Genomic DNA, 71640 nt, shown 5'->3' on the forward strand with positions numbered 1-71640 from the left:
TTCCGTCCATTTTTTATAATTTATACCGATAATATTCTTGAAAATGACAAAAATAAATTAAAAAATATTTTTCGATCATTTCATCTTCTTCATTAATGTCGTAATCCTTTAAAAATATTTCTAAAATTTTTAGGAAAAAATGTAAGTTTTTGCAAGTCATAGAAAAAAAATAAAAAAAAAAGATATTTACAGAAAAATTACCTATATTTTAGCCTAATATCTAATATGTCCTTCATAACTTTAAACATATCTTATTTATTCTTAAAGGACCAAAATATCTTTATTGATTTTAAAAATTCTTCAAATATTTCTATTTTTCCTAGGGTTTGCAAATGGGAATGGATTTTAGATTGATATTTTAGAAATTTTAGGATAATTTTGAAAGATGAGAATAGTAGTATGGGGTAAATAAGTAAAAGCCCAAAGAAAAAAAAAAATCCTTGCAATTTAATGCTTGTCTCAATTATCTTTCTAAATAAAAAAAAATGCATTAAGTATCTCCCCATAATTTATTATTATTTCAAATAAGCTTAACATTTGGAATAATTATTGAATTCAGTTATAAAGCTTTGTGAAAATACATTTTTAGATAAAATTATCTAAAAGTAATGTAATAAAATCATATAAATGAAATAAATTGCTAAATAAACTATTAATTTTGATAACAGTAGCAAAATAAGAATCTCTTTTATCTAAATTTTTTAATTTTTTTTAGTTACAATTGGATATATATTGAGATTTGGTAACTTCTTTTAGTGAAGTTGTACAGCCTAATTTGATAATTTTTTAAATTTTTTGGATCTATTTGAAATCATGATAAAGTGTAAGGTAGTAATTGATATAATTTTTAATGTAGGGGGTAATTGAAACGAATGCTAAAGTGCAAGGAAGCTTTTTATAGTTTAGTCTAAAAATAAGATAAAATTATATAATACCTATTAGAATTATGGATCATTTTGAGTTGGCTATCTAATCTTTTTAAATTTTAATTTTACTACTTAATTTTTTTAATATGTTTAATTTCGATCAGTTAACACCATTTTAAGTTTAAATTTCGAATGCAAATATTTACGGCGAAAATAACTTCAGCTCCCTCCATTTTTTATGACAAAAATAGGCGTGAAGGTTTATAGAACTAACTTCGTACGCCTAGAGCATCGTGCATCTCACTCCGAAAACATCTTTTCTGCTCTGATATCATATTAGAGAATATGAAGCAATTGTCAATTTCAAATAATTTTAAATGATATAATTTTTATTTTAAAGAGTGCAATTTTTGTTTTAAATAAAGCAAAATTTAGCTCAAAAAATGCATCTTTTACGTCAAATAGCACAACTTTCGTATAAAATGATATAGTTTCATCTTTTTCTTTTTTCATCTTTATTTCTTTGTCTTTTCTATAGCAGCCATGACACATAATGATCTTTCTGGAAAAAAAATTTTCTTTATTTTTTATTTTTATTCTTTATTCTTTTTTTTTTATTTCACCATCTGCATCTTTTTTTGCTATTGCACTCTCTCCCTCCCCTTCTGCCACAACCACCACCCCCGCCCGACGCACTCTCCATCCCCATCGTTCTAAAATCCCACGACATCCTTGTCGGCGTCGTCATCCGGACTATACGCTCTGCTGCAACCTCACTTGCAAGTTATGCCATACATGAGCTGTTGTCGGTGGAGGTGCGGTAAAGATAAGATAGCAGAACGCGGTATCGATGTAGGGGCTATGGAGGAAGAGGAGAGAGAGGAAGCCGTAGGAGAATGAGAGGAAGAAACGAGGGAGACGAACGGGAGTGAAAGAAGAAAAATAAACGGGCGAAAAGAGAGAGAGAGAAAAGAATAAGAATATTTTGATCTCTTTATTAAAAAATCGACTCGAATCTGTAAAAAGCAAAATAGTGGTTCGTTTTTGCAAAAATACAAAACCGGTAAATTTTTATGCAAATTAGACATTTTTTCCTAAATTAATTACACTGTCCAAAACCTAGGATTTAAGAATCCTTCAAATTTTTGGTATTAAAAAAAATCAAAAATAAAACAAGGGCCTAACATAGGCTCTTGAATTAAGAGGTGCAAGATTGATACCTCTATTTAAGGTGTATTAGTAGCGGTGTTTTTCAATAAAACTTTGGAATATTTATAAAACTTAAATTAAATTTTAGTTAAAAAGGTTGATAAAACATATAAAGAGTGAGAGCTTGCCCTTAGAAGTAAAATGTGGTTGTGAGATGTATACCATTTTAGAAATGTATATGTATCATTTAGTGATTTTTATACTTTATTACTGGTCGATAAAATTAAAAAATAAATATTTTGGTCGAATGCATAATACATTTTCATCTCCAAACTTATATAAAACTCCACCAGAAAAACAAGCTCTTTACTCTTACAAACAGTATATGCTTTTGATTTAGACGCCCTCAACTTCTAAAATTTAAAATTATATAATCTTAAGCAAAATAAATTACTGATTTTATAAAATTTATTAGCAATTCTGCTAAATTTACTCCATTTAATCACTTTTTAGCATATAAAACTAAGCCAATGAACAGTTATAACTAATAAAGCTATTAAATTTGATCAAAATTTTGATTTAAAAGTTTAAAGTTTTTGTAACAAATAAATTATTAGTTGAGGGGCATTTTTAAAAACGTCTATAGTTGAGGGGTCTCCACACATTTCCACCTATAATAGTGAGCATTTCGAGGGGCTCCACACGTTTTCACCTGTAATAGTAATAAAGAATAGCGTCGATCCGGATCCGAATCCGTATTCCAACCCCAATCCTAATCCGAGTCCGATAATCTCGACCCGATCCACCAAAAACCGCACAAGTGGTTCGAATCCTCTTCTTCGTGCCCAAAAACGGGAAAAAAAAAAAAGAGACAAGTGAAACAAAGAGGAGGGTTTTAGGGTTTGTTAGGGGAGGGGGAGAGAGAGAGAGAGAGAGAGAGAGAGAGAGAGGTGGAAACAATGGCGACGGAGGAGGAGATCGCGGTGAAGGAGCCCCTCGACCTCATCCGCCTCAGCCTCGACGAGCGCATCTACGTCAAGCTCCGCCACGATCGCGAGCTCCGCGGGAAGCTCCACGTAATCCCCCCATTTCCCTTTTTGGATTCGAGTTTTATTTTTTTCCCCTGTTGTTTTGGAGCTAAATTTGTGGTTTTTATCGTAATAATCGCTTAATTCGTCTCTATGATCCGTGAATCGTGTTTGTTTTAGGTTATTTATTTTGCAGATGAGATTTTTTATAGATTGGAGTTTTAGTTAGGGTTTCACTAGTATGTTGGGAAATTTTCGTTTATAAGGCAAAAACGAAACCAAAATATTGATAAAAAGACATATTAGGATGATATTAAGCTTCGTGTAGTTCCCAGTTACGTTTTCAAATTTGAGTTCTTGTTCTGTTTTTTGGGTTAAATTTGTGAATTTTATTGTGATGATCTCTTAATTCGTCTCCTGTGAACTGTGAAGTGTGTTTCTTTTAGTTGGACCTAGTTTGTGGAAGAGATTTGTGTAGTCCGAAGCATGTAGAAAGGAGGGAGTTTTAGTTAGGGCTTTGCGACAGCAAAGATATTGGGCAAATTTTCTTGAAAAGATGAAGAAAAGTAAAAAAAAAAAACACTAGTGAAAAACAAATATCTAAGAGTGTCTTTGAAGGAAAACATGGATTCTTGGACGAAAAGTGGTGATTTTTGGATTTCCTGTTCATATCCAAGAAGGATGAAGTAAATTATGCCATTAATGTCCAACGTTTGCCTGATGTAGCTTGAAGCCATCAAAATTTGAGATGCTTCGTATGCGCTCTGCTCGGATTGCATAGTGGAAGGTATCTGTGTTCCGTAGATGTAATAGATTGAAGCAAACATACTAGCAAATGTTTAATTTTCCATATTGTGGGAACTGAGAAGTCACTATAGTGGCACTAGTTTGAAGAAACCTCTCTGAGATAAGGGACCTTGTTATTTCTGTTGTGTTGATATATTTTTGTGGATGATGATGTAACTTAACAAATTTCAGAAATTAATCTGTAAGAAGTGGAAAGCGTTCTAATTATTTCCATTGCAAGCGACTAATATCTTAGGTTTCTGAATGCAAGAATTTTTTAGATGAAACTATGTACTCTTCTCTTGTTATGTTTTGGACAAATAGAAACTTGATGGTCTTAAGTTTACTTAATATACGTTGTAGTGGGTTTATTATTGAGCTATAGATTTCGTTGGGTGGGTTAGGACGGGGTTGAAGACTAACCCTAACCTACCCCACTCGATGTATAACCCTAAGCTAGACCAACCCTACCTGGATTAGATTGCATCAGTTCACTCGGGTTCTACATAGAGTGAAAGTTAGTAGTTGAAGATTTGAGATGTTAAGTTTAAGTTCTATCCATTAGGAAGGTCCAAAATTAGATATCTTAATGTCCTGCAGTTTCCATCTTATTTAAAAAAGAAAGTCAGATATATGTTGTACTTTGTATAATATGTAGGGTAGATTGCAAATTTGGTCCTCAAACTATGACGCCGGTGACACTTAGGTCCTCCAACTTAAATTTGTTGTAATTTTTAGCTTGAACTTTTAGAATTGTTGCAACCAAGTCCTATCATCCAATTTAGTTGGCTAAATATCAATATATCACTAATGTAGAGGTGATGTAGTAGTGTTGTGATTAATGATGCGCCAATAATTAAGATATCACATTACTTTTACATCAACAATACGTTAAAATTTAGTATTGGATTGTGGGATTGATTGTAATAACTCTGAATGTTTGAGCCAGAAATTATAATAAATTAAAGTTTGAGGACTAAAGTGCCACGCGTCCCATAGTTTGAGGACCAAACGTGCAATTTACCCTAATATATGTTCTTCTATTTTATAGTTGATTTATTTGGTGTATTAGGTCGAGTTGGCAAATTGGGTTATGGTTGATTTAAACCCCAATTAATATTGAGTTGGCATATCTTCACCTAACCCAACCTGACCCATTGATTGCCTTGGGCATGCTGGTCTTCGTCAGCTTCTTTTTTGCCATTTTCAGCGTATTATGCTGATAATGTGTTTTTCCCCCCCTTCAGGCATATGATCAGCATCTAAATATGATACTTGGGGATGTTGAAGAGATAGTCACTACTGTAGAAATCGATGATGAAACTTACGAGGAGATTGTTCGGGTAAGTGATCTCTCCGTAATTATTTTCCCTCCCTTTGTCTTTCCTCTGTTGTTAATTTTAAGCATCAAGAAACTGACTAGTTTCACGACACAATAAGAATTTCTGGTATTAGATGCAGTACAACAATAGTTAGTTTCAGTCTTAATTGTTTTAATCAAGTAAGATAAAGTTTAGTGGGTTCTGCAAAGATGAATTAATTAAGGTAAGAGCATTTCAAATGTTAATTCGGTTGATCAACCTTCATGACCCTAAGGAACCTCTCGAATTACGTGTTTATTTATCCATATAGAGGTTGGATGAATATTCATGAATTTTATTATGGGAAAACTTCAAAAACCCTCCCTGTGGTTTCACACTTTTTCATTTTAGTACCCTGTGGTTTAAAGTGTATCAAGTTAGTACCCTGTGGTTTCACACTTTATCACTTTAGTACCCTGTGATTTAAAAAACCACAGGGTACTAACTTGATACAAATTAAAACCACAGAGTACTAAAGTGATAAAGTACAAAACCACAGGGTACTAACTTGATACACTTTAAACCACAGGGTACTAAAGTGATAAAGTGAGAAACCACAAGGTACTAACTTGATACATTTTAAACCACAGGGTACTAAAGTGAAAAAAATTGAAACCACAAGGGGGGTTTTTGAAGTTTTCCCTTTTATTATTTATTTAGGCATTTGGTAGGTCTGGAAAAGCACCCGAGGGAGCTTGCTCATGTCTACTTTAAACTTGTTTAGGGATTTTGCTTGTCGAACGAAATTTTTACGTCGTTTCTCCTTTTCAGACAACTCGACGGACCATTCCCTTTCTTTTTGTGAGAGGAGACGGAGTGATACTGGTTTCGCCGCCTCTGAGAACGGCGTGAAGATGTAATGCTCCATTACGCGTGTAATAGACGTCGCATTGAACTGCATTTAATGTGGGACTAACTAATGCACTAAAAATGGTTATCCCATCTTCGAAATCGCAAGATGAGCCTTCCTTACCCTGTTTGTGTTTGTGGTAGGTGGCTAGATCTATATTTATCGCGCTTCTTGTTTTTTTCTAGGAGCTATTTTGCTTGTCTAAGTGTGGGATTTATTCACCATAGTTTAACTGCTAATCTCATCCAGTCATCTTAAGTTGCATCATTTGGCCTGTTTTTCTCCGCTTCACAAGCTTCTTGTTTCTATGGACAACAAATAGGTAGGCCTTTTCCTTTTATGCTTTTTTCTCTTGATGCAATGAATTGAAATGCACAGTAACATTTGTTAGAAATGGATTTGGATTTAGATATAAATTAGATTTATATTATGATATTATTTAGATAATAATATATACTAATATTTAGAGTTGAAGTGGAATACTATCGGTAGCAAATGGGTTCCGTTGCAATCCATTTGTTTTCGATGATGGAGCCCTCAAATCGACGATCAACATCGTTGAACATGATCTATACCACTTAAAGCATCTACAAACTAAATTTCATACTTTTTCGATATTGTTCTCTTTGATATTGTTATCTTGTTCATCAAGTGGACACAAAAATGAACGGCTGAACTCTCTAAAATGTGATGATAGAATTTTATAATTAAGATCGGGAGTATAGATCTTACTTTAAATAGTTTAAAAAATTTTCTAACCAAAATTTAATTGATTTGGATAGCTTTATACTGTTAAACGAAAAAACGCCTCATATTTATTATTAAAATTATAAATTTTAAAATCTTTTGATCATATTAGGTTAATGATGTCGAAAAGATTTGAAATTTGGTTTCTAGATACTTCCAGTTGTATAGATTATGTTCAACGGTGTCGATCGTCAATCTCCATCATTGAAAACAAATGGGTGACAATAGAATCTGTTTGCTACCGATAGTTAGGGATGGCAAGCCAGCTTGCTGTTTGCGAGCCAGCTCGTGTTCGGCTCGAATTGAGTTCGAGATTGATAATTGGTTTAGTAAACGAGCTCGAGACACGAGCTTAATATTTTCTGCTCGTTTAATAAACAGCCGAACACGAACTGGGGTAGCTCGCTCATGTTCGGCTTGATAACAGCTCGATAATATATTTATATTTTATAAATTTATTTAATTTATATTTATATATAAATAAATAATTTTATATATAATATATATTTTTTATTAATTTTTAGCAAATAAAATATAAAGGTGAGCTCAATTATAAAAAGACTTATTTATGTAAAGTTATCATTAAATCAAAGTCTAATGGATAAAATTTTATAAATTTATTTTTTATAATATTTAAATGATTTTTTAACTATTGTTCGATGCCAGCTCGTGAGCTAGCTCGTATTCGGTTACGAGCTAAATTTTCGGCTCGATACTTTAACGAATCAGCTCGTGTTCGTTCGTTGATTAAACAGTCGAACACGCGCCGGCCCAGCTCGCTCGTGTTCGGCTCGTTTACACCCCTACCGGTAGTATTCCAGCTCAAGTCCTAATATTTATATATAAATATGAATTAAAATTAGTGCGAATAAGATACATATAACCAAAAGTTTACAGTCGTGTTCAAACCTTGTATGCATATATTATACTCAACAAAGTTCGATATTGTGACAAACATAAATATAAATTTAATATAATTTATTGTAAAATAAATAATAAACATAATAGAAAATCACATTATCTTCCTACTATATATATTAACATTCCTCTTCTAAGCTCTCTTGGGAGTGAAAATGATCGATTACGTTTTTTATATTTTTAAGAAAACATATCTGCATTCATATTTTTTATTTAAAATTTCTTCGGATACAAATTTGGGTACGAATATACGTTAAATGCTAAATTCTGACATCTATATCTGCATCCTATCAAATACCATCAAATTTTGTCCTAACTGCTTTAACCCCTAATTTGGACATTATGCTTAAATGCAAGGGACTTGTTTGGTATTATTTTCTCTTTTTTTCAAAAAGAATAATAATAATCCAAAGAGTGTAGGAGCTGGTGGTAAATTGCTTGTCATTTTTACATAAAGTGTTTGTTTAAATAAAAAATAAAAAACAAGAAATAGTTTTATTTATTTTTGGCTTTAGTTTTTAGAAGTAGTAGTCGTTCTTTTTATTTTTATTTTGTTATTCTGTAGTTTAAAATTTTATATTTAATTATTTTATAATTAAGCATATTTTTTATGTTGCTATCTTGTGATTTTTTAAATATTTTTTACTTTCTCATTTTATTTGACATAGAATGTTTTAGTAAAATAAAATCTTTAACTAAAGAAAGGTCAAAATGTAATTTTTTAATCATGAGTTGGTAACGTGAAAAACATATGCTTTTCGACAAGAAGGGGCAATTTGAAGTTTAGAAAAAATAATTTGAGTGGAAAGTATGTTTCGTCAATTTGAATTTTAGGAAAAAAAAAAAATCGGACAACTTCTTTTTTTAATTTTATACAAAAGCCTTTTTCTCTGTTTCTAAAACAAAAATAAAGCGGAAAAATTTCTTTCCTAATGAAAATTATTTTTTCCGAAAAATAGTTTTCCTCCATTTACCGATCAACCAACAGGTACTTGGTTTTCGAGAAATTTTTTTTCAAAAAATAATTTTCTAACTGAAAAATTAATTTTCAATTATTTATTTTTTAAAAAATAGGTTTTTCTAGAAAAAAAATATTTTTACGTTTCGTGGAAATATAGTATTTTTGCTTTTTTAAAATTTTTTATTCAAAAAATAAAAATTATGAAAATTTTTTTTAATGAAAAGTTTATTTTTCATAAAATAAATTTTTTCACGCTTTTTCTAGAACCCAAACACCTTCCACTGGAAATATGACGTCCCGACTTCTCAGGGGGTCACCCAGTCTAGGACTACTTCCGTCCAAGCACACTTAACTCTCTTAACCTCTTGGGTCTTGTCACCACCCAAAATACTTAAATCGGGTTAAGAGTTCTAGCCCTAGCCCTATTATATTTTATATATAGAACTATTTGGGGTCTCACAATCTCTCCCCCTTTTAAGTCCTGACGTCTTCGTCAGGCTCAGGCTCAGACTCACAAATATCAGGCGATGTGAGACTCGTCTCGCTAGCCTTGTCATTTCGACCTCGGCTCAGGCGAAACTCATCTCACACTTCCAGCTGATAATTGGCTCTGATACCAACTATGATGTCCCGACTTTCCAAGGGGTCACCCATCTTAGGACTACTCTCATCCAAGCACGCTTAACTCTCTTAATCTCTTGGGCCTTGCCACCGCTCAAAATACTTAAGCCTGATTAAGAGTTATAACCCTATTATATCTTTTATATAGAACTATTTGGGGGTCTCACAGGAAAACTCTCTACTCTTCAATTTTTGTTTATTAAGATAAAGGTGTGACATTAGTTAATTAATTAATTCATGTTTTCTTTTCACAAAATTAATTAATTAATGTTAATGGCTTGCATGGGATTTCCTAATAACAAATTATGGCCAAAGTTGCATTATAATTTATTAATTAATTATTAATTATTTATAAAAATAAATTAAATGATAAATGGAGTGCCAGGCTGCCAGCAAGATACCAGATCCTGCCAGAGGCTTACCCAAATATTTTTCCAACTCTCCTATTTATAATACCCATGAGGTAGGTAGGGAAAAATATTCTTTGAAATAAAAATATTTTGACAAAATAAGTGGGATAAAACTGTAGATCCACTAGCGCGTGTTAAATTTGCCTCCATTCAATAATTCGTTACATATTTTCTAATATTTTAAGTCCCAAAAATATAAATTTAAATCTTAAGGAGAACGGTTCGAACTTTTAGATAGAGATAAAAATGAAATGTAGTGGCGGATTAGGGTTTCTAAACGAGGCGTCAGTGGGGAGCTCCCCGCTCAAGTTTTTTATTATTTTTCAATAAAAGTGAGGGAAGGTGGAGAGATGCGTCAGTGGGGAGCTCCCCGCTCAAGTTTTTTATTATTTTTCAATAAAAGTGAGGGAAGGTGGAGAGATTCTTGGTGCGTGAAGCGCACACAAAAGTTCATGTTTTAAAATCGAAAATTAATTAATGCTTATAGAAATATTGTTAGGTTACGAGTAAATGTAGGTAACAGGTTGTTAAAAAAATTAATGTACAATTTTAATTAATTAGTGAAATATAAAATATAGAGAATTTTGGCCGATTCTTATAAGACTGAATAGTTCACCGATTTACTGGTTGAATTATCGTCTGTATAGATAAAGTAAGTTTTAGACCAGTTCAATTTTATTGATTAAATTAAATTAGATCATGATTGGACCAACTGGTTCAATATTAAGGTTTTAAAACCTTGAATTGAAGTACTCATTAAGTTGTGATAATTATATAGCTAGGTCATAAGGTCCCCTAATAATTATAAAGATCTAGGCCGGTGGAATACTATCAATAACACCAAGTTATTGGTGCTATGCGATTTTTGATCCTTGGATGAAAAAATGTACCAGTAGGATGATATTGGCCCTCTAGGGTTGAGTGAGCTATTGGTTTAATAATATAATCTAACGGGTGAAAATAGTTAAAAAGTTAAATCTACCGGCGAAAAATTTGATAGCACCAAACGCTTAGCGCTATCGATAGTATCCTAGCCGGACTCTAATTATAAAGAGATAATTGCCTATATACCCCTCATGCGTCTGGAAATATCCGATCTACCCCTACTTTTTTTTTCTTTCTAAAATGCCCCTCATATGTTCCACCGTTATTCTAAAATACCCCCGCAGTTATCCCCTGTTAGCTTAACTCGGGTTAAACACGGGTTAAATATATACTAGAGTTAAAACCTATATAAAATACCTATTTTACCCCTAACTTATTATGCTAATTCCTTAAGTTATCCTCTTTCTCTCCCAAGTCCCAACTTGATCGCCGGCTCCTCCGCCTCCATCTCGCCGGCTCCTTCGCCTCCACCTCATCTCATCTCCTCCCAGACCACGGGCGAGGATGACGCACGCCGCCTCCCAGACCACGGGCACGGAGCTGCGGCGGCGCGGCGGAGGAGGAGGGGGGGTGCCGCGACGACGCGGCGGCGCTGCGGCTGAAGCTGGTGGCTATGGCGGCGATCCTGGTGGCGGGGATGGTGGGCGTGGCGATCTCGCTACCGGCGGGGCAGAAGCGGCGGCGCCTCCTGAGCACGGAGAGCGGGTTCTTCGCCCTCGCCAAGGCCTTCGCCGCAGGCGTCATCCTCGCCACGGGCTTCGTCCACATGCTCCACGACGTCGAGGCCGCGCTCACTGACCCCTGCCTCCTCCGCTTCCCCTGGCGCCGCTTCCCCTTCTCCGGCTTCGTCGCCATGGCCGCCGCCCTCGCCACCCTTGTCCTCGACTTCCTCGCCACCCAGTTCTACGAGCGCAAGCACCGCGCCGCCGCCGCCGCCGAGACCGACGCCACGGCAGAGGTTTAGGACGAGGGGAGCTCCATCACCACGGCGGCGCCGGAGCCACCCGTGGACGAGGACGAGGACGAGGGCTCCGCCAAGGGCGGCGACGCGGTGCACATCGTCAGGATGCGCGCGCACGCGGCGGCGCACGGCCACAGCCACCACCACCACGGCCACGCCCACGGCCACGCGCACGGGCACGTGCACGAGGATGGGGACGAGGGCCAGGTCTCCTCGCACGTGGGCCACGTCGTCGTCCCCCAGGTGCTCGATCTAAAGTCTAAACCACCCCTATTAGCGGTACATATCATCCTGTCACTAATGACAATTATTAAGTAATTAGCGCTTAATTATTTAATAACTATGTTCCTGTAAATCAACTTTAGACTTTTCTGATGATAATAATAATAATAATAACTAATAGATTTATTCATATAGTATTTTATTTTTATATAGAAATATTATTATATAATATTTTATTTATAAATTTGTAATTATTTATTAATATTTTTAAATATATAACTCTTATATATTATTAATATAAGTTTATTATAATTTTAAATATATTTAATCTATTATTAAATATTATAATAATAATATATATAGTATAATACCGAATTTTTAAAAATTATATATAAAAATTATATTTGATCCCGAATTTTTAATTGGTGAACGTATAATACCCTATAATCACGTATCCGAATAAGCTGCCGAATCCGTTTTTTAGCCGTATTTTTAGAACCGAAAAATTTTTTTAAAATTAAAAGCATATTTATCTCGAATTATATCCGTACCGAATTTATGACCGCATCCGAATTAACTAACATGCCTCCAGCTACAAAGTAGTTTTAAACTGCGATCGATCTCGACGTGCTTAATTAATTAATTTATATTTGAAGGCAAATAAAAAAAATATTTGCTGATATTAAGGTATATAAGAACAAGTTAGTTACGGTAGATAGGGTATTTGAATGGGCAAAATGTAATTTACAGAGATACGGCAGCTCATCAACGGAGCTTAACTTCAGGTATATTAGAAAGACTTGGAAATAAGAAGGTATTTTCAATATTAGCTTCTAAGAGAGTATATAAGAATAATCGAAATTTTTCAGGGTATATAGAATGTCCCAATTATAATATATTTTAATTACTTTCCTGAGTACCCTGCTCTGGCATTTGACTTTAAAAAACTGTATAGTTGTGTAAGTCTCACCTTGCTTCAACAAATTTCCATGTTCATGGCAGATCTTAATGAAAATTCAAAAGGACAAAATATCTAATCATCAAAGTAATTATATAGGAGATGGTATATATATATATATATATATTATATATTATAATATATATATATATTATATATATATATATATATATATATGCAAGATACAAAGAATTAAGTGTAAACTTTAAATACCATTCTCGTGATTTCGTATTTTCTCACTTTAATATCTCATGGTTTAAAGTGTATCAATTTAGTATCCAATAATTTTATTTTTTTCTTTTCGTCAGCTTCTCCGTTAACATTTCGTTAAATTATATACAAATAACTTCAGATACTTCATCTAGATTTATTGAATATGCACTTTAGTACTTTTTAGTTTTAACGTTGTCATTGATTTAATGAAAAAAAAATAGTTGAGAAAATAATAAAAAGAGAAAAATAAAACTACGGATACTAAAATAAAAAATTAAGATATTTTAAACCCAAGGATACTAAAATAAAAAATTACGAAATTACAGAGATGATTTAAAATTTTTTCTTTTTTTCTTTTTTTTTTATTTTTTACTGTTTATGAGAATGTGGGGAAAATAATATTTATATTTCTTTCTAGTGGAGAGCGTGAGCACGAATATTTCTTAGCTTTATTGCTAATTAATTATATTCATAGCTGGGTCAACTACTGGAGAGGGTTGTATGAATCCAGCTACTATTCTTGGCGGGGCTTTGTCCTCCTAAATCGTTTTAGATGATAAAAATTTTGAATCGATGATTAGAATTATTAAAGTTGATTTAGAATATTTAAAGTGTTTAAAACTAAATTTTATGGATTTTAAGAATTATTTATGTAGTGTTTAAAGAATCACAAAATTAACAGTTTTTGATGACCTATATGAGCCGTTTGCTTGTTTAACGACATAAAACAATTCAAACATCTTAAATTTTTGATAGAAATTCTTTATATTATTTAGATGACATTTCATAATTTCGATCATAAATTGAAAAAGTTTAACTTCTATTTTTAGAATTTTATTCATCTTTTACTGTTTATTTTTTGACTCTCCAATAAACTAGATAATGAATTTTAAAATATATTAAATTTAGTTTTTAGATATCATAAATACTTTAAATCAACTTTAACAATTTCCATCATCAATTTGAGGCTTTTTTTGCAAATAGCCCCCTGACAAATTTTATTTACAAAAATAGCCCCGTTCAAAAATTATTTGCAAAAATGGCCCTGCTCCTGCCACGCCAGCTCCACGCCAGCGCCACGCGGGCAGGGCGGGCCCAGGTATTTAAGTTGAACACGGTGAATCATTCACCGTGTTCAATACAAGATTTTTGTATTGGACACGGTGAATGGTTCACCGTGTCCAATACAAATATCCCAACAATAGCTAAGTTGGAGATATTTGTATTAGACACGGTGAACCATTCACCATGTCCAATTATTTGTATTGGACAAACGGTGAATGATTCACCGTGTTCAATACAAATATTTCGATCTTAGTTATTTTGTATTGGACACGGTGAATCATTCACCGTGTTCAATACAAAAACTTTGTATTGAACACGGTGAATGGTTCACCGTGTTCAACTTAACCATCTGGCCCAGCCCCGCCCGCGTGGTGCTGACGTGGCGCTTGCATGGTAGGACCAGGGCCATTTTTGCAAATAAATTTTTGACAGGGCCAATTTAAAAAAAAAAATTGTAAGGGAGCTATTTGCAAAAAAAGCCCTCAATTTGAGATTCCTATCATTTAAACCGACTCAGAAGGACGTAGGGCCCTCCTAAAATTAAGGATAATAGCTGGACTCAGGGTTGTCTTTACGAATTATATTACTATTGGAGGGATGTATATATTATAGGGAAAACTTCAAATCCCTGTGGTTTCGTACTTTCTTACTTTAGTATCTTGTGATTTAAAGTATATCAATTTAGTATCATATGGTTTCGCACTTTCTCACTTTAGTATTCTATAGTTTAAAGTGCATCAATTTAGTACCCTACAGTTTTATTTTTTTCTTTTCGTCAGTTCCTCTCTGTTAATATTTCGTTAAATTATATATAAAACACTATAGATACCCTACGTAGGTTTATCGAATATTTACTTTAGTACCCTTTAGTTTTAACTTTGTCACTGATTTTTTTTTCTCCGTTAATATTTCGTTAAATTATATACAAAAAACTTCAGATAACTTACCTAGCTAGGTTTATCGAATATTCAGTTTAGTACTCTTTAATTTTAATTTTGTCATTTATTTAATGAAAAAAAATTAGTGAAATAAATAATAAAAACAAAAAAATGAAACCACAAGATACTAACTTGATACACTTTAAACTATAGGGTACTAAAGTGAGAAAGTGGGAAACCACGAGGGCAAACTTGATACAGTTTAAACCACAGTGAACTAAAGTGAAAAAGTATGAAATCACAAGGAGGGTATTTGAAGTTTACCCTATATCATAACTAAAGCCTTGTGGGGCCAAATATATGATTTTATCACTTAATAGCAGGATATATGCAGTAATCCAAAAATAAAATATGAAAAATGCAAACATGCAAACCATATATGTATGTGTAGAGTAGGGCTACTAACTTTTCTGACTATAGAGTCTCTTATACTCAGTAATTTATTTTCGATGATGTATCTTTCAAATTGACGATTCATACCATTAAATATAATTTAGAGTATTTAAAATTTTTAGAAAATAAATATTATAATTTTTTAAAATTATAATAAAGTCAATATAAAGTGAATAGGTAAAATCAAATGACTTTCTAAAAAATATATAAATAAATAAGACGAGTGGGGAAATAACAGTTCTTGGATGGGGTGTGGTGTAAATGTTTCGCCTGGTCCGGGATAGAATTGCTCATCGAACATGGGAAGCCGGTGCACGATTTGTACGGATGCACCCGGTGCAGGGAATATCTTGGAGAACAGCGCAGAGACGGAGATTTTAGATTTTGAACGCGTCCCCGTCGCTCGCGCCGGTTCTCCGGGGGACGCGCTCTTTGGGCTCCACGTGTCCCCCTCAAACCCTTTTGCTTCCACACATATATATATATATTATTATATTATTATATATATATATATATATATACGTATATACATGCGCAAACAAAGAGAGGAGACCCTCAACGTCGACGACGACTCCGTCGCCACCACCACCTCTCCCCTCTCCTCCTCCTCCATTGTTAGGGCTTCGTCGCTCCCATCTCAAGGTGATCCTCTTCTCCCCTTCTTCGTTAGATCCGATCAATCTTAGCGTTTTCTCGGTATTTTTCTGATCTGATCCGTTGTTGGAGTGCTCATGTTTTTGGTCTAATTTGTGGAGGTTTGATTCGGTATGACGCATAGGAGCAATTGTTGGGAGTGTATCTGATGGATTTGGTTCGGTAACTCGCACATTTTCTTTGTAATTTCGTGTATTTGATGGTCTAATTTGATTTTGCTCTATAATTTGTGGAGATTTGATTCGGTATTGATGCTTACGAGCAATTGTAGGAGGTGTATTTGATAGATTTGGTTCGGAATCTCACAATGTGCGATCGTCTCAGTACGTGGGAGCGTTGATCTACTTATTTTAGTGTCATTTTGATGATTATTTAGTTTGTAACTGAAGTGATTTAGGTGCTATTGCTCATTTTTCGTGTGTTTAGGCTCTAGATCGCTTCTCCCATCTCCAGGTGATAGAACCTTGACATCTTCTTCGTATATTCATGATGATTTTGTCTATTTTGCGGTAAGCTGGAGGAGTTCTCTTGTTTTTGTTCACATGTCGTGAGATTTGATTTGGTTTGATGCTTATGAGCAATTGTAGGGGTGTATTTGAAAGATTTGTTTCAGTAGCTCACAACGTGCAACTGGCTCAGTAGGAACGGGCGTTGATTTATCCATCGTAGTTATTTAGCTTATGATTGAAGTGTTTTAGGTGGTATTATTCATTTTTCATGTGTTTAGGGTCTAGATTGCCTCTCCCATCTGAAGGTGATAGAATCTTAACATTTTCTTCGTATTTTTTTGATGATTTTGTCTATTTTGAGATATGTTGGTGGAGTGCTCTTGTTTCTGGTCTCATTTCAGGAGATTTGATTTGTTATGATGCTTACGGGAAATTGTAGGGGTGTATTTGAGAGATTTGGTGTGACACCCCAACTTCCCAGGGGATCACCCATTTTAGGACTACTTCCGTTTTAGTATGTTTAACTCTCTTAACCTCTTAGGCTTAGCCACCACCCAAAATACTTAAGCCGGATTAAGAGCTTAGCCCTATTATATCTCATATATAGGACTAGCTGGGGTCTCACAATCTCTCCTCCCTTAAGCCCTAATGTCCTCATCACTCGTCAGGTTCAGACTCATAAGAACCAGGCGATGTGAGACTCGTTTCGCTAGCCTTGCCATTCCGACCCTGATTCAGCCGATACTCATCTCACACTTCCGGCTGGTAATTGGCTCTAATATCAACTGTGACATCCCAACTTCCCAGGGGGTCACCCATCCTAGGACTACTTCCGTCCTAGCACGCTTAACTCTCTTAATCTTTTGGACCTAGCCACCACCCAAAATGCTTAAGTCGGATTAAGAGTTTAGCTCTATTATATCTCATATATAGGACTACGTGGGGTCTCACCTTTGGTTCAGCGGCTCACAATGTGTAATCGGCTAAGTAAGAGCGAGCATTGTCCATTTTAGTGGCGTTGTGATGATTATTTAGCTTATGATTGAAGTGTTTTAGGTGCTTTTGCTTTTATGCTTTTTGGACTCCATATGGAATAAATGGTGAGCATGATGTACACTGCAAACAGGTTGAGCTATCAAAATAAGGTGCAACCCTCTCTATAGAAATGATTGTTGATCTATCAATTGTAGTGTTTTCTCGATGATTATTTCGCTCGTGTAGGTGCCATTTCTCGTTTCTGATGTGTTTAGGCCCTTAGATCAAGTACATGGTGAGCATGAGGGACCCTTTGAATGGGTTGAGCAATCATTGTTCAGGAAACAAATGCAGTTGCTGTTTTTTATGAAATATACACAAAGATTGAGAAGATTCAAGGAATGGATAGGAAATTTTGAAAATTTCTGATTTAATTTACACCCTGAGACAACATTGATCATTGGACAAATTTTGTTATAAGATAATATGGAGAAAAATGGGAGTTCATTCATATGTCATAACCTTCTCGTGAAATTAGAGGTTAAAACCTTTTCTTAAAAAGAATTAGAGAAGAGGAAACAAGGAGAAAAATGGGTAAAAAAAAAAAAAGAAGAAAAAGGTGGGAAAAGATCTGGCATTATATGAAAAAACCGAACTTTGAGCTCTCACATATGTTGAGATCCATTTGAGGACTAGCTACTAAATCTATTACTCACTGGAGTTTAATAGTTAGTTGTCTACTTGGCTTGACATTTAAAGACAATAGCTTCTTCAAATCAATTGTATTTGTTAACTTAAGAATTTCTTTTTTTCTCAGCAAAAATGGGTGACAATAATGGGCATGCTAATCCTGAGAAAAAGCAAACTCCCCGTCTGAATGAGAGGATCCTATCATCCCTTTCAAGGCGTTCAGTTGCTGCACATCCTTGGCATGACCTTGAAATTGGTACTAACTGAAGTTACTTTAAGTTTTTGAAATAAAGTAATTGGCATCCAAAGCAAATATTTGTTCTGCTAATTATGCAATTCTTTATTCAGGTCCCGGTGCCCCTGCTGTATTCAATGTTGTAAGTACCTTTTCTTGAGCATATAAGAGTTATATTCATAACTTCCGGACGAATATAAATAGAAAATAGAAATTATGGATATCCATGATGATGCCATTTAGTGCACGGAATATTTTCTAGCATTATGTCTTATGGGATAATAATTGAGAGCCCTGTATACTGTGCATATATTACTTGGGTAGTAGATATTTTTAAAAGAATCTGTCCAACTTGCAATACTTTTAAAAGAAAATTAATCATCTTTTCATAGTGGAAAGCAGCGTAACTTACAAGAATCACTTACAGTTTCTTGTCTCTGGTATTTACCATATGGATGTTAGATTTTCATACTACGCTTCTGTGTCCTTTTCAGTTTAGCTGCCTAAAACAGGTTGTTTCTCAAATCATGTTCAACATAGCATATTCTGATATCTTGGCACAAAGAGTCCTACTTATGGAAATGAAAGAAAGTGTCAGTTCCAACATTGAACTATTTAATGTCAGAGTAGTGCAAATAATGGCACTATCTTAAGAAATACATACTTCTGAGACAGACGAACTAATCGCAGAGCCTTGCTTCCATTTGATAGGAAGTGATGTAAATGAGTTTTATAATTCTATGACCCTCTTGCTCTACAGAAAATGTGATGAACTGGTCATAGAATTATGGAATTGAATTCAATTAATAAATATATAAATATATATTAATTGTGTTCAGAATAGTGCTTGTACTGCATCGCTGAAATCTATCTGTGATCTCTGAATTACATTTGACTTCATGCTGTTGCTGTGAGACAGTATTACTTAAGAAGTCGTGTAATTATCCACTTCTGAGCATGGTGCATCTTAAATGAATTATGTGATGGATTTTTGCATACAGATTTGCTTTGTAATTACTCTTCTAAGTTTTTACCCTTGCTCTTCTCCAACAGGTTGTAGAGATAACAAAAGGAAGTAAAGTCAAATATGAACTCGACAAGAAAACAGGATTGATTAAGGTAATTTTTATATGATGAATTACTGAATATTTTCTTTTGCCCTGCTTGATCATCTTGAAGACATTTAAGTACCATTTTCATTGTATAAAATTCACTAAAAGGACTTTTGTTGGAGCAGTAATTTTGGCATATTTAAGTTGTGAGTTTACAGAAATCCTGCTTTATTGATCCTTCAACACAGTTCTGTGACACATTTTATCATTGGCATTGTTTTCCAGGTCGATCGTATATTGTACTCATCAGTGGTTTATCCTCATAACTATGGCTTCATTCCACGGACTCTTTGTGAAGACAATGACCCAATTGATGTCTTGGTCCTCATGCAAGTAAGAAAAATTCCTATTATTCTCGTGCATGAAGTATTAAAATTATTCTGTACATTTTTTTTTTGGCCTTTGCTGCTAAAATATGTACCCTCTGGTATAAATTTTACATTATTTTAATCTCATTTTTCTTTTATATTGCTTATTGCATTTCTAAATTAAGTGCATAAGATTGTTGGTATCAGATTTTGATTGAAAACATTTTATGGGCGTCTTGTATAGGAACCAGTTCTTCCTGGTTGCTTCCTCCGGGCCAGAGCCATTGGACTCATGCCTATGATCGACCAGGTAAATTTTCTTATGAGATATTTACAAATATACTCTTGCAAAATGATCTGTTACCTATATGCTTCTGTAGAATCTGAATTTCATGATATATGTGAAAGATGCTTTCACAGGGTTATATGGAAAAGCACCCTTCAGTTTTTGCTAAGCAAAGCAGTGCTTTTCTAGCTGCAGTTTTGAATGATTGTGTACTGGTCTTAATCAGGGAGAGAAAGATGACAAGATTATAGCAGTGTGTGCCGATGATCCCGAGTACCACCACTACAATGATCTTACCGAGCTCTCCCCTCATCGCCTTCAAGAGATCCGCCGCTTCTTCGAAGACTGTATTGTCGCTATCTATGTTTATAATACCTTTGTGTTTAGCCATGGTAGTCTGTTTTTTTAAGAATCTTTGCCCTGATTGTTGGTTTCGGGAACCAACCATTTCAGATAAGAAGAATGAGAACAAAGAGGTTGCAGTCAATGAGTTCTTGCCTGCGGATACTGCTCGAGAGGCAATACAGCACTCCATGTAAGTGGACTAGTTAGCAAAAGTAAGCGCAGTACTATTGTTTGCTTGTTAGAATATTGTCGAACCTACCCATAGGAACTACAAATAGTCATCATATTTTGAAGATGCTATTTGAGTACATCTTCTTAAAGAAACACCGACAATTTTCAAACCATCACATGTTAGATCAAAAAGCTGCTTGTTGATATGATACTTCGTATGAAAATATTGACATTTTGATGGTTGAAATTGCAGGGACCTCTATGCTCAATACATCTTGCACACCTTGAGGCGGTAGAACTGCGGCCGCATACAACCTTGCATTCACAATCATCTTTCCTACTATATATACAATATGATTAAGCCGATGCAAAGAGACAATCCTGTCGAATCCATCGATTGCCGATTAAATTTATACAAAGGAAGAAATTTAAGGATTAAATAGCATATTTATATGTTGTATCGTATTTTCCAATGTCATTTACGGAATAACTACTACATTATAAGCTTCATTTTGCTGCTTTTTTTTTTTTCCCCCTTTTTTTCCTTTTTTCTTGTTTTGCCGTGCTTTTCTGAGTTTTGTATGGGAAAGATGAGTTATAAACAGCTTCTATTCGGAGTTTTCTGGTGATGCTCGTATGAAATCAGTTTTTTGTTGGGTGCAATATGTTTTATAATTTTACCCTTAAAAAGCTCAAGTAAGGGATATTTTACAAACTTTCTTTCGAGGTTTGAACTATCAGATGAGATAGAGTGCAGATAAATAAGTAGAGATGTCCGTGGACCGGATAGGATCCAGGTAGTTAGTTGTAAGTAATTAGTGTATCTATCGAATCCATTTGATCGTGTTTGGGTAGTTATTATCTTTTTAAGATGGGGTACAGATATTACATCGCTCTAAACACATGCAATAACATAATAGTTAGAATTACATTAATAAGTTCAAACACATAATATAATTGCACAAAACACAATACAACTATTACAAATGATTGAGTCCGAGTTCTTGTCCGGGTTTGGATATGAAAATGATTATACACCCTACCCATCAAATGATCGGATCCAAGTCAGATCTGAATCGGATATGAACATAAAATATTCGGACCCATATATGAAACTTAATGCATCTCTAAAAATAAGTGATCACGAAAATCGAAAGATTGATTCATTTAGAGAGAGAGAGAGAGAGAGAGAGAGAGAGAGAGAGAGATTGGTTACAAATAGGACCACTATAAGAATAGCAGTCATTTATCAATTGTTAAGCAAGAACATCCTACAGATCAAGCCTGGCCGTCTTCGGCAGCGTAAAACGCTTTGATCTCCTCGACATCGTCGTAGCTTCCGAGAAATATGGGAGACCTCTGGTGAATCTTGGTAGGAACCAAGTCAAGGGCCTGCAAATAAACACCACTATTTTACTACTAACTTAATCTACACAAACATGAATAAGTAACAAGTGATTTTTCTCCATTAAGAAAGATCATTAATGCTTCAGATGTGTTCTACCTGTTTAACCATTTTATGTTTAATATACAGACATAACAGAATCATAAAATTGTCTGTCTTTGACTGAAAATTCGAGAAAATACTCGTCTTTGCTTTCGAGTTGTCGACAATTGAAAAGAAATCTTTGCTTTTGAGTTGTCGACAATTGAAAAGAAATGTAAAAGATTAATACTAATTGTGTTTTCGTTCTCCTGTAACTTTCGAACATTACGAATTATTACCTACTGTTGATGTATGTCAGAGAGGAGGCGAAGTTGCAACAGCACAATTTGAGATGAATACAAGACGAAAGTTATTTAAACGAGTATTAAGAATAACTCGAATGAGCTAAAAACTTGACCCTGAATTTGCAACTGAAACAGGGAAGGGGGAAATCCTCGTACCCGTTGTTTCCCCGTAAAAGCCTGACCTCCTGCTTGTTCAATCAAGAACGACATCGGAAAAACTTCGTACAGAACGCTGTTTACATAAAAATTCAACTAACTTCAACAAAAGTGATTTTATAGAAAATTGCACACATTCCTGATGACTGCTGACCGAAATGTGGAAAATGGTAGAATCCTGCATACCGTAGTTTTCCGTTTGGACTCTTCTTATCTGCAGGATACATAAAGATGCCTCCGTAGAGCAACGTACGATGGACGTCAGCGACCATACTGCGGACAATTAACCGAGCACAATCATGTGAAGTTATAAATACAAAAAATACAGATCAAGTAATGAGGATCAGCAGAAAACCGCACCTTCCGATATATCTCAGAGATTTTGGTGGCGAGCCGTCCTGAGGGTACTTGCACTTCTCCACAAATCTGGAAAAAATACGAGAAGTTAAGCTCACGTGTTCTTTAGCCAAACAACCTTAATAAGCTGCGCAGAGCATACTTCGCAGTAGGTCCATCCCAATTTTTGGCATTTCCTTCGTTCACTGAGTATACTTTTCCTCTCTTTGGTATCTGCAGAGATAAGAAGTATATCACATCGCATTTACGTAACAGAGAGTAGTTGAATGATCGACAAATTCCTAAGGAATATTTATAGAAGATGAAAAATTTTACAGATGACACTGGCTGAGTAGAGCAGAGGCATAATAAGAAGATGAAGCAGATTCAGAAAAATACTGTATCAGTACTGATTGTTAAATTCAAGAGTATTTATCACGAGTACCTTTATATCTGGATGAGTCAGGATAAACTCGCCAAGAGACGGATCGAGAGTGAAGCCATTTACACCACTCCCGGTGCTGAGTACAAGCTGTGATTGCAAATTCCCATTAGCCCGTCAGCGGATGGATTTATTAGCACTTTTGTTAAGAAAACTATTCACAGAATGACCGGATTGAAACAAAGAATTGAAGTGCAGTGTCGCAATTCAAGCAAATTGAAGTTTCAATATAAGAAGTTCAGTACCCAATAGCGTGTTTGCGACAGACAATTTCTGTTACGCAACTACGTAACAGACCTAACTAGCAGGTTAAAAACATTCGCATTGATGGTCGTGCATTAGCGCGTCATGAAGTGAAATTTACAGGGTGAAATCTACACGAAGAAAGTGAACAGTCTAACTTACATTGCAAGAACTTCCATACATGCAGTAGCCAGCAGCCAGCATGTCCTTCCCAGGTTGCAGCACATCTTCAAGACTTATGTTATCCTTATCTTTAACCACATAAATTCCAAAAATCTACAAAAAGGTAAATTAACATAAACATTCTCCGACAATTAGAAGAAACACCCAAAAAAAAACAACTAAATTGATGATAAGAAGGCTAGAAAGATCTACAGACTGAAAAACCAACTAAATTGATGATAAAATAAGTGTATTTTCTCCCTGAGGAAATTAAAAATGCGCGTATATTGTGTACTCGAATCAGTATTCGAAATCACGGTCAAGTGTGAATAAGAATAAAAGAAGAGGAATTGGACTCAGAACTATTGAATATGATCTACACAACTCTATAAATGACCTATATAAAGAAAAATCAAATACTATGATTCTTAACATATTAGATCGTATATCACGTAAACCGGTTTAAATTTCCGTTTTAAGACCTTCGAAATTGAATTTTAGGATGCTGGTCCAAGATAGATACGGACTACGCGGTCCAGGCAACAAATTTCTCCTCCAAGTTTGCAGTGATCAGATCAGATGGCATCTATTCTCCACCATGCTTTTTTGGCTTTTGCTTTTGCTTTTGCAAGTTGTGTGTAATCAGGCACAAATATTTGGCGGAAAACACGCGTTTCTCCGCCCATGATATACCGCATTTAAAAGTTCCTTTGTGACTTAAAATTCGCAAACTTTATGACTTTTCGAAGGAGAAATTCATACCGTTCCGATCGAAACGCCACAATCGATGTTGGAAGAACCATCAAGTGGATCAAAGACAACACAGTATCTGCACCAAACCACCCCCAGCACGAAAAAAAAAAGAAGAAGGAAAAACACAATCTGAAATAAGTTTATCATAAACTAAAATTAAACTTCAAATCAGCTAGCTGCAAAAGTATTTCAGAAGAATCAGAGCACACTTTCCGCGCAGAGAGGGATCGACAAACGTCGCCTCCTCGTCCTCCTCCGATACAAGAATGCACTGCAATAAAAAAAGAAAGAGAGAAAAAATTCAGAATTATATGCATTTCAATCATCTTAATATGTGAAAAAAAAAGAAAAAGAAAAGAAAAACTTACGGTGCGACCGCTGCTGACCAGAGCCTTGATGAAGACTTCGTTGGAGAGCACGTCCAGCTTCTTCTGCTCTTCGCCCTGCTTCGAAATAGATGAGAGATGAAAGATGAGAGATGAGAGATGAGAGTTGAGAGATAGAGAGATTGATAATAATAAGGAAGGAACAATTAACAGGCCTGAACGTTGGTGTCGCCGGCGAGGCCGATGAGATGGGCGAGGCCGGCCTTGTTGACGGAGGAGCAGACGAACTTGCAGCCGAGGACGATGTGGCTGAGGAGGATGCTGAAGTCGCCGCGCGACTCCGCGTGCTTCGTCTGCTCGTTCAGCACGTGCCGCGTTAGCGTCATCAGGTCCGTCCGGTGCGCCTCCGCCTCGTGATTCATCCTCTTCCTCCCTCCCTCCCTCCCTCCTAAATTATTAATTCTTCCTCTTCTTCTTTATAAATAAATAAATTCCTATTCTAATTCTAATTGCTTTTCTCTCTCTGCCTATCTCTCTTTCTCTTCTTCTTCTTCTTCTTCTTAAAAAAGAAAAGTGATCGATTATATATATATATAGAGAGAGAGAGAAAGAAAGATATTTTTCTATTAATTATATGTGAATTTTATTTTATATAATATAATAATTTTATATTAATATAATATATATATATATATATACTGCGTTGTATGTATAAATTATATTATTTAAGTAGCCGGAGAAGGAGGAAGAGGAGGAAAGGGTTTAGGCCTATCTGCGGGCAATGGAAGATTCGGGGACACGTGGCGGCACCTCACTCCGACCCCGCCGCTGGGATAGGAGGAATTCTACACTGTCGCACTTGCACCAGGTCACCAATAACAAGTCAATTATATATTTTTTTTTCAAATAGAAGTACAATAAAAATATTTTTTTGCAATCATGATGGAACATATACTCCTAAAAGAATATATTTGATTGGTTTGTTATATCACGTCACCAATATACCCGTTGTATTCTAGAATTTTTCAGGAGAGAGAGAGTTTTTTCTCTTTTAAGAAAAAAAAATATTATCCTTCTTATTTATTTTTTTAAAAAAATAAATTTAATTAAAAATAAAAATTATTTAAAATTTAGATTTAAAATTGTATTTTTTTTTTAAATAATATATTTTGTTCTTTAATTTTTAGTGAATAATTGCGATACTTAATAAATGAATGCAACTTTTAGTAGGCGGAAAGATATGACTTTTAGTGAAAGAATACGACCACATTTTTATAGTGTGCCTTTTTAAGTATACGTCCTTTGGAATTAATTTTTACATTCATTGAATTTAACTCATATAACTAAATGATAGTTATGATCAAATAAAAAATCACAATTGAAATGTCACTTCACAAAACACCAGTTCATAAATAGTTATTTTATGAAGCACCCGTTCATAATTTATATAAGTATATATAGCATTGGTTGCAGAAGTATGAAACAACTAAAGTGTTTAAATCTCTATTCATAATAATTCTACTCTTATTTTATTATTTTATTTCTTTTGACAACTTAATCGAGTGAGTGCTTAATGACTCGACTTCGTATGTGCAAACGCAGTTAAAATTTATATTTTATTATATTCTGAGAGGCTGTTCATTGACCTTATATATACCAAATTAATTGAATGATAAGAACGAATTAAGTCTTATAAAAAATGGCATTACTATACGTCTTGAAGTTTTTTTTCATCTTTCTAATTAATACAATTTTCTCTACTTGAACCAATAAAATTTTTAATATTAATTATTAAATTTTTTATGACTTGCCCTAAAAATAATTGACGAATCCATCGTAGAAAGAGACGGATGGCGTCAGTGGGGAGGATGAGGACAGACGAGGTGGTGACGTGGGTATTACGGGGCAGACTGGAATTACCGTTTCGGGTTGGCAAATAACGGATTGGAATAAACAGATTGGATTAGCGCTTTTTTTTTTTTTTTTTTTGTTGCTAAAATACTAAAATCTCTTAAAAATATCCCTTTTTTTACTTTAAAAAATTTATATTTTATGGTCTGATACACTTATTAATCCGCCCTCCTAGTCCTCGGTCACTGCTTCTGTTTTTTTACACATAATTTATATATAATATAATATCAAAAATACTTCTTAAAATAGTAAGAATATATTAAAAAATAATTTATTCTTTATAATAAAGTAAAAAAATAACTTAGTCATTTTGCTATCTCTATTAACATCATAATCATTTCAAAATATTTTTAAAATTTTTAGATAATAAAATATATATTTTAAAAAATAATAATAATAAAAACAACGAATATTTATAAAAAAAAAATTATTTAATTCCTCTGGCGATAAAGTGATCTGGCACTGTCGGAATGAACGGATTGGATTAGCTCAAAATACGAAAAAACTAGTGCGCACCCGTTACACTATTTTAAATGTAAATTGTACTATTTAAAATAAAAGTTATACTTTTTAAATAAAAATTGCACTATTTGAAAATAATTACACCGTTTCTCCTCCTTAAAAAATGAGGGGAAGGAGGAGGAAGAGAAACAGTACAATTATTTTTAAAGAATGTAACTTTTATTTTAAAAGATATAATTTATATCTAAAATAAGGCAATTTACATCTATAATAATGCAGCATTCTTCTAAAATAATATAATTTCATTTTCTTCTTTCTTTTTCTCTAATTCTTCTTTTTTTTTTTTCTCTCTTTGTTCTTTTTCTTTTTTATTCTCTCTAAAGAGGCTGGCATGAGCCTCTTCGTTTTTTTCTTTTTTATTCTCTCTGAAGAGGTTGGTGAGGGCGGAGGAAGCCCATCTCGCCTTTGCCCCACACACCCTCGCCCTCGGCCGAGCGCCCCCAACCCTCCTCACCTCCGACCCCAGGCCCGCTCACCTCTTGTTCTCCTTGCCTCCGACCCTATTGAAGCCGTTGCGCAACCCTTTTCTTTTTTTTTTTCTATCCGACCCTCCTCCACCACTTTCGCAACCCTCCGCGTTGATAACTCTCTTTAGATTGATGCCCGAGATCATTCCTTTTAGAGGTAACAGCAGGGGGTATCGCCATTAACGCAGTGCTTATTCCTGAAAACCTGGTTGGAATGGAGGAATCAGAGGAATTATCGTATAGTTAACAATCATTCCCCAGTTCATGGGTCAGAAAGGTGACCTATACCTGAATTGAGGCGAGCCTACCCGGTTGGAAAGAAGAATGGAGAAGCTGACCTGGAATAATGCTACGCATGGCAGTGTCCCAGAGGGCGACGGTGAGCGCGACCTCGACAGGGTTGGAAGTTAGGAAGGCGAGGGTGCGGGCGCGGGCAACAGTGAGGGAAAGGGCAAGGGAGAGGGCACGCGGGGCGAAGGCAATGCGGGGCTGCCTTCGCCACCGCCATCCCTATTCGAAAATAATAAAAAAAAAAAGAACAAGAGAAAAAAAAAAAAAAGAAAAAAAAAGAGAGAGGGAGAGAGAAAAAAGCTAGAGAAAATGAAAGAAAAAGATACAATTACACTATTTTAAAAAAAACGTTACACTATTATAAACATAAGTTACACTCTTTGATATATAAATTGTACTATTTAAAATAAAAATTATACTCTTTAAACGAAAATTGCACTTTTTGAGAGATAGTTTCACTGTTTCTCCTCCTTAAAAAAGTAAAGAAAAAGAAAAAGGAGAAAAAACAGTATAACTATCTTTTAAGTAGTGTAATTTTTATTTAAAGAGTATAATTTTTATTTTAAAAGTTGTAATTACATGTATAACAATATAACATTTTTTTAAAATAGTACAACTTTATCTTCCTTTTCCTTCTTTTGTAGTTCTTCTTTCTTGTTTTCTAGTTTTGGCTTTCAATTATTATTTTTTTTTATTTTAAGCAAACAAAAGTACTTGACTAAAGATACTCTTATCATTCGTCTTTTTCGCCTCCGACCCTACCGAGGCCGCACTCGTTGCCTCCTGTCGTCACACTCTCCTCTGTCTCCATCTCGCACGCACGCCTTGAGTAGACACGATGGGCCACGTGCCCCCTCCCTCACCAGAGCGCTTCTCGGCCCCGAAAAGCACTTTACTTTTCATCATCGGCGACGGTGGTAAGGAAGTGAGTTACCAAAAGTGGGTTTGGTGGCTGAAAAAATTGCAGCAATGGAGATGGAAGGTGAAGGCGGAGGAAGAGGACAATAGTGCTATCGTTGTTATCGTCGTGAAGGACTGTAGAGATAGTGGAGGTGGGTTAGAGAGAGAAAAAAAAAATGGTCACGACGTAGTCTCATCAGGGTTGGAGGCAAGAAAAGCGAGGAGAGCAAGCGCAGGCAAGGGCGCGTGGAGTAGAGGCTAGACGGGGCATCTCAGAGGGCGGCGACAAGCGCAACCTCTGCAGGGTCGGAGACAAAGAAAGTGACGAGTGTGCGGGCGAGGACGAAGGTGCGCGGGTGCATGAGAGGACGAGAACAAGGGCGCGCAGGGTAGAGACGAGACAAGCCGCCTCTGCCTCCGCCACTCTCTTCAAAGAGAATGAAATAAAGAACGAAAGAAAAGTGATAAAGAAATAAAAATATTTTGATCAGTTTTCAAAAAAATCTAAAATGAATATGCAAAATCAAAATTCGTGACTTATTTTTGCAAAATCTTAAAACTAATGAATTTTTATGCAAATTGGCCTAAATATTTTGAAGTTGAAAATGGTATATTATATACTATTTTTTAAAAAATAATTTTGTAAGAAATTTTAATTGGTCAAATAATTATTTCAAAATTTTATTTAGTCAACTATTCTCTTCTTGGCAACTCCATACTATAATGAATAAAAATGAGAAAAACAATTAATCGTTAACCGTCTTTAAAAAAAATATTAAATTATTTGTCATTTTCAAGTTATGGGTTGTAAATTATGAAATATCATTTTCGAGTTATGGACTGTAAATTATGAAATATCATTTTCAAGTTATGGGTTGTAAATTATGAAATATCATTTTCATTAAATATCATTTTCATTAAATTATTAAATATCATTTTCATTAATCATTCAAAGAACTTTTCATATGGGTTGTAAAGAGTTTTTTGTAAAATTATTGGGATTATATGTAAATTATAAAAAAAAATTATTTCATTGTTAAAATTATACAAATAAATTATTCAAATATTTTTGGATTATTTTTTTTTTTGAGAAAAGATAGTGTGCTACCTGCTTCATTCATAGAATGCATGAACTAGGCTACAGGGTTGAGATAGCTAGGGCCTCGAAAGGAAGGCGTAGCTATCGAAAAAAAAAAAAAGACAACTATTTCAGGCGTGTTGAGACAATAAGGCGCGGACACGTTGTACCCCGGTACACTACAGCAGTTATATTTAAAGTAATGATTTTTGCTTTGCACTAGGAGCATCGAAAGGCGAACCCCCATGTAAACTAAGGGAAGTTATAGTAACCGCTAGCGATTTCAAACGGTTCCGATCGGCTGAAAGTGGTCCGAAAAAATAAGAATAATGGCTGATCGTGAAAAAGCAATAACTAATTAACAAGGGCAATCGATAAATAGATCAATAACGCCCTAAGGAGGAGTCTTTTTCCCGTGAACAGAAGACCACATTTATTTTCCTTGCAATTTTCTCGCATTTCTTAGAAGTAGTTTTACTTGTAGCCTCTTACTTTTCAGCATTTATTGTCTTTCTCTAGGAGTAGGAGTAAACTAGATCAACCGAGTCAATATGCCCATAGGCACACTCGATTCTTGTATTCTTTTCATTAGTCAGTTTCAATATATTTTAAGACTTTTGGCTTTTTAAGCCGACCAATCACTGTATTTTTATCCATTCGGCTCTTCGGCCGACCCTAATTTCTGTGCAGTCTGTACATTCGACTCATCCAGCCGAACCAATTCCACAGTAGAAATTTTCGAACTCGGCTAATCCGATCTCTCATCAGCTGAATCGCTTAATACAGTCGAAGGGCGCAAACTTTGAGAGTCACTATTCAAAACTATTTTTCATCCCTACACGTTCTTCGAGAAGGATCTTTAATCCGGTCAAGGATCAGAAAATTTGACTCCTAAGCAAAAGGACTTCCCAGGATCTGAGCAACAACTTAAGCCTGTGTACGACCAGACCAGGATCTAATTGGATGTTACGAAAAATCAAATCATTCCTAACTCTCCAAATGATTCACCAGCAAGCGGCCAATTTAGGAAGACTATTGCGCTCGTTATGCTTTTTTTTCTTGGCCATCGACCTATCCCATACATGACGTACGTCATCTCCTAGCTCCCCGTCTTGAACTCCCTTTAAACCCATCACCATGAAGAACTTAACAAAAACGCACTGAATAAACAGATAATCCACTGTCTCCTCATGCAATATATTTTTGGATTGTTAGTTTAGAATTTTCATATAGCTGTTAGCACTATATGTGCAAAATAAAATAAACCATTCGCCTTTTCTTTCTAACATAAAAGAAAATATTTAATAGCAAAATAAAAATATTTAATTTAGTAATTCAAATTTATTCTTAGAATATTATTATACTGACTAAATTAATTTAAATTAATATATTATTATTTAAAATTTAAACTATATATAAATTTAAGGGATAATTTCATCAATACCCTTCTAAGAGATAGGAATTTCATAAATGCCCCTATAAATTACAAAATATCAGCAATACCCCTCTATAAAACAAAAATATTCACAAATACCCTTAAGAATAACATTCCGTTAAAAAGTCATCTAATATTCTGTAAATACCCATTTTACCCTTATTAATTACTAATTTAACTAAGTGTAATAATTTAAGATTAATTACATGATCAAGATCAATTCTTAACCTTTCAATCACATAATAATTCAACATTCTTTTTAAAATTTTACAATTAAATATCTATAGTCTATTAAGTGTAATAATTAAATCTTGTTATAATTTTTCGCATGTAAATTATATATAGTTGTAATGCAATATTCCATTGTAATATTCAATATTAATTTCAAGATTTAATTTTTTTGAATTTTATTTAAATAACTCACATAAGTCATACAAAAAATGTTTTGATATAAATTTTTTTTGATATTAGTATTTTTCATATGACCCAATCAAGCAACAGTTTTTTAATTGCACATTTATTGTCAACAAAAAAATAACATTGTATGAAGACCCGCTCACCCATTAGTCCACTTTGGCATGGCCCTAGCTTTGAATAATATATATATATTATTAATTGAGCTCCTATATTTTTAAAAGTATCAAGTTATTAGTGGTTGTAGATTTGTGTCCATTGGATTAAGAGATGTGCGGTTAGATGATGTTTCCACATATTTTATCTACCAATAATTAGTACTAAAAATATTATTTTTAAAATTTGAAGGGTATTTATGAAATTATTTCTTTATTAGTTGCTGTCAAAAGAACACCCCAACCGAAGGTAAATTAGTCATTTTATAACCTAATCTTAACGTCCGTTAAAAAAAAGGGTATTTGTGATAATTTTCTATATTTGAAGGGGTATATATAATATTTTCAATTTTATAGGAGTATTTACGATATTTAGATATTTAAGAGGGGTAGTGGTGAAATTGCCCCTAAATTTAAAGTGGAACAAAATTATTTAATTAATTTTCAATCAAATGACCAAAATACTCTTCTTTGGAGTACATAATACTATTAAATAATCTGGTGTTACAGGTCATAACTAAAATAAATAAATAAATCTAATTATACGGTAAAAATAAAGAAACGGCACCAAAAAAAAAAAAAAAAACATATATGAAAACACTCTTTATTATTTATGCTTACTCATCAAAGAGAGTGAGGTGGACACTGAACACGACGCATCAAAAATTGTTTTCACAAAGCAATCAATGTACCGGAGGAATTCTACACTGTCACACTTGCTCCATGTCATCAATAACAAATTAATATTTTTTTTTTTTAAACAAAAATATAATAAAAATATTTTTTTACAATCATGATAGAACATATATCTCTAAAAAGAGATATTTGATTAGTTCGTTACGCCACGTTATCAATATACCCGTTGCATTCTAAAATTTTTCACTATTGGACGGTAGTACGAAAAATTATAGAATGCGACGGACATATTGATGACGTGACGTAACAAACCAATCAAATATTTCATTTTAGAAGTATATGTCCCATCATGATTGTAAAAAAATATTTTTATTATATTTTTATTTAAAAAGAAAGAATATAATTGACTTATTATTGATGACGTTGTGCAAATATGATACCGTAGAATTCCTCCCCAATAGCACAACGATTATATGCCTACTCATCAAAGAGAGTTAAGTGATGAGTGTTATGCTGTACTGCATACGGAAGCGATACTGTATTTAATATTTTGTTTTCGTTAGTATAGATTGTAATAATAAATATTTAAAAAATAATTTAAAAATTAAAATTAAAATTAAACGAACGATTGTGTTTTTTTGATAAATTAGTTATTTAAATAAAAAAATTTATCTTTTCATTTAATACAAAAATATCTCTTTATAAAAAACATTTTTTCACTATTTAAAAAAAGACGTGTTTTTTAATAAAAAAAAATATAACCTAAAAAAAGTATTACCTTCCATAGTAACTATCTTATCTCTTATAAATAAAAGATATTTAAAAAATTTCACAATAATATAATCAATTTTTCTTTCCTTTCTAATTTTTATACTAATTCTTAAAAGAGAATTTCTTAAAAGACCATTTATAAGAGATAAGATAGTTACTTTTTCTTTCCTTTCTAATTTTTATACTAATTCTTAAAAGAGAATTTCTTAAAAGACCATTTATAATTTACTTAAAATTCATTCATAATCCCCAACATTTTTTTTTTTTTTTGAGAGAGAGACAGGTAGTCCCCAACAAAATTAATATCATCTTATTAACAGGTTAAATACATTTAGAGCAAACGTTTACGTACCCGAAACGCAAGAGTTTGATTCCACGATTCTTTTGGTGGGAGAGCGCGGGACATGTGACTCTAGGCCCAAGCGAATATGCTGTGACGATCCCAAAAGAATCGTACGCCCCGACCGTTCTAGAACAAGTGATAAAGATTTTGATAGTGAGAATCCGAAACTCAAATTCAAATTCTAATTAATTTATATTTTTAGATAAATTTATTTTTAAATAAAATAAATAAAATGAATAGCGTACTAAGGGCTTTTTTTAAAAATAGCCCCCTAAAAAATTTTATTTTCGAAAATAGCCGTGTAAAAATTATTTGCAAAAAAAGCCCTGGCCCCGCCCCGTCAGCGCCACACGGGCGGGACTGGGCCAATTGTATAAGTTGAACACGGTGAACCATTCACCGTGTTCAACACAAAATTTTTGTATTAGACACGGTGAATGGTTCACCGTGTCCAATACAAATATATCCGACTTAGCCAAAAATGGCTAAGTTGTGGGTGTTTGTATTGAACACGGTGAATCATTCACCGTGTTCAATTATTTGTATTGGATACGGTGAATGATTTACCGTGTCCAATACAAATATATCCCACTTAGCCATTTTGTATTGGACACGGTGAACCATTCACCGTGTCCAATACAAAAATTTTGTATTGAACACGGTGAATGGTTTACCGTGTTCAATTTAAACACTTGGCCCAGTCCTGCCCGCGTGGCGCTGGTGTGGCGCTGACGGGACGGGGCCAGGGCCATTTTTGCAAATAATTTTTACACAGGGCCAATTTTAAAAAAAAAATTGTCAGGGGGCTATTTGCAAAAAAACCCCGCGTACTAACTATCTCTCAAAAAAAAAGGAAGATAGTACACTACCTATTTTATTTTATTTTATTTAAAAATAAGTTTAGCTGAAAATATAAATCAACTAGAATTCAAATTTGAAAACTCAAATACCAATCATTAAGTCATTTATCACTTGCTCTAGAAAAAGTCAATAAAAATAAGGAAAACTTCAAAAACCCACCCTGTGGTTTCGTAGTTTCTCACTTTGGTCCCCTGTGATTTAAAATGTATCAAATTGCCCCCTTGTAGTTTCTTACTTTATCACTGATTTAAAAAAATAATAATAAAATTAATAATAATAAAAAAAAGAAAAAAGAAATCACAGAAAGGCAAATTGATATATTTTAAACGACAAAAAAGCAAAATAAGAAACTACAAAATCACATGAGAGGTTTTTGAAGTTTTTCCAATAAAAATACCCAAATCTTAAAACACAACATTTGTAGGTAAAAATGAGTGGAAGCCCCCCCAACTATATTCTAATCTAAACGAGCCCTGCCAGCTATATTTTTAAATGTGTTAAATACATACAACTTCCTACAAACATACTAAATAAGAAATATATTTCTATAAAATTCAACTTTTATATATTATCTATACAAAAATTCTAATATTTTTAAATATATATCCTTCTAATTTATTACTATTAGAGAACAATTTATTATTATTATTATTATTATTATTATTATTATTATTATTATTACTATACTAAAATCCAAGAGGAGATTGATCTTAAACAAAAAGTTGTAAAATTTGCAACCCCTTTAGATTGTAGAATTAGTAGTTCTCTTTTTAAATTTCAGTAAATTGCAGTTATGATCCTCAAACTATGAGTTGAATAATATTTTGATCTTAAATTATTCTAGTTTGAGTTTTCTAAAGTATTATAATTAAATCTCACAAACTAATTTAACTAATTAACTAGGAATTAATAAATCATTAAATATAACAATAACATAAAAAATATTATGATCATTGATGCAAAAATAAGTAAAATACTACATTATTTTTACATCAATAATATATTAATGGTTAGTTAATTAAATTAAATGTTAATATAAAATAACTAAACATCAGATTTAAATCATGTGATAAACACCACCATTATAAGTACCATTTAACTACGGCTTTCCCCCCAATCAGATGCACAACTATCACTTCCCCAGCAGAATCAATCAAATTAAATAATAGACATGCATCTTTCGAATTACACATCATTCCGAGACCTAAAATCAAATCACTCCCATTCCATCGAAAAACCCTAATCCAGATCAAACCACACACACACACACACACACACACACACACACACAAAAAAAAAAAAAAAAATCTAATGGACACCGAAACCCTGACCTGTTGTCACGCCCTCTCGCCGCGGATCCTGCGCGCAAGCTGAATATCCTTGGGCATGATGGTGACGCGCTTGGCGTGGATGGCGCAGAGGTTGGTGTCCTCGAAGAGGGCGACGAGGTAGGCCTCGGCAGCCTCCTGCAGGGCGGCGACGGCGGAGCTCTGGAAGCGGAGATCGGTCTTGAAGTCCTGCGCGATCTCGCGGACGAGGCGCTGGAACGGGAGCTTCCGGATCAGCAGCTCCGTGCTCTTCTGGTACCTGCGGATCTCCTTCACGCCCCCCGTCGCCGGAGCCGACTTCCGCGCCGCCTTCGTCGCCAGCTGCTTCCGCGGCGCCTTCCCCCCGGTCGACTTCCGCGCCGTTTNTCTCCCGCAGCGCCACCGTCCCCGGCCGGAACCGGTGCGGCTTCTTCACGCCCCCCGTCGCCGGAGCCGACTTCCGCGCCGCCTTCGTCGCCAGCTGCTTCCGCGGCGCCTTCCCCCCGGTCGACTTCCGCGCCGTTTGCTTCGTCCGCGCCATTGCCTGGAAATGGAGCTCTAATCTGAGATCTAGGGTTAGGGTTCGGGGATGGAGAACGATCGATGCGGGAGGAGAGGGATGAGGTGGGGGGAGGGGGTTTATATAGGATTTGGGGGAGGGGGGTGTTTTTGAAATTTTAAATTTGGGGGCGAAATGTTTTTTTTTTTATTTTTTATTTTTTATTTTTTATTTTGGCGCGGGGAGAAGTAGGGAGGAGAAAAAGAAAATTTGGGGCGTCGGATCGCGTTTCGTTTGAAATGTACGGTGCCGATCGTGTTGCGATGTGATCGCGATCCGTGGGTCCTCTCGTGGTTGTTGGTTATTGGACGGCTACTAATGCTTCTAGCGGGGGAAAAGTGACTTAACTTTTTGTTTTTTTTGGCTATCGCGTGATTTAGCAAAAAAAATAGATTTAATTATTTTTTATAATAATTTATTTATAGTGGTTTATAGCAAATTCCACTTGCAGATGGATTCATTTATATCAAATCAAAATATTAATTTTTAAATTCAAACCAAGAATTATAATACAAAAATAATCATGTGCAACCAAACACCCTTTGTTGCAATGAGCTCAAAAAGTGAAGAGTGATATAGTAATTTTGCAGGAATTTTGACTGTTTTTAGCAGAAATTTTAAAAGAAACTTTTCAGAGATTTTTCTGCATTTATTAGAGTCATCAGGAAAGAAATAAATAAAATATATTTACAAATTTATTTTTAATCTTTTGAAATAGACAATGAAAAGTATAATAATGGTTGAGTAACAGATTTTCTTCTTATAAGAAAATTCATATCTGAAGCTTGTACCAAATATATGGGCTCAAAGTTATGGTCATTATTTATAGTGTTATGAATCATAAAAAAAGTAAATTTGACAATAATGAATATTATTGACTGTCTCTAACATAAGTGATAAAAAACTTAGTAGTTGGTATATGAGATTCTAAGTTTGAAATCTAATTACTTCATATTTCTAACTAAGTTAATTTTTTTAAAAAATAAACGAAGCAGATAGCATTCTATCTTTTTTTTAAACAAAAAAATTATGAATATTGTAAGGAAAGTTTTGGACCTTATTTAGTGTGGTTACTTTTTTTATTTACTATTATTACTTTTTTTTTAATTCTAAGCACAAATTCTACCATAGGGGGCAAACATCACAAAAATTGCGACAAAACACCAATCAAAAATAAAAGCACCAATACAGTTTGTACAGAAAAAGAGCCTCTCTACACAACATGCTGAGACCAAACCAATTTTTGTGTGTTTTTTGTCACTTTTTTTTGTGTGCAAATATCAAACAAGAAGAACAAATCAAACCAACAACATCCCCAGTTGCTGCGACCGAACAATCCGAAGACAGAATCGCCGTATCGAATGCGAGATTCGAAAGAGAAAATTATGACTCCGCTTCCTCTTCTTTCTCCTTTCTCTTCTCATAATACTTCAGCCAACTTCTGCTTCTTCGAAAATTAAAGCCATATATGCCAACCAGACAAGGGCTTTATATATAGGACTCGAACTCAAAATAAGAACTCCTCTGAAAAGGATAAAAAAAAAGAAGGAATAGAAACAGAAATAACTCGCCAAGCGATGATACATACAGAAGCACTTCTGGTGATAAACTTAGAAGCACTTCCGGTGGACAATCGGAGGGCCCGATTCATCGTACTCCGCCTTCGTAACCCACATCTGTTAAACAAACAATATGTACACTGAGTTCACAACCAGATTTAAAACTTAAAGATTGAGAACTACTTGTCGTCGGAAACTTACCTGCTGGAAGGTGCTGAGAGAGGTGAGGATGGAACCGCCGATCCAAACGCTGTACTTCCTCTCGGGAGGAGCAACCACCTTAACCTTCATGCTGCTAGGGGCGAGGGCCGCGATCTCCTTGCTCATTCGATCGGCAATGCCGGGGAACATAGTCGACCCTCCGCTAAGCACGATGTTGCTGTAAAGATCCTTTCGGATGTCCACGTCGCACTTCATGATGGAATTGTATGTGGTCTCGTGTATCCCGGGATTCTCAAGGCCGATTAGAGACGGCTGGAAGAGGACTTCCGCGCACCTGAACCTCTCCGCTCCGACAGTCAGCACTTGCCCGTCGGGCAGCTCGTAGGTCTTCTCGACGGATGAGCTGCTCTTGGCACTCTCCTGCTCCTGCTCGAAGTCGACGCAAACATAGGCGAGCTTCTCCTTCATGTCCCTGACGATTTCCCGCTCGGCGGTGGTGGTGAAGGTGTAGCCTCTCTCCGTGAGGATCTTCATCAGGTAATCGGTGAGATCGCGGCCGGCAAGATCCAACCGCAGTATCGCGTGGGGGAGTGAATATCCCTCGTAGATCGGGACGGTGTGCGTCACGCCGTCGCCGGAATCAAGCACAATACCTGCGATAAGTGACATAAAACTTCAGTCGATCCGAGAAGGTTCAGTTTCACCAATTTTGGTTCAGTACAAAATTTTTTCGGGACGTACCGGTCGTACGGCCGCTGGAATACAGGGAAAGAACGGCTTGAATGGCGACGTACATGGCAGGCACGCTGAAGGTCTCGAACATGATCTGGGTCATCTTCTCCCTGTTCGCTTTCGGGTTCAGAGGCGCCTCGGTCAACAATATCGGATGCTCCTCGGGGGCGATACGCAGCTCATTGTAGAACGTATGGTGCCAGATCTTCTCCATGTCGTCCCAGTTGTTGACGATGCCGTGCTCGATCGGGTACTTCAAAGTGAGAATACCTCTTTTCGATTGCGCTTCGTCGCCCACGTAGGCATCCTTTTGGCCCATCCCGACCATGACGCCCGTGTGACGCGGTCGGCCCACGATACTGGGGAACACTGCCTTGGGTGCATCTTCGCCAGCGAAACCGGCCTGCGAGGATTTACGAATTCGAATTGAAGTGACTAAGAGCTAACAACATGGCCAAGAAGATGTACTCTTGAGTAAGGTTGATGAATTTGATGGAGGAGAGATGTATCACTTACCTTGACCATTCCGGTGCCGTTGTCGCAGACGATCGGCAGGATGTCCTCAGTATCAGCCATCTTTTAAGAGCTCTACAGCGAAAAAGTAGTAAATAGAATTCATTTCACATAACAGTCAATTTACTAAAAAGTAACTGGCACAACAAGAAGTCACACTTTTATATCTAACTGCATGTAACAGTAATTTAATCCAGCTAGTAGTAGTATCTTTCTCAATGAGTTGGTTCTTTCGAAGTCCAATACGAAATGAAGCTAGTTATCTGTGAAATTAGAAAATGTATAGTATAGTAACAGCGCTAATATTTACTCTAGCTGATTCAGTGTGTGAAAAAAACAAAAGATACTACTACCATTCACTCATTAGATATAGAAAGATAAACATATAAAGATATTTTAAGTTTGATGATTTAGGGTTCAAGTAGAATAGATGAGAGTTAGAATAGTTGCATTATTAACAAATAATGACATTATAAGCATTTAAAAATAAAAAGAGAAGGTTAAAATGTATGAAACTTACATGAACTATCACTAGTTTTGATCTGACTATCCAGTCTTTGAAAAAAGTTCTAATTGTACTACTTAACCCTCCGATTTATTGATTTGATTTATTTGTCGGCTCTTTGACTTCATAATTTAAATGCATTGTTTATTTCGATGGTTCAGGTTAAAGCATCCCATGTGATTCGCGTGGCTATAGTTCTACAGAGTAAGTTGTTGTGTTTAAATTTGAGAATTGAAGGGTCATCAAATAGTTCAAATCAAACAAACTAAAAATTGAGGTATTATTAATTAAACATTTTGAGATGAAAACAGATCGTAGCTCTGGTGAGTTTCACAAAAAAAAATAATAAAAATAAAAATAAAAGTAAAAGAATAATAAAAAAAATGTAAGGATAGGATGGTCATTTTCGCTAGAAAAGTCTCATCTTTAATCGCTCAACTTACAAATAATGATTTAGATGAAAATTATGCAACTTTAAAAACTTTTTTTGAAAAATAAATTCGTAATTTCACTACTTCGCAAGAAGAGATATACATGTAATCCAACCAACAGTCCATATATCACATAGTTTTCCAATGGAACAAAACATGATCAATAAGGAACCGATCAAAACCTAAATTCTTCGAATCGCGCAATTGATCAAAACCCTAAATTCTTCGTCATTTCTACTTAATCAAGCACCAAACAGTAATTCGTGATGAATTAAATTAAGAGCGAGATGAGATGAGATGAGATCGGGTCGTCACCTTCGCGAGAGGAGACGGAGCCGAAACCCTAATTGGGAAGGGGCCGAAGCGATTCCTCCCCCCCCAACTCCAAATCGCTTCTCCTCCGCAAATGTGAGAGAAGTGCTTCCCCACGAAGCCGAAGCGAAGGGGCGCGGCGTGGGAGAGATGAGAGAGGGGGAGAGGGGAAACGGAGTGCGACTCTATTATATAGTCCCCTTCCAAATTTGAATTTGTGTTCTCCTACACTACACAGCGGCAGAGAGATATGCAACTGGTACAAATTTCTGACACGTGTCAAGTACACGGTGCGACCGGGCTACAAATGGACACGTGGCGGGTTGTTATCGGTGCATTAAAAGTTTCGTACGACCGAAATTGTAGGTTGGGGCCGTTGAAGAGTGAGCGGGAAAGTGATAGGGGAGGGGACCGGTCTGGGTAGTAGTTTGTAACGTGGACCGTTCGATGGGTTCGGGAAATTGTTACTTGCACCTGGTGTGTCCGTATTTGTCATGCACCACCACATTGGATATAAGGGTACACTAGATTTTCACCCGTGCGATGCACGGTTAATATAATAATATAGAATAATAATAAAAATTATTATGTGATGATAATAAAAAGATTTTCTAAATAATTTTATATTTTTTAACAAATAAAAAAATATACTATCAATCTTAATTATAGTATATATTAAAGTACACAAGCGAGAGAAAAAAAAAATTGGANCCAATGCTTAATAAATTTTAATAACCAAATTAATTAATAAATTTTAATAACCAACGCTTTATGCGTTATTAGACAACGCTTAATAAAAAAGCGCCACCTTTATTAGACAACGTTTGAGTTTAAAGCATAACCGTCTATTAATTAATAAATTTTAATAACCAACGCTTTATTCGTACGGTGCACAGTTTGAGTTTATACTTATAAACCAATGCTTAATAAACTTTAATAACCAAATTAATTAATAAATTTTAATAACCAACGCTTTATGCGTTATTAGACAACGCTTAATAAAAAAGCGCCACCTTTATTAGACAACAAATATCCATATTTGAGTTTGACACGTGGCAAGCATATAGAAAGCCACGTGTCAGCTTCTCACATAGGGTTCATTAAGGGTTCTACTTTTATATATAGTAATAGATTTGGTTCAAAGTTAGAATCGGTATCGAAATCGAAATGAGAATAAGCTGGAATCGGAATTTGAATGATTTACTATCTTATTCTGTTTTATTTCGTTTGGAATTGTAGGAAATACCAGACAAGGGATGCAAATGGATCTGGGTTGGCGGAGCTCCCACCCCGATCAGTTCTGAATAGTCCCGTAAGTAGGAATTAAAATAAATATATTAAAAAGGGTCAAATGCATACAGCTCCCTGCAAACATAGCCAATTGCGGATATATCCCTGCAAAATCGAAACTCCATAAGTTGTACCTGCAAAAGTCCCAAGTTATGCAGATATGTCCCTCCGGTTAACATCCGTTAGTGATCCGTTTATTTTTTAACAGTGGATTCGTAAAATGACCATTTTACCCTCTCAAATATATCCCTCTAAAAGTCTTTCTCTTCCCCTTCTCTTTCTCTTCCTCTTCGGACCGTCGAAGCGAACGATGGCGGCGGCGGCGGCGGCGCGAGGTCGGGTTCGCCGGCAACGAAGAAGAGGAAAGAACGCCGGGGCACCGGAGCTCTACCTAGAGCTCGCCGCCCTCAACGCCGTCCCCTCCCTCGTCGGCCTCCTCGGCCACGACATCGCCGACATTGCCGGCGACGTCGTCTCCCTCCTCACCGACCTCACCGACGCCGACGTCCTCGGTGACCACGACGACCCCGCATACGCCCTCGTCGCCGCCCTCGTCGACAACAACGCCCTCGAGCTTCTCGTCCAAAAACTTGCCCACCTTTCCTCCGAGACCGACCCCGGCAAGATTCTTCTCCGTCGCCGGTGACGAAGAAGAGGGAAGAGGAAGAAGGAAGAAGGAAGAAGAAAGAAGGGAGAAAAAGGGAGAAGAGGAAGAGGGAAGAGGAAAAGGAAGAGGGTTCGCTGCCGTCGTCGCCGTCGCCGCCGCATCTCCTCGCCGGCGACGAAGAAGAAGGAAGAGGAAGAGGAGGAAGAAGAACAAGGGTAAATACGTCAATTCACACTATACTTAACCATGGTTAAGTATTTTAACCGTGGTTAACGAAAAATTTCTAACAGATCTGGACGGCAGGGACATATCTGCATAACTTAGGATTTTTGCAGGGACAACTTATGGAATTTCCGTTTTGCAGGGATATTTCCGCAATTCACTATATTTGGAGGGACGTGTATGCAAATAACCCTATTAAAAAATATACCTCATCCGGAATCCACCCAGATTCGCCAAGTAAATAGAGCGGGAGTAGGAAGATTTTTTTTTTCCTTCCAACCTCTTAAATCTGTCAAAAACCTGATCACACCCTATCCGCTTCAAATGGAGCGGTAAATAGGGGCTAGAAATAGGATTAAAATCAATCCACTTCGAATCGGCCACTATGACCTGACAAGAAAACGAGCTGGAGGTGGGAACCCCTTTCGCTCCTGCATTCGTCCTATTTGCATCCCATCCGTACATCAGACACACGTAATAGAATAATATAACACACGATTATATAGATCACACCATTAGATTAAAATATATAATAATTGGGATAATATGTGTAGATGCCTCGAAACTGATTTAATTTGAAAAATAAGTGTAAAAAGTTAGTGACTTTTAGTATGTGAAGTGCGAACCTTTATAATTTAAAGATATGGTTCATGAGACGCACTATTACACCCGGTGCACGTACTAAGTTCCCGTTGGTTTCGGCGCGGTCCACGTAGATCAACGGTAAGAAATTTTTTTATATAAAAAAAAAGCGACTAACCAAAGTGGTAGCGCCACGTCAGCAGGAGCGGACGTGCGGTTTGCATCAAAGGTCGTGCGCTCACGCCAAGTCTCGTAGTCGCCCACCACCCACATAGTAATATGGGAATTGTACAGGTGTTTATTTGCAAATTGTGAGGATTTTAATTTCACAAATAACAAATTTTTGGGAGGATTTTTATTTTTTTAAACAAATTGTGGACATGTTCAATGGCGGTTTTAGATGAGAAGAGCTCACGCCATAGACTTAAAGACTTTTTTCATAGAATAAACTAAGTTTTATGGAAAACAAATATATAATGTATGTGTATAAATTTAATTTTTTATATGTTGAAGTAGACACCTAATATATGTAAAAATTGTGTTTTTTTTAGAATAATATGTAAAAATTGTGTTGGGAGAGCTAGTAAGATGTAAGCTTCTTTTTTTTTTTTGTGTTCTCTGGAAAGTCATATATATCTGCTTTGATCATACATATCATTTTTAGAGTGACAAAACATTTTTAATAAGTATAAATAATGTAACAAAATCTTAATCCTTAATAAGGAATTGCATAGTTGGGCAAAAAGGAAGCATGGGAATAACTTATATTATCACATTGAATCATTCTACAAAATATTGCAAAAAGGGCTTGGAAATAATTAATGAGAAATGGTGCTTGTACACCTAAAAATATATGAGCAATTTTAATTGCTTGTACAAGCACCATTTCTCAATTTTAATATATTGCAAACAAAAAAAAAAAACTTGTCTGAACTATAAGCAATTTTAATTTGGCTACCCAACTTTTCAAAATTTTGATTTGGCTACCCAACTTCAAATGTTTAAGTCCTTGCAAATATTAATTATCAAAAGAATTGGATAGCTAATTCAGATTATTCTCATCATTTGACCGGTGATAAGTGTAAGTTTTATGAGTTTATTCACTATGAAGGAAATGATGTTATTGTAACAGTTGACAACATAGTTCATCGAGTGGTAAATGAAAGTGTCGTGAAGATAGAGGATGGAGTCATCTTGAAAAGCGTTTATCATCTGCTCGGCATGGTGTCTTAATATTCTTGGTGAAGTTGATTAAATTCATATATGGAGAGTGTAAGAGGCTTACATGTGGCAGGCATACTAGGAATATTAATTGGGCTTAAGCATTTGGGCCAATGGTTCGAACTTAGCGAGTTATTGATGCTAGTAGGCTAGGTTATTACAATGCGACATGCAGTTACTGTATAATTACTCTAAAACTGCGAAAGAGCTAATTTTAGATTTTTTTTCCACTCTTGAGATGCCATAACTATTTTTTTCCGAAAGATCTTTTTACTCTTCATGTGATGCTCCAATAGTCCCACATCAGATTGAAAAGAAAAAATGATTGGGAATATAAAGATTAAGGGCTTTATACAATATTGGTAATTGGGCTTAAACGCTTTAGGCCGGTGATTTAGGTCCAATAAGTTATGAGGGCTTTATACAATATAAGTTATTGGTAATTGGCCGGGCTCCATCCCCTTCTCAAATATATGTCATTCTTGGAGCTAACCAACCCCATTTCCAGCTCCCATTGAGACTCAGAGATCGGCGACCCCACCGGCTTGAAGTTCGAGTTAAAGGATGGAGGTTTTTGCCTTGAGCGAGCTATTTTTCATGTTAGGGCTCGAAACTCTAAGTAATCCTCTTTCATGTTAGTTTTTTTTTTTTTTTTTTTTTTTTTTTTTTTTTTTTTTTCCTGATTCTAGATTTGGATGGGATCTTGCGCTTTTTGGTCTTTTGTTTGGTATGATTTAAATTTAATTTTGGTATTTTGGATTGTGCGCAGTCGATCATCGCAGCTACCTACAGATAGATTGACTATGAATAGGGGTGTAATGTGGGTCGTACTTAAAACCCAGATAGGATGGCTACGAGTAGGGCGTGTAATGTGGGCCGTATTAAGCCAGCACGACCCACATTTTTGGGTTGCGACGGGCTAGGAACTAGCGTGCCACGGCCCATTTTCGAATTTGGGTTGGGCCATGTTGGGTTGGGTTTTTCAAATCCCCAACCCAGCACGAGCCGTTCTAGGTCGGGCAGGGCTCCAGGCCGTCCTTTATTTATTTATTTATTTTTTTAAAAAAATGCATAAAATTTAAATATAAAAATTAAATTATTTTGAAACAACATTTTTAATCAATGTATAAAATTTGTAATAATGTTTTGAAAATAATTAAAATGTTAAAATTTTATTATAAAATTATAAAAAATAAATATTGTTGAACCAAAATACTCTTTTCAATAATTAAATTTTTGACTACCGGGAAGAACATTTTGGTCCAAATAGGAGATCTTGGGAGAGGCCCAAGGTTGTGACAGATTTTAGAAAGAGCCCAACCCCAACTGCCACAAGGCATACCTTAGGTGAAGGGAAACTCTGAACCGGCCCAAACCCCAAGGCATGAGGACCTAATCTCAGGCCTTTGCGGTTGGGCCGGGCCGGGCCGACCCAGCAGATACAGGTTGTGTTGGGTCGGGCCGCGGGCTGAGCTGTCGGTCTCGCATAGCCCAGATCCGTTGTAGGCGGTGTCGTGCCGTGCCGGGTCGACAGGCCTAGAAGACTTGTCCGAGCACGGTCCAATGTAGCGGGTCGGCCCGGCCTGGCCCGCTGTCGTGCCACGAGCCGCCCGATCCGTTTGACACCCTTAGCTACGGGACATTGTGGTCATCAAATTTCGGGGGCAATCGACTCTATGGAAGCAATCGACCAAGTCTGAATCCGAGGTCGACCAAACAGTTTTATTTATGAGCTTCGTCTTCAACTTCTATCGATCCCCTATGCAACAACAGAACTGTGTGAGTCTGTGAGTTTTAAATTAAGGTGTATCTCTTATTAATTATTGTAACTATCCTCTTATGTTCATGTCAGACGCATATGCATTATGAATGCCATAATCACATCCGTACATTCTCAGGAATTATTAGGAAATGCATCAAAAATTAGTAGACTCGATTAGACGTTATATTGTATGGTATGGATTTTATTATACGCGCCGGCTCGCGCTAGCACCCGCGCCCGCTCGCGCTCCGTGCCCGTCCCGGTCTGCACCCCGCGCCCACCCCGGCTCGCGCCCGTGCCCGTCCGCGCCGGCACATCCGCTCCTCGCTGGTGGGCCCCACCGGACCCTCCAAACGCAGGGAGAGAACCGTACAGACTCTCATTTCACTTATTTGTATAGATGTGCATATATACAGAGGGATAGCAACATGTTATGTTCATATGTAGCTAGCATATTACATCGAGTAGGGTTTGTCCAGTTGAGACTTGGTTATGATTATGGATGAGTCATGTATGATGCCGGTTGGGCACAGTACAGTTGGGGTAGTTTGTGTGGCATTGTGAGAGCTGCCATAATAAACAGTAAATTAAGTTTTTCTCTTGAGTATTGATTTTGTATATGTGCCGGACAGAGGCCCGAGGATTTTTGGTAGAGTCAAGAACTTGAGATATATAGGAAGCGATATGATTATGTGTAATCATCTGACTCAAAAAATAAAAAAAAAATCATTCAGTGCTTATTAGTGATAGTGTCGTGGTCATGAGGTGGAGTGAAAATTAATTTAGAATAGAATACAGCAAGGCGATGCACGCCAAGTTCAGTAGGTCTGGATATGACCTAACGTTGCTAAGTGTGTTAGGGCTAGATCTGATCCTAACCTTCATATTTAAGGATAGTCAAGTACGGGTAAGGTGCCAGCGGGCGATACTCTGCTGGGCAACACTTTTCATATCAAATTAGTTGGGACGGTCGGTGTGTTTCAGGGTAGCCGAATACATATTGAACTAGAGAGATACGATTCAAATAGTATTAACTGCATGTTGGGAATCCGGTACTCCTCCTGGTATCGGATTTTGTGAATCCGTAACCGGCTCCGATACTCACTGCTGTGTATTCGGTACCGGTTGTTGGGATTCCGCAACGGAAGTGTCGAATCGGATTTTTACCATAAACTCGTCTTCTCAGCAAAAACTGATATAATCATAAAAAAGGAAAAACAACCAAGCAGAAAATATGCGGATAAAATAAGATTCATTAAATAAGAGAAAATTATACCTGACTTCTCTTCTGCAACAGATTAGCTACAATTCCAAGTCCTTTTTTTGAATCTCTCCTATCCTTCTCTCGTCTTTTATAGTCTTAGGAGACATCTATCTCATCCTTTGCATCCGTGCATAAGGAATACCAATGACCCGCGGCTACGAAATTCGTTTACGTCCTCTTGCACTCATGCATTAGGTGCATCCAAAATTATGATCACCTTAGCCATGCCATATGGATGTGGCTAATCTGTACCACCACCACCACAATAATAACACATATGCTATATTTATAGCTTACATAAAAAATTACCGAAATTCTAATCTAATTAGATTTCTACTCTCATTAATATTTAAATCTTAATTTGTCTCCAACAGATTTAAATACAAATTCTAATTCAATTAAAATTTAACTATAAATTTAATCAAATCCTAACATTAACAAGGATGAATAACATATTCCAGCATTGGTCAAGTACATTATGATGAGTTATTCATGATGCACGGTGTTAAAGGTAGGAGGTGATAGACAGCCCATGTGCATGTTATTAGTTGGCCCAGTATTGGAGTATTGGAGGTCCCTGTGTGTCATGATTGCAGATTGTTGTCAATATCAGAGGGGCATGTAGACATCAGTATCATCAGTACATGAGAGAATTTGGTTTAGTTTATATCATTCAATAGATGCATTTAATTAGTACATATTCATTAGTATATTGGTAAAATATATTACGTGTATAAATACTGAACGCATAAATCAATTAATTGAATATTAATTTTTTTAAGATAATATCCTAATCACCTGAGACATGTGCCCAATCTGGTAAGCGAACATGACTAGATGGCGAGCGGAGAGGAGATTATGTGGCGAGATGGTACAGTTTCAGTAATATGTATTTTAGGAATATGTTTAGCGGATAGGATTGGATGGTAAGCGGAGAGGCGATTGAGAGTATCTACAGTACATGGTAGAAAATGAAGGACCAGAACTGTAACTGTGGAAACAGTTACAGCAAAAAACTGTAAATGACTCAAACTGTGAAACAACCGTTGTACTCTAAAAGCTTAAGCTATTAGAGAACGGACGTATGGGAGACTTTTTAATCTGCCGATGACGTGGGCTTGAATTAAATGAGAGGAAATTAATATGCTAGAAGTCTGGCGTGATTCGAACTCAGGACCTCCTGCTCTGATACCATGTGAAACAACCGTTGTACTCTAAAAGTTTAAGCTATTAGAGAACGGTGTTTAAACATTTTTATATTTAACAAAAACAATTATAACCGAATTCCATAAACAGCCGAAGCTGAAACCCATATCCACACTTTGCTCATTATAAATAGAGGGGGATAAGATGTAAAGGATTTTATTGAAAAATAATAAGAAGAAACTTTCCTTTCTCTTCTTTTTTATCTCTTCCTCGCTCAGAGCTCTCCAGGGATCACCATTATTGATTCCTCTGTGCTCAAGCCCTTGTTGTTGACCTGCATCATTGGTATCAGAATTCCAACTTATTGGCTTAAATGGGCCAACATCCTGCCCTGTGGCGGGGGGTCATGTGGGTCGAGTCATGTTCGAAATGGCGTGAGGCTGGGTTGGGTCGAGTCATGTTCAAAGTGGCGTGAGGCCAGGTGGGTCAAGTCACAATCGAGACCCGTGGGCGCTGTTTCTGTACACTTTAAGTGAATTGGTTGCGTATTTCTAACAGCTCGAGCTTTTAGGATTAATGGTTAACGCCAACAATCTGACAATGGTATCAGAGCCAGAGGTCACGGGTTCGATTTTTGCATGCTGCAAATGTGTGCAGGTGCTGGAGTGGGGATTATTGGCTTAAATGGGCCAGCATCCTGCCCTGTGGAGGGAGGTCATGTGGGCCGAGTCATGTTCGAAATAACGTGAGATTGAGTTAGGCCGAGTCATGTTCGAAGTGGCGTGAGGTCAGGTGGGCCGAGTCATAATCGAGACCCGTGGGCGCTGTTTCTATACACTTTAAGTGAATTGATTGCATATTTCTAACAGCTCGAGCTTTTGGGATTAATGGTTAGCGCCAACGATCCGACACAACTTAATTTCTTTCACTCTTTGCATTAAGTCAGTGGTAACAGCTGATACTGCATCAATGCTAGGCCTCCTGGAGAGTGCATTGGCAACTATATTATCCTTTCCATTCTTGTAGACTAGCTCACAATTATATCCTATTAATTTTGCTAGCCATTTTTGCTGGCTGGGAGTAGTAATTTTTTATTTTCAGAAAAACTTTAAGCTTTGGTGGTCGGTATTTATCAAAAAGTGCCTAAAGATGTAAGGTCGCTATTTTTGTACTGTCATAATAAATGCTAGCATTTCTTTTTCGTAAGGATAATCGATTCTGATAAAATAACACCAATTATAACAATCCGACTCACTACCAATAATAACTCGTTGGGTCCAAAATTTTTAAGTTCATTTATTATTATTTTTAGGGTGCGTGGTCTTTTATATTTTCAATAAGAATTTTTTTTTTTCAACTGATGTGAAATTATTGAGGCATTACAATTTAAGTGATAACATGTTTTCTCACTTTCCTAAATTTTTTATAAAAATTTAAATTTAAATTTGAATTTGAATCTTATGAAAGTGAACGCATATACGATCAGAACAGAGAAGGTTTGGTCCGCGCTAAGTAATTCAGACTAAAAGCAAAGAAGAACAATCCTCGCATATCCATTCAACATGTAGACTACCACGTTAGACTAAATGTGTGATGTGGCTAATTTTATCACGTTAGATAATGCTTTATGTACCTCAAAAGGGTCCTGTATTATTTTGGTAAATTATTCTTAATAAGTTATTTTGTACGTAGAACAATCTATATCAGTTTAGGAGGTGTTTGTTTCCTCTGATAGCTCGGAAAAAAATTTAAAAATTTTTCAGAGTTTTCGTTATTTGGATAAAAACTTAACTCTGAAAACGAAAATACTAATTTTTCATAGAATATGAAAAAAACTAATTTTTTTTAGAAAATCAAATAGATAGAAAAATATTTTTTAGCGAAAAAATTATTTTCCGACATATTTTATAGGGAACCAAATACACCCTTAGCTTATGTAATAAACATATTCTCATATGGCAAAATTTAATAAAAAGTTAGCCAAAATGCCTGTGTACAGTGCTTAACATTCATTAACTAAAATTGTGTGTCATCTTCGGAGGAATATTCTTTTCTTTTCTTTCTTTAATTTTTTTTTTTTTCCTTTCCCTTCTTTTGAAAAGTCTTTTAAGTATTATCTATAATAAAATGAACTTAATGAACAAGGAATTAAGATGATTCTATTTCATATTTGCCCTAATAAAAGTGATCTCAAAGTGATGAAGCATTCTTTTTCTTTTTTTTTTTTTGTTCCTCTTTTTAATTAGTTGACTAATGCAAAATGATATATATTTTTTTCTAGTCTTTTTTATTAAACTTGTACTTTTGTTGACTACATAAAACTCTATGCAGGTTAGTTAGTGGTTGCAATTTAATTTCTGCGTCTTTAACGAACAAGCCACTTCTCCAAACTCAATTATTTGCATTATTTTTGTGTTTAGCTTATTAATTAAGTTCATTATTGTCACTAAAAATAGTACTTTTCCCTATATATATATATAAAGAGCTTTTCCCTAAAGCTTCTTTTTGGGAAAAGCAGTTTATGAAGCATCCTCTCTCCATTAACTTGCTACCAAAGTATGAAACTATTGGTTGCAGGTGGTGTTTAGAGATCTCCTTAATTGAATGCTTAGCTTGCACCCCATTTTTTTTCTTTTTTCTTTTTTCTTTTTTTTTAAAATTTATTTTTTGGTTGTGTTTTGTGTGTGTGTTGGTGGAATTGCTTGGGTGAAGCACTTATATCTCTTGAATATAAATTAATCTATTGCTAATAATAAAGGAGAGAAAAATATACTTAGTGTTTTGTGTGTTTCACATGCTAATTTTCATTAATTTGGTGGAGGCATGCACTATTGGTTGCTTGAGCTTGGCATAGCTACATTGGTGGAATGAAAAAGGAGGTAGGCAATGAGGAGGAAGTACTCTTTTTATTCAAAACTAGTGAAGGACCTGCACGTTGCAGCGGAACGATTTCGTAAAAATAAATAAATAAATAAATAAATAAAATAAAATAAAAATAGAGTCAAAGAAGTATATATAAAAAAATTAATTGAAAAATAAGCAATTATTGCTGCAATAAAAATATAAAAATAAATTATAAGAAGGACTAAAAAAATAAGGACAAAAATTATACGAATTTGTTATCTTGACTATTAAAAATCATGCAATAAAATTTTACATTTATTTGTTATATTGACTATTAAAAAATAGAATTAATCCATGTAATAAAATTTTACACTTGATTTAAACTAAAATAAAAAAGAAAAGATGTTAGGAAAAAAATAAAAAAAGAAAGTAAGAAAGTGAGAGAGAGAGAGAGATTGAGAGTGTTGAGAGAAAGAAAATAAAGAGAGAGAGGGAAAAAAAAAAAGAAGGTGGGCCCGCCGCCCCCTCCCAAAATGCGGGGAGAGCTCTTTAGGCTCTGCTTTCATGTATTGTATAGATAGATATACTTAGAAGTTGTTTCAACTCCGAAGATTATTTGAATCTTTGTTTTTCTAGTATCAAGAAAAGCAGGCGAATTACAAGTAGCTTGGTATTAATTTCAGCACTTATGTTCACGTGTATTGTCAATATAAGAGATAATAAAGGAGACGGCAAAATGTAGACAGAAATATGATCTTCTATGTGGGAAGGAGGCTTAGGACAAGCTCTAATATTGTGTGCTATACGAGTGGGCTGGTATGCTTATATGGAAGCACGCGAGCCTCCGTGCTTCCAAGTTGTTTTCGATGTTCGACTTTCGAATCGACGATCGGCTTCGTTAGAGTTGATCTAGAGTATTTGAAGTACCTAGAAAAATAAATTTTGTGATTTTTCGATATTATTTGCCTAGGATCGAAGGGGCTCAAAATCAATAATTTTAACGGCCGTGGAGCCGGTTGCAAATTTAACGGTGTAAGAATATCCAAATCACATAAAATTTTGACAGAGATAATTCTTTATACTATATAAAACAAGATCAATAACTTTGATCTAAAATTTTAATGTCATATCATCATATTTTGTAAGATTTTTATTTTCAGCCGTTGATTTTGAGCCACTTCGATTACTAGGCAAATGATATCGAAAAATCGCAAAATTTATTTTCTAGATACTTCAAATGCTCTAGATCAAGTCTAACGGAGCCGATCGTCGATTCGAAAGTCCGAACATCAAAAACAAAGTGGAAGCACGGAGCCCTCCGTGCTTCCATAAGCATCCTAGCCGCACTCCTGTGCTATATAAATGATCTATAGTGAAAAATACACCGCAGTAAGTTGGCTTAATTCTAAAGATTTGAGTCCAGTGGAATTGTAGATCTGATCCGCATTATCTTAATTTCATTCATGATTCTAGTGAGATGACTTGCTACATTTTTACCAAGAATTAAAAAGATAAAAATGGTGAATCAAAAATAAAACGAAAAATCGTATCGTTATTATTAGTATTATTAATTGTACTCGGAGAAGATGGGGATGAGGGAGGCGGCAGCGAGGAGTTCCCCGTGGTTCCTCCTCCGTCCATCTCCTCTCTCTCTCTACACTCTCTCTTTCTCTCTCTAGATTCTCTCTCTCTTTCTCTCTCTTCTTCTTGGTGAGTGGTGGTCGTGTTTGTCTCCGTTTTGTCTTGAGGAGGACGACGACGAGAGTGGCGGAGGAGGAAGACGACGAGACCGACGAGAGGGATAGTGTTGGAGGTGGAGATGTAGGAGGTGGTGGTGGTCTGGGAGGAGATGAGGCGAGGTAGAGGTAGAGGCAGAAGAGTCGGCGAGGTGGAGGCAGAGGAGCCGGCGATCAAGTTGGGAGAAAAAGAGGATAACTTAAGGGATAAGCATAATAAGGTAGGGGTAAAATAGGTATTTTATATAGATTTTAACTCTAGTATATATTTAACACATGTTTAACCCGAGTTAAGCTAACAGGGGATAACTGCGGGGGTATTTTAGAATAATGGTGGAACATATGAGGGGCATTTTCGAAAAAAAAAATAGGGGTAGATCGGATATTTCCAGACGCATGAGGGGTATATAGGCAATTATCCCTAATATAAAATATTAGTTTTGTCAAGTCGTGCGTGTATTGTCCTAAAAGAAAAAATTGCCTCTCTAAATATAAGGTGGGTAGGGTGGTTAGCAGATAAGCAAAAATACAAAGATTATGTTTGTTGGGAATCCGGTACTCATCCCGATACCGGATCTCGTGAATCCGCAACCCGCTCCGATACCGACTGCTGTGGATCCGGTATCGATTGTTGGGATTCCGCAACGGAAGCGTCGAATCGGGTTTTTACCATAAACCCGTCTCCTCAGCAAAAGCTGATACAATCATAAAAGAGAGAAAAAAAAATCAAAACAGAAAATATGCGGGTAAAATAAGATTCATTAAATAAGAGAAGATTACACCTGACTCCTGTCCTGCAACAAAGTAGCTACAACCCGAGTTCTTTTTCTGAATCTCTTCTACGCTTCTCTCGTCTTCTATAAAATCCACAAAGAAGACCTCTCCACGTGCACCCGTGCACAAGGTGCACTAAAATAACTCTCTCTCTCTTTTTCTCTCTCTGGTACGACACCCCAATGGTTCCAGCTGTACTCCCCTAAAAAAAGAGAGCCACAATGCCTATTTATAATGCTCAACTTAAAACGTACCCCAATCCTAATATATTTAGGATTCATACTTTAATTAATATCTAAATCTATCTTAATCAATCTCTAATAGATTTAAATATTAATCCTAATCTAGTTAGGTTTATCCTCTAATTAATATTTAAATCTTAATTTATCTCAAACAGATTTAAATATTAATTCTTATCCAAATAGGATTTAACTACAAATCTAACCAAATCCTAACAATGTTTTGATGAACCCTAAATGTGCACGGTATTAAAAAGTGAATAAAATACAATGATTACAATAGAGTGCTAAAATACAAAGATTACAGTAGAATGCACAAATCTCTTCTCTTCTTCTTTTTGAGAGAGACAGATAGTATGCTACCTGCTTCATTTATTAAGTAAATTAAGCTACACAGAGTGAGGCAGCTGAGGCCTCAAGAAAACAAAAAAGTCAAAAGAACAAGAAAAAAAAACCAGGTACACAACAAAAACAAGCAACAAGAAACGATGGGTGTGACTAACACCAACTTCACACAGCTCTACAAAAATCGGCTCACTCCTTCGCCAAAAGTTTAATACGGTAAGGGCCCGTTTGTTTTGGTGTAAGTGGAGTGATGGAACTCAAGTTCCATCACTTCCGTTATTTGTTTTGATGCAAGTGAAAAATATAATGTAACTCAAGTTACGTTAGAGCTCCACATCACCTACTCTCGACTTCCTCCTCTAAAGTGCCGAACTCGACTTTCACTACACTCAACCTTCTCTAAAAAAATTTATTAAACAGTAAAACCTAAACTCTACTTCGTTATATAGGGTTAGAATTACCTTATTTATAATAAATTAGGATTATCTTTAAATAATAATAAAAAATTAATTATATAATAGATTAAATTTTATAGTGGTAAATTTACTACTATATTTAAGAGATAATGAGATCCACTTACTTATATCAAAACAAACAACGGAACTCAAAAAATTAATTTTACCAGTACTAAGTTACATCAAAACAAACAACAGAAGTGATTGAATTTAACTTTCAGGCGGTACGAGTTACGTCAAAACAAACAACAAAAAAATAATCACACTTCAGGGAAACTCAAACACCACTACACTTGACTTACGTTGAATCTATAAATACGTCAATCCAAACGCCCCCTAAGCAGAAGAGGTAGCATCCATTTGGAGGTTCCGAAAAATAACATTGTTTCTCTCACTCCAAATTGCCCACCATGTAGCCGCCACAAGAATCAAGGCTATTGCGGTGTCACCTACTGCCCCCTTCCCTGCCAGCGCCTCGCAAACGGTATTGACATCCTCCATGGAGGTGAAAACGTGAGGGTCATCCAGAAGTGAAATAAAAAAGAATCTGTTAACAACACATTCTACCAACAAGTAGTCTACTGTCTCCAGATTATCGGCACACAAGACACATGTGTTATTTCTTGACCAGCACACAAGACACATCTGTTATTTCTTGACCATCCCCTTTTAATCAAATTATCCACAGTAGGTAGTCTCTTTTTTAAGGCTTAATTTTTGTTGGAATTTTCTAATTCCAGATGGCAGACGTCATGATATCTTTTACATCCCCCGTCCCGATGTGCGAGTACACAGATTTGACTGTAAAGTTATTTCCAGAGTACACAGATTCCAGAGTGCACAAATCTCTTATTTGTCATTTCAACACTTCTCTTCAGTATTCCATCTAGGACTAAACTATAGAATAGTGTTTGGAGCACCGAGCAATTCCTAGTAAAATCCATCAATTATTAGACCACTCGAGAGGTCCATGCAGCAAATTAAAATTTTAAATCGCAAAATAATAATACTATAGTTACTAGTCCATATAGAAATTTGAAAAAATAGCTTTCATTGACTTTTCTTTGCAGCAAAATCAAATAATTTCCCACTTAGGTAACATGCGCAAGTGTTTATTTTATTTTATTTTATTTTTTGCGATGGAAGCTCAGGTGCTTCATATTCGAAAATTTTACGAGTTTCGCGAAATCAATTTAAGGTTGAAACTCAATATTGAGTTTAGTTGCTTCTTCCAGATCTCAAAACTTGATGGGTAAAAGGGGTTTGAACCTAACCTAACCCAGTTTTACAAAAAGCAGCTAACACAAGTTCAATTAAGATTCAAACCAAGTTAAACATAAACTCGAGTCGAACCTAATCAATAATTAGCACCTGTCTCAGCCACACATAAGAGACCACAAATACCACAATTTAATCCATTAAATCCACCCCCCCTACTGATCCCTATCTACAACTGTACAATTCGAAAAGAACGGCTAGAGATCGATATCCTCCCAGGTCGCAACGGCAACGGGGACGCACGTACCGAAGAGGCAGTTTCGGCACGTGGGGCACGTGGGCCGAGCCGCGAGCCACCGGTCGATGCACCGCACGTGGAACCCGTGGTTGCACGCGGGCAACACCCGCACGTGCTCCCCGTGCACGAACTCCGACAGGCATATCGCGCACTCCGACGACCCAGCCCCGGCGAGCCCAAGCCCAGCCGTATAGACCAGGGCCGGGAGGGCGCGTAAAGCGTCCTTCCTGGCGGCCCGGGCAGTTTTAGTGGGCCGGCCCAATGGGCCGGGGGGCTCGCGGTGGTAGCAGGTTGGGCTCATGATGCGAAGGACGCATCGGACGATCGCACTGATTACCAGCACGCAGATGAGGCTGCAGAGGAGGATGGAGAGGACGAGGACGATGCTTTCGTTAAGGGAATTGAATGAACTGGTCTTCACTTGGTATCGAACAGTATCGGACTGGGTCGGACCCGAAGCCGGATAAGTCGGGCTGGGCGGTAAGTTGTAAAGCAGGGTGTTGGGCAAAAGTTTCCTAGATTGTGCTTGTACTTCCATGAGAAGCGCTTTGGAGTTCGGATTTTGAGAGAGAGAGAGAGAGGTGGTAGAGTGAGAAGGAAAGTTCTTGGAGAGTGGGAATGAAAGGGATTTATATATAGGAATGGAGAGGCTAAAGCAAGTGTGTAAACTATTGTGATTTGAATAATGGATAGCATAAGTTGTACCTTAGAGGGTGTTAGCTAAAAGCACTGAAAACATGTGTAATACTGTGGATTCAGCTCAAGTCAACAACAATAGGGGGTAGTTGAGCACTTCAAATGTGGGATCTTTGAATTGGGGAGCAGGCCCCATTTTTAGGTTTACTAACTTTGGAAATTTGTGTCCTAGGGCCTAGAAAAAGACTAAAATAAGTGGATGTTACGTGTGTCTGTGTTTTAACCGCTCATTTTGTTGGTGCAACTTTAGAAAGATGTAATCGATTATCCTTAACATAAATAATAAAGGACTGAATAGTTAGTATCTGAGATCTTAATATTGAAACTTAGTTGTTTTATAATTTTAGTTAATTTATGTTTTTTTTAAAAAATAAATACAGCAGATATAATGCTATCTTTCTATCTCTCGTAAGAAAAAAGAAGAAGAAGAAGAGATGTTCGGTTTACTTGAAAATATTGTAAAAGATAGTTTTCTGATGAGAAAAGTTAATAATATTTTGTTTATTTTTTATTTACTAATATTGCTCCTGGATTTCAGCTAATATCATAATAACTCTCTTGCATTAAAAATTACATCAATTCGATCAACTGTTGATTTTAGAGTAACTGTTGATTTTGGTTGCATAATTTTATAAATGGTTAATTTCATACAAATTCCTACAAACATAGTGAATAACAAATATATCTATATAAAGTTAAGCTTTTATATGTTGTATCTACAAAAGTCCTGATATTTTCAAATTTGTCCTTATCGTTAGAATCCGTTAGAAAAATTTAGTTAGCCATAGGTTAAATATTTAACCCTGATTATTTTCTGACATTTTTATTCCTCTTATATAATACTGTTATGACTTTTAGAGAATATATTTGTGATGGCAAAATTAAAAATATACACAGTTTTCTAACGGTTCTCTAACAATAATAAACCAGAAGGACATATTTGAAAATATCAGAATTTTTACAAGAACAATATATGAAAATTAAACTTTGTAGGAATATATTTGTTATTCGCTATATATATTTACAAGAACATGTATAGAATTAACCATTTTATAAAAGTGACCTAACAAAGAAAAAATTTACTAAAAACAGTAAGCTGATATCATATGCCAACCAGTTTCTATGAAGTTTCTACAATTAATCACATCCAAAAATCATCTCAATTTGTGAACTCATTTGAGGTAGAGAAAAATACAGGATAAAAAATAATATACTACTTAATATAGAAAAATAATTGAGATATAAGCTGAATTGCAGAAAATGATTAATTAGAATCCGTAGTTATACAACCCTAGTTTCAATTGTTCTCGAACCGGATGATAGGCTCAAGTCAATTTGATCTTTAGATCAAACGCACGTTGAACTCAATACACAGAAATGAACCATTCGTATTAGCACCCGAATATTATAACTGATTATAGCTGAGCGTATACCTATACCCTAAGGTTCATTTTACCGTAATGATCACGTTTAATTTATTTTAATCTTAATCATAGTCCCCAACAATATTTAAATGGAAACAAGGAGTATACTACAACTTAAAAGCTCAATAATCCAACGCGCACTAAGCTGTATCATTTCCAAATTCTAATTAAAAAGTGTACATATCCGGGATTTGGAGCCTCCACTACGAGAACGCGCGACGAGGCAAGGCCCAATGAGAGAACGCCGCGTGGCAGAAGAGGCTGTGAGCTGGCGCTGACGTGTCGACACGCGGGTGGGCGTCATGTGCACACGTGGCGCGACGGGCCGTTGACGTGGCAAGTGTCTGAGTTGGGCCCAGTGTTTAAAGGCCCAGTTATAGCTCTTGTAGCTCTGTTTTTGTATTGGTTATAAGATTTAAATTTGTGATAAAATAATTAACTTTTGAGATATTATTATACCAGAGTTGAATTGTAATGCCGTAAGAATATTTTTAGTTACTTCGTAATTAAAAAATTTAAAGTATATTATTTTTGTATTTTGTTGAAATCAAAAATAGCTGGATTGTTTGTATTTGGGATGAAAAATTTATCTGACTTTAAGGGACTGCCGTTGCATGTAATTATAACTGCATGCAAATTTAAATAAGTATTTGATTTAATGTATTTTAGTTCAACTGCTGAAGCTGAAACTCCTCGACTGCAACAATTAGAATTATACCAAAATTAGGCGCACTTCCAATTGTAAGAATTAGTAAGGACAACTTTAAACAAAATATAAGCTTATCCATTTAATCATCTTTTAAACATAGGAATTATTATTTTTATTATTATTTTTTATTTTATTTTATTTTATTTTTTTTACCTTTGGGGACAACATCACGGCCCGTCCCATGTTTAAAAACGAAGCAATTCTTATATAAAAAATTTTCAGCTATATATAATCAAACAAATTATTTACTATTGCTGTATTTTTCACTACATCCAACCAAATTAAATATACCTAATTATAACTGTTGTATTTTTAATGATATAAATCTTTACAGACACTGTATTTATAATTATGTTCTATCAAACAGCTTCTAAATCGTAATAAAACTATTTAGTGCATTTGGTTGGTATCTTGGATCGCTGGTTAGGAAGTTAAGGGTTTAATTATCTACAATGTTTTGAAAAATAAAATACAAAGACTAGTTAATTAGCAATAAAATAAAGAGGAATAAAACTTAAACTCAAATTTAAATAAATAAGAAAAGGAAAAGGTTAGTGTTAGTGATTGGGGTTTTTTTTTTTTTTTTTTTGGGTCTAAGCGCTTGATTTGCCATAAAAATAGTGCCACCTATCAATAGGCGTTCGACAACTCGGCTGCTGACGTGTCAATTCCCTGTTTGCCAAAAAGCAGGGACCCGTTCTCCACGTCAGCCAAAAAGCACTCCACGTCATGCTTCCACGTCACACGTTCTCGGCCCCACTCCTTCCACCACTCTTTAATTGACACGTCGGCATTTAAAAAGAATAGCCGTTGCGGCACAGCTGACCCGCACCATGGGGTTTAATTAGTTGTGGGACCCACTCCTCATTACGGTTTTTTTTTTAATTATTATTTTATTATATATAAAAATACGTATTTTTAATTTTGATTTGTAAATAGATTTATTTTTGGCGGAATTTTTTTAATCCAAAATAAATAATATAATTAAACCAATTTTTGATTTATCTTTTTTTTATCTGGTTTAGACATTTAGGTTAGTTTTTCTAATATAAAAGATCGTAGCAAATTAAGTGATTAGAGGGTTTGAAACTCACCTATAAAGAAAACTAAACTAAGTTTTATAATAGTACGAATGAAAATTCTAATTTGAAATTACTGTTTAGCTTATTTTGAAATTCTAAGAAATCGTTGAAAGAGAGTACTTTAATAAAAATCGACTGATGCTTTCTAAAACACGCGATTTAGCAACACTTTTTAAATAAAATTTAGTCGGGTACGCACGTTTATAACTTGTTACTTTGGTTTAAGTTTAAAGGTATATATATAAAAAGGACCAATGTGAATCCCAAATGGCATATCCACAATGCTGTCGAAAGATTTATCTTATAGCCATGTCATTTGAGTTATCAGATAACATGCTTTATCAACATTGTGGAGCTTATTCCTGTGCACTTTGATAGTGTAGGAGACAAATAAAGTGATCTTGATACTACAACAGGGGTGATAGATTTTCCTCCATATCTTAATTAAGAATTTTGTTTCTATCCCAGTGAACCCTAGTAATTGGTACTTCCTTATCAGCTCTTTAATTTGGATATGTTACTTTTTTAATTTGTCATTTATACTTTTGAGTGTTTAGTTTAGTTTGTTGAGAGATTGATGCACTTATCAAACATCATGTCCCTCCACAGGTAAGATTCAATCAATTGTGATGTTTCCTTTTCTTTTGCCCTCAAGTGGCCTATTATGTTACTCTAATAAAGAATTTGTTAAATATAAAAATGTTTAAAACACCGTTCTTTAACAGCTTAAGCTTTTAGAGTACAACGGTTGTTTCACATGGTATCAGAGCAGGAGGTCCTAAGTTCGAGTCATGCCAGGTTCCTAATATATTAATTCTCCCATTTAATTCAAGCTTATGTCATGAGCCGACTAAAAAGTCTTGAGCCCAGACGTGAGGGGGAGTGTTAAATATAAAAATGTTTAAAACACCGTTCTTTAACAGCTTACTCTTTTAGAGTACAACGATTGTTTCACAGAATTCAAATCTGTTTTAATTTCCTATTATGCAATTCAAGTGCACAAAATTGTTTTGCAACCTATATTGCACTTTTTGTCCTCAATCTTTGTAAGACACAGTTTGGTTTTGATGTAAGTAGAGGAATTAAAAAAATAAATACTTTATTTCATTTCTTGTTTCTAAATAAAAAATCACTGTTTATCTCCCTTAATGGATTATTTTAGTATAATCCGTTAAGAGGGTGGGAGTGGAACAACAATTTCTTCTCTTATATCTATACTAATTAAGAATAAAATATTACTATTTAGAGTTGAGCTCCTATGCTTTTAAAATCGCAGGAGTTCAACGTACTTGTGATTTTTTAGTCTGAGTCGTCTTAAGATTATTACAGCACCAGTAAGGAAGATTTAATGGGATAGATCATTAATAGTGCTGCACAGATCTTAACGCTATCTAACAGCTAAAAGTCACAAGCATAAATGCTCCTATTCTTTTAATCTAAAAGCACGGGAACTCAACTCTTACTTATCAATGTATTAATGCATAAATGCTCCTGTTCTTTTAATTTAAAAAGTCACAACCAAATGATTAATGCTTCTGACATTTTAGCTCTCAAACTTTAATTTATTATAACAAATTTGATTCACTATATATATATATATATATATATGATATTTTGCTAATGCAAAAGTAATGTGAAATTTCAGTAATTACCATATCAATATTATATTATCATCACATCACTATTTAATTAATTAAAATAGACTATGGGATTTTATTATAATAATTTAAAATTTTGAGTAAGAAATTATAATAACTTAAAATTTTGAGAACCACAACATCACACGCCTCCAAATATGAGGACCAAAAATGCAAGGTACCCTTCTTTTTTTTGTCTTAACAAAATAAAATGGGTGCAGTTTAAAATAAAAAATAGTGTAACAAGAGGAGAAATGATGCAACAAGAGGAGAAACGGTGCAACAAGAGGAGAAACAGTGCAATTTTCATTTAAAGAGTGTAATTTTTATCTTAGTGGGTGCAGTTTATATCTGAAAGAGTGAAATAAGAAGAGAAACAGTGTAAATATCTTTCAAAGAGTGTAATTTTCATTTAAAAAGTGTAATTTTTATTTTAAAGCTGTAGTTTACATCTTAAGTAGTGCAACTTGTAATTTTTTTGTAGTTAACGATACAATTTCATCTTCATCCTTTTTTTTATATAATTTTTTATCTTTATTTTTTTTCTGTTTTTTTTTGTCACCCTCTCTGTCAATAGCCACGGTGTCGGTGACGACGCCGCTAAAGACCCCCCACTCCGAGGCTGCAGCGCCGCAGTGATCTCCACGGTGTCGGCGTCGGTGTCGGCGAAGATGCATCGTCGTCGGAGGCAGCAGAGAAGGAGGGAGAAGGAGAGACGGGAAGGGCAGGGAAGAGCGAGAGAGGCGCCGTCGTCGGAAACTGTGGAGGAGAGTCAGAGAAGAAAAGAAAAGAAAAATGCAAAAAAAAAAAAGTCACAGCCCGGCCTTAGGGGGATCGGAGGCGAGGAAGGTGGGGGCGCCGGCGGCGACGCCGCTCTGTCTTCGCCGCTCTCTGGGAAGAGAAAGAAAAAAAAGAACGAGAGAAAAAAGAGAAAAGAAAAAGGTATAAGGGCACCTCCGCTCCGTCTTCGCCGCTCTCTGGGAAGAAAAAGAAAAAAGAACGAGAGAAAAAAAGAGGAGAGAGAAAGAGGAAAGAGAAAAAGGTATAAGGGTATTTTGGTCAGTTTGCTGAAAAAGCGGATCGAATCTGCAAAAGCCAAAAAGATGGCCCGATTTTGCAAAAGCCCAAAATAAATGGATTTTTTATGCAAATTGGCCAAAAAATTTTAATCCAAAGCTTTTGCCAAATTTCTATTAAATAAAAATATGAAATTTAATATAAAAAATAAAATGCAAATAATTAAAGAGAAATGCCAACTCTATAACCGAAAAAGGTTGTAATCCTTACAAGTCTTTTTTTTTTTTTTTTTTGTGAGAGATAGGTAGCACGCTATCCGCTTCGTTTACTTCATTTAGAAATAAACTTAGCTGGAAATGTGAATCAACTAGGATTCGAACTTGGGCCTCGGGTACCAACCACCAAACCCTTTGCCACTTGCTTTAGGGACAGTCAGTATGAGAAAAATAGAAAAGGGTTGTAAGTTTAATTAGCACTGCTTTTTTGATGTAGAGCAATGCTACAGGTACATCCTAAAGTAGGGTGTATTTCTTACACCTACTTCATCTTAAGATCATTCTTGTTATATCAATTTTTTTTTTTAATTTTATTAAAAACCAATTCGATTTTTATCAATTCGAAAATTCTAGGTGTAAGATGTACACCCTCTTTTTAGTGCACAAGAAGCATTTTCCTTTGATGTATCGTCTTTTGCACTCAGCGCCCTTTGATTGTAAAACCTACAGAGAACCCTCTCAATTTTTTTTTTTTTTTTCCTACTATTGTTACATAACCTTATTTGGAAATTTTAATTTATTGTGCATAAATATTAAAATTTTTAAAATGTTATTTAAAATACAAATTGTATATTTTCATTGGTGAAAAAGTTCCATCTAACTATTCTTTAATGCCCTTATGGACAATATATTCGTTAAATTAAATAAAATAACCGTTGTCCTCTAAATATTTTGTCTAAAATTTTAATATTCAACATATCTCCTTACGTCTAAGCTCGAGACTTTTCGATAGATTCAAGATGTGGGTTTGAATTAAATAGGAGAAAACTAAATAATATTAGAAACTTGATGAGACTCAAAAGCAGATTTCCTGTTCTATTACCATATTCAAATATTTAAATAATTCATTTTTCACTAAAAAATTTAAGTTATTAAAGAACAGTATTTTTAATATTCGTATTCAGCAATATTACCAGAAAAAATACTCAGATACACTCAGATCTAGATTGGTTAGAAGGAAGATCGGAGTTTCTGTAGAAACTAAACGATGCAGTTTGGTGGCTCTAAATGAACTCATTGTGATTTTAATGGTAACAAATAATTATGATTTGAATCCGATATTTTATTTGAGCTTGATATTACCAGAACAAATATTTGAAAGAGTTCAAACAACAAATCATTAGTTATACGCAAGGGGCCTTTGTTTCACTCTCTTGTTCGCTTATTTTACCTACATTCACATTATATTAGGATCCGTTTGAAGTTGTATGAAGATTAAGCTACGTACAGTGACAACGCTCAATGAAAAAATATTAATATATTATTTTTATACTTATATCACATTCTACAGTTTCACAAAAAAATGCAGAAATATATTTCTATATATTTTTACTCTAAATCTGTCTTATTTATTAACATTAGATGAATCTCAATACCAAATATGTTCTTACTCTGTCACTTGCACTGAATTGTTCTTAAGAACTAGCACTCGGAAATAAATCGAGTGCTCAGATTTGAGTGATTGGTATTCTTAATCAGCTACGACTATAAGAACTGGCATGTTTTGTTTGAAATGAAAATTGCTTTCGGAATGAGAATGAGAATGGATTAGAATTAAAAACGGAATGATAAAAGGTTCAATTTGTTTGATTATAAGAGTAATTAGAATTGGAATTAATCATGTTTCAATTGAAAATCAAAAATTTAGATTTATTACTCAAAGATCGATTTAGTAGAAAATGGGTTGCATAGAATGAAGGAGCTTAGAATTATCTCTGATACTACAGAATGAAGGAATTTAAAACTGACTCTGATATCATATTAACCAAAAGATCGATCTAATAGGAAACGACCATAAAATATATATTAATATTTTTTTATTCACGTGCATGATGGATATTAAAGGCACGTGACATTGATAGATAAGTAGAAGATAAGATTTAACCAGTATATAATTATGAAAATTTAATCCTTTAAACCTCAAAGGTGGGGGGACTGGACCTACGATCTTATAAAATGAGGGGCTTGAAATTGGCTCTGATACTATATTATCCAAAATATTAATCTAGAAACATATTTAACAATCCTACTTATGTGCATAATGGATGTGAAAGACACGTGAAATTGATAGTTGAAATAGAATATAGGAATTTAACTTATTGTATAATTATAGAAATTTAATCCATTAGACGTCAAAGGTGGGGATTGCGTTGACACCATGTTATCAAAAGGTAGATCTAGAAAAAAAAAAAATAGCCTAGAAATTTAGAAATATACATTAACATTTATATTCATGTACATGATGGATATGAAAAGTACATGGAACTGAAAGATGGGATAGAAGATGGGTATTTAATCCATTATATATTTATGAAAAATTAAACCCGTTAAATGTTAAAGGTGGAGATTCAACACATGACTTCATAGGAAGAAACGGTTTAGAAATAACTCTGATATCATGCTAACTAAAAGATTGATCTAGTAAGTAAGGACCCAGAAATAAAATATATTTTAACTTTTCCTTGTGCATGATAAATATAAAAGACACATGAAATTAATAGATCAGATAGAAGATGAGATTCAACCCATTGTATTATATAATTATGAAAGTTTAATCCATTAAATGCCAAAGGTAGGGGATGGAACAAGAATGAACAAGTTTGGAATTGACTCTGATTATATATTATCCAAAAGTTCGATCTAGAACAAAACAGGCGAGAAAGCTAGAAATATATTTTAACAATTATACTCACATGCATGATGGATGTGAAAAGCACATGAAATTAATAAATGAGGTATAAGATAAGGATTTAACTCACAAAATTAAGGGTTTAGAATTGGCTCTGATACCATATTATTCAAAAAATCGATCTAGTTGGAAGGGGTCTAGAAATTCAAAAATATATATTAACATGCCTACAAGCAGAATTGATAGATGATATAAAAGATGGGTATTTACACTATTATATAATTATGATATTTTAAACCTATTAAATGTCAAAAGTGGGGAATGAGCCCAACGATTTTACAAAAAAGAAAAGGTTCTCATTGACTCCCATACAATGCTAACCAATAGATCGATTTAATAGAAAATGACTGAGAAATATATATTAAAATTTTCAATCACATGCATAATGGATATATAAAAGGTACATAGAATTAATAGATCAGATAAGAGGTGAAAATTTAACCCATTATATAATTATATAATTATATAAATTTAATCCATTAATTGTCAAAGGTGGGGGATTGAAACCACACTATCACAGAATGAAGAGGATTGGAGTTGGCTCTGATACCATATTATCCAAAAGATTGATCTAGTAAAAAATGGACTTAGAAACCCATAACTATATATTAACACTCCCACTCACATTTATGTTGGTTGTGAAAGCCACTTGAAATTGATTAATGAGGTAGAAGATAGGGCTTTAACCCATTTTATTGTTACAAAATTTAATCCTCTAAATGTCAAAGGTGGGGATTAATCACAAAACCTCATTAGAATGAAGGAGTTTAGAATTAATTTTGCACAAAAGATGGATCTAGTAGAAAATAGGCCCAAAAATTATAAAAAATATATTAGCAAAATTTACTATTCAATTTCGTAATCAAAATTTAAATTTAACCCTCAGAACATAAAATTTTAAAGTTGAACTTAAGAAATTTAAAATTAAAATTTGAAACCATAATTCAAATTCAAATATAAAATAATTATTTAAAATTAGGTATACATTAATATTTGAATTTAAATAAATGTTGTTGAAAAAAACAATAGATTTTTTTTTCCTCAATCCCTTTCGAAAGTAAAGTTAATTAATTCCCACTTAAAACTATGACTAGAGAATTGGATTGTTCAAAATATCAATCATTCAAACCAAATATTGGAAATTTTGCCCCTTTGAATGAAGATCAAAATATCAATCCTTCAAACCAAATACTAACAATAAAATTGGATCATTTTGATTCTCGTTTCAAACCTCAAATTCTGCAAACCGAATATGTCCTAAAATCTATGACTAGAGAATTGGATTGTTGAGAATTGAATTTAAACAATCGTTGGCGAAAAAATAAATTTTTATTTTTCTTCTCAATCCCTTTGGGAATTAAAGTTAATTCCCACCACCATGGGGAGAATCATACTGGAAAAATTCCCTCCTTTGAATGAAGATCAAAATGTCAATCTCTCAAACAAGCACCAACGGTAAAATTGGATCATTTTAATTCTCATTTCAAACCTAAAATCCTTCGAACCGAATATGCCCTATCTACGACTAGAGAATTGGATTGTTGAGAATTGATGATTAACCGCTCCCCTACTTTTGGTCTGCACCATGCATGTATAGCTTTCGTAACCTGGAGTCACAAACAAGTCATCGAATTAATCCGCATCGAATTCAAACCTGAGTGAATTTGAGATCCAAATGCGACTAATTTGTGCCGAATCTTGAATTAACCATTTTGGGCTGTTTTTGTAACATGAAAATTGATCAATTAATTCAGCACAAAAGCAAAATTACCTTGTAGAATGATCTTTATTTCCTTGTACTTGAGTACAGTTGAGATCTTATAGAAGGAAATTCTTTTTGGTAAAGAGATTTAAAAAAAGAAAAAAAGAAAAAGTTGGTGTCATTTGCGTAGCTAATATGTTGAAGATTGAGAGTTGGAGGAGACCTAGACAAAGTGCTAAATGTCCAAACAAATTGACCAATTACTTCTTGTGTTTGTATTATATATCTCAATATCTACTTTTGTTCTATCTCTTAATTTTTTTTATTCGGCTTGCATTTTTATTTTTAAAACCTGATTCACCTCCACTATTTGAGTGCCATTCTATTCTTATGTAGAACACTCCTACTAAACTTTTGCAAATTTTAAAATAATGTTTTAAAATCCGGATCGACTCGGTCAATTGGACCATGACCTAGTGCCCAAACTAGTTCCAGCCAATTTATAAAATCGGACCGACTTAAAACTCGCTTGGACCAATTTAGATAAGTTTTTCAACTAGAGAACCTGCCGGATTTCTTTTCATTTTATATTTCAACAATTAATTAGAAATATGCATGTTTTTTTTTTAATAATTTACACTTTGGATACATTTTAATTATATATAATATAATAATAATTAAAAATAATATATAGTACTATACTAAGTATATATTTTTATTGTATATTACTATATAAAAATAATAATTAAATATTTATGACGTTACGGTGGTGATCTATGACCCATCAATATTTTTGGATTCTACACGGTTCGGCTTTTAAATCATTGTTTTCGAAATGTAATGGGCCATCCCAAGTGTGGCCTGGGTGTTTCCAAACAAGTTTGGCCTACTGAGAAGAGGCAAGGCCCGAATCAAAGTCTCAAGCACAATTTGTATATGTGAGTTTAATTAGACCCAAAATTGCTGAAAGCTTTAATAAATAGGGGTTAGTTACATATAGCTCTCTGTAAAGATATCGAATAGTAGATATATCTCTATAAAGTTCAACTTTTCATATTTATTTTTGTAAAAGTCCTAACGTTTTTAAATATACCCCTGCCGTTAGGATCTGTTAGAAAAGTATAATTAATCATAGATAAAATACTTAATTCTAATTAGTGAATGAGGTAAATTGACATTTTTATCATTCTTATATTATTTGTGATGGAAGAAAGGAAAAGATGATCGTTGGTGATTTTTGAGATGACAGTTCCGCATAATTTTAACAGTCACTACAACAAAAACGATATATAGCGACACCTTTAAATATCGGTACAAATCAAAAAAAGTGTTGCTAACTAAATTACCGACACTTTTAAAAAGTGTTGCTATATGTGGGTCACTAAGTATATAGTGACAGTTTAAGAGCATCGGTATAACTTAAAAAAAATGCTGCTAATTTACCGACACTTATTTAAGTATTTAGCAACCGCCGGAACTCTACCTCGTTGGCTGCGGTGGCGGAGGAGGAGGAGAGCGAAGGGCTCTTCGTGTAGGATTTCAGCGGAGGATTGAGGAGAGCGAAGGGCATTTTTTTTTTTTTTTCCTTTTCTGTTTGTACTCGGGCTGAATGGGTTGGTTGGGGTTGGTTGAGTAGAGTAATATTTTATTTTTGGTTGAATTAGACTTTATATTTAGGCCTTAGTAGATTTTTTAAAAAGTTTTGACATAAATGAAACACTTACACAAAAGTGTTCCAAACATGTGTTCCTATAACCTAATTCTGTTGTAGCGAGTTGAGGTTTTTGGAGGAACATATTTTTAATAGCAAAAATATTATTTCACTTATCCTCTGTTAAAATATAAACAGTATTCTAACCGTAACAAACCAGATAGGCAAAATATGAATATCACCGGACTTTTATAGTGATAAATATGAAAAATTAAATTTTGTAGTAATTTATTTGCTATCCGATATGTTTAAAGGAGCTATATGAAATTAACCCTAATAAATATATCATAAGCCTAGTTTGCAAGGGCTAATGTAGGTTTGAGTTTTCCTCCTAACAATTAAGTAGGATGGATTAAACTTCTAATGCGGATTAAACTTTTCGAACTAATAACATAATCTTTGCTGAGGGTTATCCTGCCAAAAGGGGTTGGAGCGAAAATATATAAATATATTATTTTCGTTTACGAGTAGGATCACAGATATCATATTTTAACCAAACTTGTATGATCTACTCAACCTATTACTTATTAGCATAACAAGTTGAATATTTTTGGATCGCACTTTTCTACGGCATTCAATGCATACTCTCTGCAATTCCGAACAGAGCTCTAATATTCGGCCATAAATATTGTTGGTGAATTAGTTAAGTTGGGGCCATTCTGGGCCTTATGATGTTTGGACAAGGGAGATTAATGGCTTAAAATACAAAAAATAATATCTAATTAATATGCTCTTCAAAGTTTCAAAAATAATTTATATTTTTGGAGGATCAAAATATTCTTACTGATTATAAAAAATTCCGTCAAATATCTCTATTTCCTCTAAGGTTGACTAAATAGATTAAATTTTAAAAAGTATTATGATAATTTTAAAATATTTTTAAAAGTTTTAAATAGTAGTAAGAAATAAATAAGCGGGAACTTCTAAAAGATATGGGGACACTAGCATATTAATTACCACGTACATCATAGCCGCAAAAAGATGCTATAACTCCTAGGAAGATTCATGTACATAGTATCCAACATAGAATCCATAAACAACCAATTTATTTAATTTGTTTTTTTCATTCCAAGTTCTAATAAACATTAATGTGATAAAATAAATAAGTATGAAACGAGGGAAATTAAGTGGCATATCATTTTCACATCTTGCAAATATCGACTTTGATAGACGTGCATTTGCCACAATCCCAACACATTGATGTATACATCTCTTGTTTTTGTTAATTAGTAGAATTAATTATAGGTTTTTTACAAATGGATACCTAGGAGCTATAATTTTTCACACTGTTTTTTTTCATTTTGAAAGTGTTTTTTTTTACTTTTTTTTTTTTTTTTTTTGGTGAGGGATAGGCCAGAAACAGTAGCAAAAGTCTCTGGTATTTCACCAGATATAAATAATTTTCGGCCTTTTCATCTTTTATTCCCGAAATAACAATTGCCAAAGTGAGAAAAAATCACTATATGTGCACTATTTTTATAATTAAATATTACAAATGACATATTACAAATAAAGCTTGATGTAAAATAGTCGCATTGAATTGCACCTTTGGCCCTCAAACTATGAAGTGGCTGATACTTTCATCATCAAACTTAATTTGTTGTAATTTTTCGTTCGAACTTTCATAAATATTTTAATCAAATTTTATAACTAAATTTGATAGACTAGGTATTAATATATCCTTCACGCTACTAACATAATGCGACATCTCAATTATTAAGTTTGAGTACCAGACGAGCAATTTGTTCAAAAATTTTTATTAAACATGTTCGTGAAGCTCATTTGAGGTCCAAATTGTAAAACAATCGTTCTCCTTTAAATAGTTAAGTTGATAGAGAACAATGTTTAAATATTTTTATATTTAACACAAATCAGAGCCCAGTGGAAGCAAAGAGCTTCATGAGCCCAAAAGTTATGGCCATGGCGAGCCAACCTCCAACCACCACCCTCACACACGACCTCCCCACGGGGGCGCGGCCGAGCACGGCCCCGGCGATCCCGAACCCTAAAAGCGCCACAGTCACCGCCGCCGCCACCACCATCATCCTCACTTTGTAGCTGGTTATGAACCCAGCGGCGAGCAGCGGCACCGCCCCGCCGACCGAGAACGCCAGCGCCGACGCCA

General features: G+C 35.0%; 7 protein-coding genes across 9 annotated transcripts in view; 2 read left to right on the top strand and 5 right to left on the bottom strand.

Annotated features, from left to right (window-relative positions):
- LOC109707185 (sm-like protein LSM3A) lies at window positions 2901–6331 on the top strand. The gene is made up of 3 exons (XM_020228311.1): window positions 2901–3091; window positions 5077–5172; window positions 5962–6331. Exons 1-3 carry the CDS (start codon window positions 2975–2977, stop codon window positions 6040–6042), a joined length of 294 nt encoding a protein of 97 aa, XP_020083900.1. The 5' UTR covers window positions 2901–2974; the 3' UTR covers window positions 6043–6331.
- On the top strand, window positions 11254–21202 carry LOC109706477 (soluble inorganic pyrophosphatase). Of its 3 annotated transcripts, XM_020227325.1 has the most exons (10): window positions 15872–15974; window positions 16088–16148; window positions 18228–18356; window positions 18449–18477; window positions 19389–19454; window positions 19673–19780; window positions 20000–20065; window positions 20268–20388; window positions 20495–20576; window positions 20811–21202. In XM_020227325.1, exons 3-10 carry the CDS (start codon window positions 18233–18235, stop codon window positions 20851–20853), a joined length of 639 nt encoding a protein of 212 aa, XP_020082914.1. In that variant the 5' UTR covers window positions 15872–15974; window positions 16088–16148; window positions 18228–18232; the 3' UTR covers window positions 20854–21202. The 3 variants fall into 3 exon arrangements, with proteins under 3 accessions (XP_020082895.1, XP_020082904.1, XP_020082914.1); XM_020227306.1 differs by lacking the exons at window positions 16088–16148; window positions 20811–21202 and adding an exon at window positions 11254–11520 and having other exon boundaries at window positions 15906–15974; window positions 20495–20580; XM_020227315.1 differs by lacking the exon at window positions 16088–16148 and having other exon boundaries at window positions 15845–15974.
- Window positions 21489–25161, bottom strand: LOC109722069 (fructose-1,6-bisphosphatase, cytosolic). The gene is made up of 11 exons (XM_020249956.1): window positions 24922–25161; window positions 24749–24823; window positions 24590–24651; window positions 24390–24456; window positions 23628–23741; window positions 23226–23312; window positions 22944–23014; window positions 22805–22870; window positions 22631–22717; window positions 22445–22520; window positions 21489–21949 (listed from the first exon to the last, which is right to left on the bottom strand). Exons 1-11 carry the CDS (start codon window positions 25126–25128, stop codon window positions 21836–21838), a joined length of 1026 nt encoding a protein of 341 aa, XP_020105545.1. The 5' UTR covers window positions 25129–25161; the 3' UTR covers window positions 21489–21835.
- Window positions 33639–36408, bottom strand: LOC109719213 (histone H3.2-like). Its single transcript, XM_020245763.1, has 3 exons — window positions 36189–36408; window positions 35822–36088; window positions 33639–33755 (listed from the first exon to the last, which is right to left on the bottom strand). The coding sequence occupies exons 1-2, from the start codon at window positions 36336–36338 to the stop codon at window positions 35828–35830; spliced, it is 411 nt and encodes a 136-aa protein (XP_020101352.1). The 5' UTR covers window positions 36339–36408; the 3' UTR covers window positions 33639–33755; window positions 35822–35827.
- On the bottom strand, window positions 37507–40719 carry LOC109719203 (actin-2-like). The gene is made up of 5 exons (XM_020245752.1): window positions 40574–40719; window positions 39326–39397; window positions 38819–39212; window positions 38117–38730; window positions 37507–38032 (listed from the first exon to the last, which is right to left on the bottom strand). Exons 2-5 carry the CDS (start codon window positions 39383–39385, stop codon window positions 37967–37969), a joined length of 1134 nt encoding a protein of 377 aa, XP_020101341.1. The 5' UTR covers window positions 39386–39397; window positions 40574–40719; the 3' UTR covers window positions 37507–37966.
- Window positions 56341–57306, bottom strand: LOC109718754 (RING-H2 finger protein ATL73-like). The gene has a single exon (XM_020245160.1). It carries the CDS (start codon window positions 57109–57111, stop codon window positions 56533–56535), a length of 579 nt encoding a protein of 192 aa, XP_020100749.1. The 5' UTR covers window positions 57112–57306; the 3' UTR covers window positions 56341–56532.
- LOC109719152 (vacuolar iron transporter homolog 4-like) overlaps window positions 71264–71640 on the bottom strand; it is an 843-nt gene continuing 466 nt past the window's right edge. Inside the window, exon 1 of the mRNA XM_020245699.1 lies at window positions 71264–71640. This exon is cut by the window's right edge and continues 466 nt beyond it. Within this exon, the coding sequence (XP_020101288.1) occupies window positions 71387–71640 (254 nt within the window). The 3' untranslated portion in view covers window positions 71264–71386.

This window comes from Ananas comosus, linkage group 1 (genome assembly GCF_001540865.1).
Source record: "Ananas comosus cultivar F153 linkage group 1, ASM154086v1, whole genome shotgun sequence".
NCBI lineage: Eukaryota > Viridiplantae > Streptophyta > Magnoliopsida > Poales > Bromeliaceae > Ananas > Ananas comosus.

Bases quoted from the DNA above. Each gene is read 5' to 3' on its own strand.
- LOC109718754 (XM_020245160.1), bottom strand. From the start codon at position 57,111: ATGGAAGTACAAGCACAATCTAGGAAACTTTTGCCCAACACCCTGCTT.
- LOC109707185 (XM_020228311.1), top strand. From the start codon at position 2,975: ATGGCGACGGAGGAGGAGATCGCGGTGAAGGAGCCCCTCGACCTCATC. The intron at 3,092-5,076 runs GTAATCCCCCCA...CCCCCCCTTCAG, and splicing joins AGCTCCGCGGGAAGCTCCAC to GCATATGATCAGCATCTAAA. The intron at 5,173-5,961 runs GTAAGTGATCTC...TCTCCTTTTCAG, and splicing joins CTTACGAGGAGATTGTTCGG to ACAACTCGACGGACCATTCC.
- LOC109719203 (XM_020245752.1), bottom strand. From the start codon at position 39,385: ATGGCTGATACTGAGGACATCCTGCCGATCGTCTGCGACAACGGCACC. The intron at 39,213-39,325 runs GTAAGTGATACA...AAATCCTCGCAG, and splicing joins ACGGCACCGGAATGGTCAAG to GCCGGTTTCGCTGGCGAAGA. The intron at 38,033-38,116 runs GTAAGTTTCCGA...TTTGTTTAACAG, and splicing joins CTCTCAGCACCTTCCAGCAG to ATGTGGGTTACGAAGGCGGA.
- LOC109719213 (XM_020245763.1), bottom strand. From the start codon at position 36,338: ATGGCGCGGACGAAGCAAACGGCGCGGAAGTCGACCGGGGGGAAGGCG.
- LOC109722069 (XM_020249956.1), bottom strand. From the start codon at position 25,128: ATGAATCACGAGGCGGAGGCGCACCGGACGGACCTGATGACGCTAACG. The intron at 23,313-23,627 runs GTAAGTTAGACT...TTGCAATCACAG, and splicing joins TGTATGGAAGTTCTTGCAAT to CTTGTACTCAGCACCGGGAG. The intron at 23,015-23,225 runs GTACTCGTGATA...TTATCTCTGCAG, and splicing joins TGACTCATCCAGATATAAAG to ATACCAAAGAGAGGAAAAGT.
- LOC109706477 (XM_020227306.1), top strand. From the start codon at position 11,349: ATGCTCCACGACGTCGAGGCCGCGCTCACTGACCCCTGCCTCCTCCGC. The intron at 18,357-18,448 runs GTACTAACTGAA...TTCTTTATTCAG, and splicing joins TTGGCATGACCTTGAAATTG to GTCCCGGTGCCCCTGCTGTA. The intron at 19,455-19,672 runs GTAATTTTTATA...ATTGTTTTCCAG, and splicing joins AGAAAACAGGATTGATTAAG to GTCGATCGTATATTGTACTC.